Genomic DNA, 54,487 nt, shown 5'->3' on the forward strand with positions numbered 1-54,487 from the left:
ACAAAAATTACGACATTCAGATGAAAAACAAAGGCATAAGTAAGCAGCGGGAAAAAATGCTAGGACTTCGATTCGTGGGCCTACTAAAAGTCATATTTACATTTTATAAAAGTTGCGAAATTCATTTCTCATTGCCTTCTCGCATGAGATATTCCAGAAGGACTTTGCTTCCTCTTCTAAAAGGATTCATGCACATTTATCAAAGGTTTATGTATCAAATGTTGAACCTAAATTTGTTTTATAAAACATTTAGAAGCTCTAATGAATAAGTCAATATGACTATTAATGTAATTTCCTATGAGGACATTATATAGACTCTTCGACTGAAGATCTTCTAATGTGCCTTCAAAGCAAGACCTTCATACAAGACTTCAACGAAGGAACTTCAAATATGCCTTCAACGGAAGACCATCTACAGGCTTTTTAAGTAAGTCTTATATTAGAATGCTAATGACATGCCGTGTAAAATTGAAACGATTTTACAATGCGACTGGATATACTTGTGTCTACAGAATAATGCCTTTAGTAAGACATCTTTACTGCATCTCTTTCCCGCTAGATATGTTTATTTGTTTTTGTCTGTCGACACAAGACACATACTTGTGCTACAACTTCAGACAATTGTATGGAGCAGTAGTTAAAGAAATAATAAAAAAACTTGGTAGCAAATGTAGTTCTTCTAACACCACTTAAAAGAAATAAATTTTTAGTAATTCTTCATTTATAAAATGAAAAGATTAAACTTAACATACATGAGTGAATGAGAATATAAAAGAAGAAAGTACGTTATTTATTGGTACACCAAAACTGAAGCATAGAGAGTTTTTATAACGATGAATATGTACTTTTATTACAATAAATTTATGAGGATGTTCCTATGATATCCCTTTATACATTTGTTATCGGAATTTGAGTTTAATTTAACTTCTTTAGGGAAACAAGGCATCCAGGGCAGGTTAGTTAATCATAACAGAGCAGCTGTTATATTCAAGAGGGAATTGAAAACATCCAAAAACGAAACTATTTCTAATTTTACATCTGAAATAAATCCCCATCCACATACAAATAAAATTTGGTCGAACATAAAATAAAAACATTTTGTGGAAATAACGTGAAACAATCCATAAGCAGTATTGAATCCATGGAAATACCTACACAATTTTGACGGACAAACAGAACATAGCGGAAAAACTCGGGAAATATTTGTCATCTGATTCTAATGACAGTAACTTGTCTGATTAATTTTGATGAAATAAAAATCAAATTATGAAACACAGATTTAATTTGTTCCCCTTACAATAATAATTTAGACATTCTTAATCAAGTGCTCACTGAGAACAGACGTGTTTATTATATCAGTTCGCGCTTAATAATCTACTCTGCCTAAGCTTTTATCGTTAATACTCTTGTTAAAATTAACACAGTTACTCAATAAACTTTTCGGCCAGTTACATCTTTGTCATATTTGCATCGTTCGAGTGTAGTCTTTAAAGTGGAGTCCTCCTCGGAAGGAAATTATTATTCCCTTTTAGACCCTTCTCCAAAAAGGAAAAAAATCCAACACACAATATAACTTAAATAATAATATTGATTTTCCTACTATTAAAAACAAACAACTAAATAACAACAAAAACCAGTGCCCTAAGTTCATAATATTGAAAAGCAAAATCGCAGAAAAAACCATTCAAAACTTCAATATCTTTTTAGTTTCTAAAGCGTTGGAAGGTATCTCTTGTGAACCTACTTTAAAAACAACCTTTACAAGAGATGGTAATTTTCTCAATCTAACAAAAAATGAAGCCCAAGCCAATCGTTTCCTAAAAGCAACTACATTACCTGGTATTTGTGCGATTGAATGTTCATACCACCCGTCCCTTAACATAATAAAAGGAGTTATCTTTGCACCTACATTACGAGATCTTAAAGAAGAAGAAATCAAAGAAGGTCTAAAAGATCAAGGAATTGTTGATTGTAAAAAAATAACGAAATTTGTTGATAATAAAGTTATTAATATCATTCTTTCACTACCACTTGATGTGCAAAGACGTGATTTACTGTGTTTCTTTAAACCTAATTTTTTTCTACAAGTTTACGGTTACTTTTTGTGATCTCACAACAACTAAATTCAAATATAAAAAATAAATAAAAAAAATAACAAAATTAAACGAAGAAGAGTTGATGATGTTGATGCCTTTCCTAGGCACAACATGAGCAAAAAACAAATAACAAACAGCTCTCAGAGAACTGACAACTAAAACTATTATACTCCTCTACAAACAATCGATGATGGTGATAATGATGAAGTTATCGTAGAAACAGCTGTTAAGGTAAAAATACCACCAATAACAATATTAAAATGTAAAATTGAACAAATACATGAAATATGTAGAATAATGGAAATAAAGGAGTATTCCATACGAAAAATTTCTATTGGTCTCAAACTTTTTGCGATAAAAAGGAAGATTATGATAAAGTTCGTGAAGCTTTTAACAAAAAATTTTGACTCGAACATTTTACATATGCTTCCAAACATGAAAAACCTTACAAGGCAATTTTACTTGGATTAGATAAAACCGATCCAGCCGTTATTAAAACTCGCCTTACTAGCTTAGGTCTTAAGTGTACTGATGTTAAAATCGTTACTAAAAACAAAAATAACAATGAATTAGTAATTTTTATAGTATATTTCGAGAGAAAATCTATAACATTGAAAGAATTGAGACAAAAGTACTCCTCCATAAACTTCATTAAAGTTAGATGGGAATTCCAAAAACCAAATAAAGTTAAAATAACTCAATGTTATAACTGCCAAATGTTTGGACACGGTTCTAGCAGATGTATGGTTAAAACTTTTTGCGCCCATTGCGCTGGAAATCTTAAAACCGCAGATTGTAATGCATCTTTTGAGAAATGTGCAAACTGTAATGGAGCCCATAAAGCTATGTCCCCTGAGTGCCCTAGTAGGGAATCGTATAATAAAATTAGGCAACGGACTCAACCGAATCGAATTAGGAAAAATACACAAAATTATAATAACACAAACTATAGTGCGAACTTTCCAAATTTGTTAAACCAAAATGAAATTTCTAATTCCTCTTATACGAATTATAATCAACATTTTAGTCAAAATGCTAATAACGAAAACCTTTTTTCGTTTGAAGAATTAAAAACTCTAACTCTTGAGCTTATTTCAAACTTGAGAAAATGCAACTCCCGTGAACAACAGTTCGAAGTTGTAGCAAGCCTCGCTTATAAATTTTTATACCCATGAATACAAATATTCGTATAATACAATGGAACGCACGTAGCATTCGTAATAAAAAAGAAGAATTTTTCCACTTTCTGGTTAAAACTAATGTCGACATTTGCCTTGTATGTGAAACCTGGTTAAATGATAAATCCTCAATTAAACACCAAAATTACTACTGCTACAGAAATGATCGGCAAGAAGGTATCGGAGGAGGATTAGCAATATTTATTAGAAAGAATATTCGCCACGAATTAATATACTCTATAAATACCACTCTAATAGAAAATATAGGTATAAGAATGTATACTCGAAATGATTTTATTGACGTCTACTCATGCTACTTTCCCGGTGGAACTGCAGGAAGTGATTCCTCGCGTAAACAATCATTCTCATCAGACATTCGTAAACTAACATCATTAAACAGCAAATACATTTTAGGTGGAGATTTTAATTCCAGACACAATCACTGGGGATGTCAAAGAAGTAATTGTTGGGGCAATATTATTTTTAACCACTTACAACTTAACCAAACTCAAATAGTCTTCCCCCACGAAAACACATATATTCCTACTGATCCATCTAGGCAACCATCAACATTCGATTTTTTCTTAACAAATATAGCACATAACCTAGCAGCGGTTAAAGTGATAAATGAACTCAGTTCAGATCATCTACCAATCTCTACTATTGTAGATTTTAGAGCAAATGTTAATAATTTACAATATGTGTTTAAGAAAACTAATTGGCAACGGCTTCAAACATCAGTAAATAGAAATCTACCTAGTTCTATTGATATAGCTGAAATAACAAATACAAATCAAATTGACGAAATGATAGAAACTTTTAACGAAGCTGTTAAAAAGGGAATTGATGAAAGTACACCCAAGCAAAGAATAAATCCAGTTGTTAAAATGTTACCAAACTACATAAAAATAATGATTCAATTTAGAAATATATATCGACGAAATTGGAAGCGATATAGAGATATAGATGATCATCGTCAAATGTTACGGCTAAACAAAGAAATCTGTACAGAAACAAATAAGTTTAGAAATCTGAATTGGAATAATATGCTAACTACGCTGGAAAAGTCCTCAACACCCTTTTGGAAGGTTTCTAAAGTTTGAAAACGGAAAACAAGTAATTTCCCTATTTTAAAAGATAATAACCTGGTCAGCTATACGCAGCAAGAAAAAGCAGATATGTTAGCTAAATGTTTTATGTCAAATAACAACATTTCATCGCACTTAAGTGATGCAAATACAATATCTGAGGTCGATAATGTAGCAAACCAAATTCGAAATTGCACTGTAAATCCATCAGACAACTACTTTGTAAATAGTCCGCAAATTAAACAAATAATCAAAACTCTAAAAAATAAAAAGTCACCTGGAGTTGATAAAATAAACAACAAATGTTTAAAAAACCTTTCAAATAAGGGTATAAAATATCTCGCAAAACTGTTTAATAGTTGCCTTGAATTGATCTACTTTCCCAAATACTGGAAAATATCTAAAACAATTCCTATTCTAAAGCCTGGTAAGCCACCAGGTTCGCCACATTCGTACAGGCCAATTAGTTTATTGCCTTCCACTAGTAAAATTCTTGAAAAAGTTTTAAAAGAAAAATTAAACAATGTCATCGATTCGTATAATATTCTCCCCCCACAACAGTTTGGTTTCCGCAAAGAACACAACACGTCACAACCTTTATAAAAAATAAGAAAATTGGTAAAACAAAACTTTCAAAATGCTAAATCTACGGGAATGGTTCTTTTAGATATAAAATCAGCTTTCGATTCGGTATGGCACAACGGTCTTATTTTTAAGTTAAAGAGACTAAATTTTCCAGATGACCTAATCAAAATTATCCAAAATTTTTTATATGACAAATATTTCTCTGTACATATATCGATAACAACATCTGATAAAGTCAGTATAACAGCAGGATGTCCACAGGGATCATGTCTTTCTCCAGTTCTTTATAACATTTTTACAGCAGATATTTCTATTTTTCCTCACTGTGTAAATGACACAGCTATTCTTAGCTCCGATGTATATGCAGCGAACATCATAACCAATTTAGAATTGGCCTTAGAAGATTTAAAATCTTACTTCAGTAAGTGGAATATCATGATAAACCCGGAAAAAACAAAAGCAATATATTTTACCAGGAAAAGAAAGCCATGTTTCCTTCCACAAAACCCTCTTCGATTCATGGATCATGATATAAGTTGGGAAGACAATGTCAAATACTTGGGAATAATACTTGATCCAAAACTCAACTATAATAATCTTATACCATATTTATTAGATAAAATCAACAAATTAATATGTGTAATGTACCCACTTATTAACAGAAAAGGTTTTCTTAGTATTGAGAACAAAAAATTGATCCTCAAATCCATATTTCACCCTTTAATGTACTACTGTGCTCCAGTCTGGGCTACTTCTGCAAAATGTCATCTTAAAAAACTTCAAATATCCCAAAACAAGCTGCTTAAGATGTTATATAATCATATAATCTTCCTTGGCATTATTCTACACAACGACTCCACACGCTATCTGGCATTGAACTTGTTCAAGATAAGATAAATAGATTAACCATAAACTTCAACAGGAGATGCCAGTTCTCTCAATATTTACATATAAATGAACTCCATTAATAAACCTATACTCAATATACTCTAGTATAAATTTTTACCCTTTAAAAACCATTTCATAAAGGTTTTTGTAAATTTTTTTCCTTCCTTTCTGTATATTAAAATCTTACTAAAAGCTCACAAAATTCAAATGTAACTACTAAGTAGAAAAGAAACAAAGTTTCTAAACTCTTTAATATATAAGCCAATTGTAAAAAGTATTAACATATTAAACGAAATAAACTAAATTGAAATTGAAGTTATTAATACACCTCTCCATATTCTACATTTTAATCTTTTTGAACTACCCAAAGAAATAAAAATCGGATTCCTTAACTGCAAAATCGAACCCTACATTCCCAACCCCATCCAATGCAAAAAGTGTTTTAAACTAGGCCATACCCAAAAATACTGTAATGGTAATGAAAACTGCGATATCTATGCCTCTATAATCCACGGTCCCGTACCTTGTACGAAAATTCAATGTATAAACTGTAATCACCCCGACAAGAAATATTAAAAATTAAAACCGTTAATAATTGTTCATATAAAGAAGCCGCACTCAAAATTACAGACAAACAAACATATGACATTCCAGTTGAAGATCTACAAACAGCAATAGCTGAAAGAAAAAATAAATTAAATAAAACAATAAATAACTCTCCCGCAGTTGCTATCGCTGCCGCCGCCTCAGTCAAATTAAACACTCAAACAACTAACATAACTGAAAACACTAATGATAATCCGACAAACTCAAACACTAAAGAATCGATACAAAACCTCTTAACATCCATTAATAAACTCTTAAATAAACACCAGATTCAAACATCAAACAAAATCTCTTCAAATATGACTAAAAATCCTATTTACCCTACTTCTTCCAATTTTGAAAATAATAATTCCGCTAAAACCTCTTCGAAAATTACTGATTAACTACCTAAAAATAAAGATAAACCCAAACTATCTGAGCCAAATTTAAATCCAAAAAAATATCTAAGAGACGTAATGAAATCGACTCACCAGACCTCACATGGAGCAATAAAAGAATTTCTATACTATATTTTCATTACTGTAATACAATTTCATGTCCATAAAAATCTTACAGTGGAATCTTAACAGATTCTTCAACAATTTACACGAACTTCAAATCCTAATCCGAAATAGTACTCCAGATATTATTGCGCTCCGAGAAACTCATCATGTTGCTAACAATATAAAATTAAATGGTTATGTAACCCTAACATCAAACTCTGACGGCTCTCACCGCGGTGGTACTGCTATTTTAATTAAACATAACATTAAACATAAGTTAGTATGCTCTTCGAGGAACTATGTTATGGCTAATGTTTTCGTTGGTATTAAATTAAAAATTATATCTATTTATCTCAATTCATCACTCGCTCTTCCCACAATGGAGTTAGAATCCCTTTTCACTGACAACAACCATAACAGTTTAATACTAGGAGATTTTAATGCACATTCCAATTTGTGGGGCTCAGCTATCACTCTATCCAAAGGGGTTATCATCGAAAATATTATCACACGCTCTAACATGATTTTACTTAACGATGGGTCTCCTACTCACATCTCAACAAGATCCACTTTTATACACGTCGACCTTTCTTTTACATCAGCTGATATTGCACCTTTAACTTTTTGGAAAACTGATATTCAACTATGCGGTAGCGATCACTATCCTATTCATATAAAAATAAAGTTACCTCACTCTAATTACAATTACATTAATACAAAACAAAAACGATTTATTACAGATAAAGCAAACTGGCAACGATTTCAACAACACCTATGCAACATTAATCTACAAACTGATATATCTACAAACGTCAACAAAGAAATCGCTAAACTGCAAAAGTTATAATTAATGCTGCAAATAGCTCAATGCTACACCAGAAAAATATCAAAAATAGTAAATACACCTATTGGTGGAGTCCTGAACTAAATGACTTACGTAATAAAAAACAAAAACTATTCTATATATTCAAAAATCACCCATCGACAGAAAACAGAATAGCTTACAAAAAAGCTAATTGCGTTTTTAAACTAAAAAGTAAAATTGCGAAACGAAATTCCTTTTTTGCCTATACTGCTACCATCAACCCTAACACTCGACTTAACAAAGTTTGGAACAATATTCGCAAACTAAATGGTCTTAACAGCTACAAACAAATACACCACATTGAAATTAGTGATCAACCTATATATGATCCATTTGACATCGCCAACTCTTTTGTACATTCTTGGTCTCAACAATCCAATGATATCAATTTTAGTAATCTCTTCATACAACAAAAATAACCTGGAATTCCGGATAAACTACAACTTAAATAAAACTACAAAACTATTAGAAGAAGATATCACTCTCTTTGAAATAAAATCTACATTAAATTCTCTCAAAGGTAAAACCCCCGGCTTTGATAGAATTTCATATCCCATAATGAAAAATTTTCCTAGCAATGTCAATCTTCATCTTCTTAAAATATTTAACAAAATCTTCTCATCCGGTATCATTCCTCAACAATGGAAAACAACTTCTATTATTCCAATACTTAAACCTAATAAAGACCCCACCTCTATTGATTCATATAGACCAATATCACTAATCCCGTGTACATATAACCTATTGGAAAAAATAGCTGCCACCAGAATCACATGGTCACTCCTAAAAATGAAACTCCTAAGCGTCCACCAAATGGCTTTTAAACCCAATAAAGGAACTATAGATACATTAACATACCTTGACCACATTGCTGCCTCATCTCTATCACACAGAAATCACCTTTCCATTATTTCCATAGACTTCGAAAATGCCTTCGATCGAGTTGGCATTCACACAATTATCTCACAATTAAAAGAATGGAAATTTGGTTCCAAAATTATAAATTTTGTATACGCCCTCCTTTCTAACAGAAAATTTCGTATAATGGTATACCGCAAGGGTCACCACTATCCGTAGTTCTGTTTCAAATAGCGACCGACAAATTAAATAAAATCATCTGTGACAACAACTATTTTAAACATGTTCTATATGCTGATGACCTTTATTTAATATGTAAACATTCACGCAATATCGTTATTCAAGATGAAATAGATCAACTTTTCACCTCACTAAATAACTGGTGTAATATAACAGGTGCAAAAATTTCCCTTCCCAAAACCAAGTGCCTTCACCTATGTAAAAAAAACTTCTTGCAACAACATTTCCTTTACAATACAAGGAAATCAGATCGAAACAGTTGACAATCTAAAAATTCTTGGTGTATTTTTCAACAACCGATTCTCATGGAATACACATATTGAATACCTAAAAAAATCTCTACAACCTCGTTTAAATCTCATCAAATGTCTTGCAGCAAAAAAAAGTAACTCTCATCCAAATGTCATTTTAAATGCAGTTCGTAGTCTTATTTTGTCTAAAATCGATTATGGTCTCGCCATCTATGGCAAAGCACCAAAATCTCAACTAAGAAAAATTGAACCAATCTACAATTCCTCAATAAGACTTGCCTTAGGTGCATTTAAAACTACTCCAATAATAAATATTTTGGCTGAAGCTGGCCTATCAACAATTGTAAATCGATTTCGCGAACTCACCCTAAAACTATTCCCAAAAATAATGTTCCCTGCAGAACAACATCTGATTAAACGTACATCCAATATTTCACCACAAACATATCTCAGATTTCCTTCCACCTTACTCCTGGCCATTAAACTTGCTTCCGAAATAAATATAAACCCAAATCCACAAAAAGTATATTTTCCTACTGAACCACCATGGAAACTTAACTATTCATCATTTTTATTACAATGTACTATTCTTCCCAAAAATACTACTCCAAATAGCACTTATGTATCACATTTCAACGAAACATCTTCTTACTATATAAACAAAAACTGGAAAATATTGTACACTGATGGGTCAAAAACTGACCCCTGTACATCTTTAGCAATAATAAATCAAAATCTAAAAACAGACTATCTTGCATTTCTTGATCCAAACTGCACCATTTTTACGGCAGAAGCAACAGCAATTTTAATCGCTTTAACCAAATACAAAATATATTCGTGGTAAATTCATCATATGCTCTTATTCAATGTCTACAGTTATGGCTATACAAAATATAAAAAACAAAAATATTATCATTACGAAAATTAGAGACATATTAATAAAGTATCATACAAAATTTAAAATCATGTGGATACCCGGTCACAGCTTTATACCAGGAAACTCCCTGGCTAATGAAGCTGCAAAATTTGCTACAAATGCTACTTTAATAAAATACACATCGTCCAGTAAACGTGATATAAATAATACCATCAGCACATTTTTAAGACGTACTATATCTATAGATTGGGACAACTATAACCACCTCTACTATTAGAATATCAATCCCCAAAAAAATATACCAAAATACCCTTCCACACTTTCAAGAATCAATATTCAAAAATACATACGTCTAAGACTAGGTCATACTTATATTACACATCGTCATATCCTGAAAGGTTCCGCCTCAGAGATCTGTCCTTTATGCAACACGACATCTATAAATATCCACCACTTAATTCCCAACTGTAACACCATAAATAATACACAGAGTTCACTATATGGAGAAATAAACCTATTCTCTCTACTTCAAAATTTTAATTTAGATAATATTAATAAAGTCAATACTATCCTTAAACATTGTAACATATACCATCTCATATAGTATAAATAATTATAATGTAATACATTATTTAGGTCTAAAACCTTAGCCGTTAGTACCTAATATTAAAAATTTTATCTCATAATTAATTATGTTTTTAAATCCTTTGTAAATAAATAATTTAGAGAAAGACATAAGATTAACCGAACTAGAATTCGCCCTTAGCAAAATGAAAGGCAACAGGCCTAGATCAAAAATCCATGTGGTAATTCTAAGAACAGACTTATAAATTTATACAATGAAATATTTTCAACTTTTATTTCATTACTTTACAAGATTAGCACAATGATCCCGATACCAAAAACTAAAGATGACAAGAACAAATTAAATTCATATAGATATTTACTTTCTTTATCCAAACTACTCGATTAAATAATAGTAAACCGCATTTGGTGGTTTGCTAATACGAATAATCGAATATGCACTCACAAACTTGGATTCATTAAGGGAAAATCAATTTCAGATGTCTTACTATTCATTGATCATTTACTCAAACATTCACTATCATACAAAATCATTCTTCAATCATATCACTAGTCACTAGATTTAATAAAAGCTTTTGATAAAATAGGTATACACACCAGGAATGGCAAATGGAATTTTTAAACTGCACAAAACAGCATTTAAAATTGCACTTTTTTGATTCCGATTGTACAAATATATTTTAATATAAAACAAAACCATTTCAAGCCGACTTCTTCAATCAGTAAACTAATCAATAAGCAAGTCCATTATTCAATGCACTAGTCCATTGACGAGGCAATATGCAATATTCTATAGAATAGACGATAAACTAGTGCAAAGAATAATTTATAGAATAGTCCATAGACCACAGAAAAGTCATTAGACGTAAAAATACGTTAAACGTTTAGTTAAAAGTACTTTCAAACCTATAGATTAGTCATTATACAGTCAATAAACAAGTCCATTGAGCCAATAGACTGGTACTTGCACTATTCGATATACTAGACAGTCCATTGCCCCACTATGGAATAGAGTAGTCTAAAAACTAGTCAATATACTATTTTATAGATTAGACATTAGATTAGTGTATCGTCTAAAATATACTGAGAATAGTCCGTAGACTATTTAATATACAAGTCCTTAGAAAAGTAATTAGAAAGACCGGTTAAATTATATAAAAATTTAGCGATCGTATACAAAAATTATTCTAAAGAGTACTCTATTTGGTAAATGATATTACTGATTGGTATAGTTATAACCTCTTCCAGGATTCGTTACAATATGGGAGAATATAAACAAGAATTGTATTTGATCTCTTCTGAAGTTTAGTAAATATTTGACCGAAGTCGGTAGTCCTTTGAACTTTATGTTAAAAGAACAATTTTAAATTATTATTTCAAAAAGGATTTATATTTCAAATTGTCATTGGTGTAATTTTGAAGATCGGAGGCACCTTTCAGAGATATGATATCACTTCCCAGTTATTTTATTCGCATAGTGTTATAAAATTGATAAAATAGTATAGCTTATTTTATTATAAGAGAATGACTGAGAGTGGTGATTCCTGTGGGATACCATTATGATGTTTTTTATAGAATAGACATAGTGTTCTAATAGATTAGTAAATAGTATGGTGCTATATAAAGTACTGTGTAAAATCATTTACAAAAACATGTATGCTGATGAAATGCACACATATGTATGTACATTTACATGTAGGTCTTCATTATTCTTAAATATCATATATCATTATAAAGGCCGCAGATTCTACTTTTTAAATCCGTTGAGTGCTTAAAGGTATGAAAACCCACGTTTTTACCCGTATTTATTTTATTTTATCTTTAATAACAAATGCAATTGGAAAGGAAATTTACAATTTATTACTGATGATCTTAATAAAAGCCTAAATATAATTAAATGTTAATTAAACAGAAAATTTAACTGCAACATTTACACATTAACTTCAATTATCAAGTCAATAATTTGATCTGTACATAGTTGCGATCTTTTCTCTATACGGCTCCTCTCCTAAAACATCTTTCACTATTTAAGATTCTGCACTTAGAATCACATTCAAAGTTTATAAAACCAAACGTATTCCCAATGTGATATTTGAAGATGGAAAGAACTGTTTGGTGACAAACGGGGACATCATATTTTTTAATCTATTAAATAATTTCCTTTGTTTTTCAGATTCTCCTATATTCAAAATATATTCCAAACATTCTTTTGAATAGAATTCAAACAACACATCGCCGCATTTTAATTTTCCTAAACACATCAGTCTAAATCAAACAAGCATTAAAATACACGAACTCTAATCTTACCAAATATATTACCTATCGGAAAAGATAGCGTCAACGTAGCTTATAGTGTTAAAAAATGTTCAGTCTAATCTTATATTCGACAATTTTCTCTGTGGAGATAATAACAATAATTTGAGGCTATTAAATATATTGGAAATATAAAAACAAAAATTATAATTTGCTGTTTTCGTAACACTAAACCATAATAACCATGACATATTACCTATCGGGAAGTACTAAATTTATCAAACTAAGACTTAGATACAGGCACATAATACAAACCGACATTTCACACATTTGTCCATATTGCGAAATCGAGCCTGTATCAATTATCAAAAGCCTTTTAAACTGAAATGTGTGGAAAAACTTTAAATTTATGTTTATGAAATCAATAATACATAGTGATTGCATTTACATACAATTTTTCGTATAGGTTTAACTTCAATAATTAAAAAAATGATTTAAAACGATGTTTTGGTAATTGAATTTCAGTTTGCAAAGTTATTGAATTATCCTGAGCAATATTGAGATCTGTACATATATTTCATTTGTGTCATAGACCAGTGGAATCTATAGCTTCTGAAATGAATAATCATTTGTTTGGTTCAACTAAAAACTTACGTTTCTAAGCTGGTTACATGTGTAACCGTCACTACCCTATTAGAAGGTGCAACCCCGTCAGAACTTTCCGGTACCATGCCATCAAAAGCTAGGGGTTATTAGTCACCAAGGGTAGTAACATCTTCTGAGTCCGATCTTACAGTAAGTTGAAACCAATTATCTGTACATATATTTCATTTGTGTCATAGACCAGTGGAATCTATAGCTTCTGAAATGAATAATCATTTGTTTGGTTCAACTAAAAACTTACGTTTCTAAGCTGGTTACATGTGTAACCGTCACTACCCTATTAGAAGGTGCAACCCCGTCAGAACTTTCCGGTACCATGCCATCAAAAGCTAGGGGTTATTAGTCACCAAGGGTAGTAACATTTTCTGAGTCCGATCTTACAGTAAGTTGAAACCAATTATAAATGATTGTACAATACATATTTGAAATCAAACATGTGTTTGTTCATTCCTAAAGCAGATTCTTACTGGCTATGATACAAATAATTGATAGTACAGAAACATGCGTTTTGACCATGATATAATCCATAACTACGCTAAACACAATTCATTTAGTTAACAAGGTTTATAACAAGACCGATAAAAAGTGAACTACTGAACGTAAGTCAAAATTAGTGACTCAAGAACATTTTTGTAGTTCAGAAATGTATATATAATTTTACTAGAACTGTCACGTCAGTTGTACATGTGGATGTTTACATTTTCAAAAAGCAATTTTACAATAGATTTACTTATACTAAGTTTACACAGCACATGTATTTTAGTAGGTCATGAAAATAGTAAGTTTTGTTAGTTAGAGAAAAAAAAATAACTTATACCATAGCATCCACTACCCTGTTTTTGCATGGTCCGTTGGGTGACATGGTATAAGCCGGATATCGCCAATTGATATCCGAATAAGCAAATCACAAAAGTTTTTCTTATAAATATACCACTGGAGGGACTCGTAAGTATCGCAGTAGTTTAACAATAAAGTTATGCAAATGTAAATTATAAGTTATGTATAGGGTTACAATTATTTTTTGTTCAATAGAATAATATATAATGTGTTCATCAAAAATTTTATAGATATTTTACCAGACCTGGGCGATTTCCATTAATTTTGCATTAACATTAAATTAAAAAAAAATTAATTTAATGTAAAAAATATTGCATTAACATTAAGTTTGTAAAATTTAATGCATTAAATTTCCATTAACATTAAATATTTTTGAATTTAATGCATTAATTTTACATTAACATTAAATATTTTTGAAATTAATGCATTAATTTTGCATTAACATTAAATATATCTGAATTTAGTGCATTAATTTTACATTAACATTAAATAAGCAATAAAATTAATGCATTAATATTCCATTAACATTAATATATATAAAAATTGATAAACATAAATAAAAATACAACACAAAAGACCTCGATCTAACTAAATACAACTAAAATTAAATAGGTTAAAGTCCTTTCTAATAACTCCTATATTCCATTCAAACTTGTGTGTTTTAAATATGATATTTATATAAGATTCCACAGACAAAATAAACTAAAAAAGGAATATCTGGGAAGTGATACTATTCTTCTAATAAGTATTATCGTGTATAGGACTTATTCGAAAGGACTTTAACAAAATAAACTAAAAAAGGAATATCTGGGAAGTGATACTATTCTTCTAATATGTATTATCGAGTATAGGAATTATTAGAAAGGACTTTAACACATTCAATTTTACTTGAATTTAGTTAGACCGAGGTCTTTAGCGCTGTATTCTTATTTTTATAAATTATTTTATACATTAATGTTAATGGAAAATTAATGCATTAATTTTATTTTTTATTATTTAATGTTAATGAAAAATTAATGCATTAAATTCAAAAATATTTAATGTTAATGCAAAATTAATGCATTAATTTCACAAATATTTAATGTTAATGTAAAATTAATGCATTAAATTTAAAAATATTTAATGTTAATGCAAATTTAATGCATTAAATGTACCCATGTTAATGTTAATGCAATAAACTTGCATTAACATTAATTTTTTTTAATGTAGAAAAAATTGTTAATGCATTAACACATTTAATGCATTTATCCCAGGTCTGTATTTTACAATGTTTTCTTTTTTTGGTAAAAATATACAAAAACAAATATTTAATTTTAATAGATTTTTTTATAATACAGAGATATTTCTCTTCTTTGTTTTTGGTACAATAATAAATTATTTGTTTATTTTTTCTCTTATACTTAGAAAATACTTTTTCACTTATTTTGTTCTTAAATCTTTATTCAAACTTCTTATTTGATTAAATTTATTGTTTTTTATTTTGCTACAATTATTTGTTTTAAGTTTTTTTATTTTTAGTTTTTATTTTAAATGTATGTATACAAAAATCATATTTAATTTCTTACTTTACGGCTTATTTAAATATTAATAACTTAATATAAAGAGTTACATTTTTATCTTGCAGAAAAAATTTGTTATACTGAAAATTTTTAAATTTAATGTTTGAATATGTGTTTAAGTCAATGTATTTTGCATCAAATGGACTTGTGGTTTATGAATAATCTTAACTAAAACTAAACTGGATCTAAAATAACTTTCACCTATAGTTCAGTTTTTTATTACCACTTCGAATATTTATAGAATTTTACATTTTATAATAATAATCTTTAAAAATCTGTGATCTCTCATATTTCCCACCAAAAATTTAAGAATATAGTGAAGTTAATTTAAAAATGTCCATTTAAATTGAATTTCTGTTTGATAAAGCTATTTCGTGTCTAGATTAGATACATTTTTATTTTGCTAAACGTCAAATTGTGATCATGATAAAAAAATTTGCAGGTACAGACAACATTTATTAGCGTTATAGCATCGCTATGACAATGTTGTCTAAATAGATAGATAACTTTGTCTTGATATAAATGTCATTATATTGTAAAATTTTTATAGATTTTTTTGTGCAATTAAAATTGATTTTTACATAATTTTTAACAAAATTAGTGTTTTTTTTTACAAAATTTGAATTTAATTTTAATTGTTTTTATAAAATATAGCATTATTTCAGTAAAATTATCTGTGTGTTGTCTTGAAAAAATCAGCATTTTTTTACCACTATGCATTAACATAAACAAAAAAATTGGCAATTGTTCTGTCGACGTTTTGTTAAGAGCTCTGATAAATATTTGTCGAATATAGACAAGAGCTTATGGATATGTCTTGAGCAATATTGAGATCTGTACGTATCTTTCATTTATGTCATAGACCAGTGGAATCTATAGCTTCATGAATGAATAATCATTTGTTTGGTTCAACTAAAAACTAACGTTTCTAAGCTGGTTACATGTGTAACCGTCACTACCCTATTAGAAGGTGCAACCCTCAGAACTTTCCGGAACCATGCCATCAAAAGCTAGGGGTTATTAGTCACCAAGGGTAGTAACATTTTCTGAGTCCGATCTTACAGTAAGTTGAAACCAATTATAAATGATTGTACAATACATATTTGAAATCAAACATGTGTTTGTTCATTCCTAAAGCAGATTCTTACTGGCTATGATACAAATGATTGACATGAGTTTGTTCATTCATAAAGCTGATTCTCATTGGCTATGTTACAAATGATTGATGGTACAGAAACGTAAGTTTGGACTATGAACTAATAAACCAATTAATTTTAATTCAGGAGTAATAAGTAGCTTATGACCTTTTATTATATTTATCAAAACATAACCTGTTATTACCAACGAATTCTGCATGAAAAAAACATACATAGGAAGCTATACTTGGGTTAGTCTTTTGAAGACTATGGTAATCTAAATATTTTCATTTGAGATAAATATATGTTTAGCATAGTAATTGATTTGTCCTGAGCAATATTGGGATCTGTACATATATTTCATTTGTGTCATAGACCAGTGGAATCTATAGCTTCTGGAATGAATAATCATTTGTTTGGTTCAACTAAAAACTTACGTTTCTAAGCTGGTTACATGTGTAACCGTTACTACCCTATTAGAAGGTGCAACCCCGTCAGAACTTTCCGGTACCATGCCATCAAAAGCTAGGGGTTATTAGTCACCAAGGGTAGTAACATTTTCTGAGTCCGATCTTACAGTAAGTTGAAACCAATTGTAAATGATTGTACAATACATATTTGAAATCAAATATGTGTTTGTTCATTCTTAAAGCGGATTCTCACTGGGTATTATACAAATGATAGATACAGAAACATTAGTTTTGACAATGACATAATCCATAACTACTCTAAACAGAATTTATTTTAATTTAGGGGTAATAACACGCGGTTAAGAAATTTATATTTAATTCACCATGAATTATGGAAATATGTTTCTATCGAGTCCTAGCTTAATTATATAAACTATCTGTCCAGTCACGACCTACTGTTCTTATTTTCTGTTTTAAGTTTGAATTAAATTTGCACTCACCCGGATATTTCAGCTACAGTATTATTGTTGTAGCAGCGATACGTGTAAAGTCGGTTTGGCTGAGTTGACAATCCTTGGTCGTTGTTCGTTGAGCTCCAAGTCGTACCGATTGTCGTGGTAACCATAGCTGTTGTAATCTGAAACAAAAAAAAAACGACTTTAGTATATGTTCTAATTTTAGTAAATTCTAAATATAAATTCTATTTTTTATATTTTTTGCACTGAATTTATTTTGATTTGGCATCATAGTGGTTTATTCCAAATGGTACGTCTTTCCCAGTGACAACTGAATTCTAAGGAACCTGTAGGGGAAATAATACATTAGTATTTTTATCTTGTTTAAGTTGATAGTAACATTTTCTAAAGGAATTTCTTTATTTATCTATTTGTGAATATTTTAAAGAAAGTTTTGTTGTAAGATTTTTTCTTAAGAAAGTTTTACTTTTTCTCCACAATTTTATTCCTAAGCTAATATCTAAAGAATTTAATTTTTTGTTTTGTGTCAAGGGTAAATTTAGTAAGTCACATTTATGTTAAAACATCGAAACTCACTGTTACAAACATAAATTATACAATTTAACTTCAATAAAATACCATCGTTTTCTTTTCATCATAATTTTTCTATATCTATTACAATTTTTAAAAAAAAATTGACGATTTACTTTTTCATTAAACGTGAGTAAAATATTTATTGGAATACAATTTTTATAACTGATATAATGATTATATTCCCAATTCATCTACTGCCAGGAGTTATATAATGACGGTTACCTCGAAATAATAAGACCAGATTATAATTCCGGCGTTATTGAAATACAAATAAGACTCTAAACTATTAGTATTAACTATTTTATTACGCACAAAAACACTAACACAGTAAAATGCTAAAACAATCTTATTTCCTTATCAAGTTTTCTTAAAAGTTTTGACCTATAGTATTTTGTATAAGGAATATAATATCAATAATTTTCAAAACAAGGTTGAGGCATAATTGATTAAGATCTAAAACAAAGACAAAGGTTCTAGGGACACTCTTCAGTGTAGAAATATATTTGAAATTTGAATCCTTCTGTACATTGTTTCAATTCTAAAAAAACTTTTAGCGGCATATTAATTCTTTAAGAATTAAAATAACAATATGTCTTTTCCCACATTCGTCAGTTTTAATGCGAAATGTTCAGAAGTAATCAGAAAAACAACAAAATACTTTCAAATTTGTTTAAAGGAACGACTTATTGTAAAAATCTGCAATACAGACAAGTACGGGAACAGATATAATATGTACTTCCAATAATTTTTCTACTGCGGACGCTTGTGAATTTAGTTAAAGTTAAATTTATTGAGACTTTTTTGAAACGAACCCAAATTATAAAAACCATGCTTGTGAACTTAATACGTCCCGTATTTAAAGTGTAAGATGTCTTCGCTACTAAAGTAAGAATTGTCACCCAGACGTTTTTGAATGTGAACATAAGGTAAACAAATTGACCAACTGTATAAACTTCGTTATGATCTCTACGACTGTTTACCCCAACGAGATGTTCTAGCTGGACATGTAATTAGAGGTAAGAAAACATTAGCATAGAATGTAATTTGCATTATTTATAAATTCAATTTTAATTTTTTGTTTTCATAAAGCTAAAGCCACCGAAAGCTTCACAACATTTCCAATGGAATTAGTAGAATTGCAAGCGGCAGTTGTTAGCTTATACAAATCTGCTTGGTATCCTGGCAAATGTTAGAAAGTTGAGATACTTTCGTTAAGTAATCAAAAGACGCTACGGTAAATATTTAACTTTTATACAGTAACAAAGGAATTACGACAAATTAATAAGTAAATTATTTATATGCCCAGCAAAAAAATTTTGAAGTTGTTCAAGAAGAAGGGATATTTTCATGATTTCTTTAGTACGTATTCAATTTAATGCGTTCTAAATACATGCCTAAATTCTAATAAATTTTTCATAAGTGAAGGCATGAAAAATTGCACCCAATTCACTCATGTAACTCTACTATAGGAACTGTAATATATCACTATAATTTGGTATACTCTTAGAATTTAAAGGAAACGTGCATTTCATACAACAAATTTAAAAATAACATTAATTTTATTAGATTTTTGTATTTAATATTTTTTAAATTAGTAATATTAAGCCCATTTTAACATCTTACTTAATAAGAGAAGGAAAAAAACCAAGTTGACTGACTGATTTTAAATTATAATGGGTATTTTTACTTCAAATGAATTTTAATGCAATTCAAAATTTGTTTTATTTTGTTATCACATTTAATTTTTATCAATATCATGCTAAAATATTAATTTAAATATTAATAATTAATTCGTAATACCTTTAATAATGCATTTTAAAATAAATATAGTGCACCAATGAAAATTCGCTTGAGAATCATCGGATGTTCATTGGTTGTAAGCACTCATTTTAATGCCGAACTATTTTTCCAAATACGAACCCATGCACGCCAATGACACGCTAATGTTAAAATCATGCATGTTTCACCTAAATATGAACCAGTTCATTATCAGTTGAACCCATGCATTTACTACTTTTTTTGCACGCCTTTTTTTGCTGGGTATTAAAGTCGCTGTATGCTTTTTGGATTATTTGGACTTATTACAAACTGGAGACCAAAATGGTAATTGGTTTAAGAAAATAAGTAAGAAAGTTTAAAGAAGCAATTAATACACTTTTGGTATTCGCCATCCTGCCTATTATCAGTTTTTAACTTGTTCAAAAATATAAAGGATTTCAGATTCTTCGACTTTTACATCGTAAATTCTGCAATTGATATGAAATTAAAAAATCGAATGAGGATCCTAATGACTTTATATCTAAATACATATGTATTAAAGTCCTGCACAAGACAACAATTTGTTATAAATGTGGTGTGCGCTATCATAAAAGATCATCAAATTTTGGTACAAGATATTTTTTAACAAATTGCTATCTTAGGCAGGAATTTATTATGTATTGATAACTTTTCATTACTGCTTGTCCAAATTTCAAAACTTTAAAATCGTTTCTCTAAATATTTTGATATTGTGGCCAACCGAGTTACTGCAATAAGTCCTTCAATTATTGATCATATTGAATGATAACAATTATTACGAATTCTACACAAATTCAAAAAATCGAAGTACATTTAAAAATATATCTTCGATAACTCTTCTGTTGTTTGATAGATACTTGAAACTTCTTTAGGCAAGAGGTAAACCCCTATGACAACATTAATTTGTGAAATAATATGTAAAGACCACATATCACTTTTTTTTAAAGACTCGACGCTTTTGCCGTTTTTTATTTCAAATGCAAAAAGAAGATTCTGGACAAATTGTTCCTTTTTCCCGTAGAAGTCTAGACCTACAGTTTAAAATATTTTTAATTATTGCTGCAACAATTTATAACAAATGCCACATCTCATTAGATGGGAATGATTTAAAAAATGTTTCGGTCATTAATGAAATGTTTGTTGAGCATTTAATCTAAAGTGAACAGAATTGTAAAATTGTGTATACTTTGTCTACACACATTAGCAGAATTGTTAACCATATATGGCTCTGTGAACTCGTTTATTAATAAAGTTCTCAAGAATAAAATAAATAAATAAATAAAAATGCATTGAAGATCGGACTAGAAAAGCAATTGCAGATGAAAATTTATTTTGCCAAAGTAACCACGGCTACAATAATTTCTAAAGTAATTAGCAAATAAGCAAATAACACATCTCTTAAATATTTTTAACACTCGTCTCGTTTTTTTCTTTAAAATGTGTAAGTATTGTTTTACTAAGAATAGGTAATAAAGAGTATATTGTATTGATTGACATTGAATAAATGTTACAGATATTGATTCTTATATTCAAGATAAACATTTCCAGATCTAAATAAAAGTAGACACGTTAAACATAAGCCGTCAGAACAAAAATGATAATATAACATATACACTTTTCTTTCTTTGAGAGTTCTTAGTATGTATAGGATCTTAGAAAGTTACAATTATAAATAATTTATGTTATAATTGTCGCATCAATAATTAAAAATTAAACCTTTATTTTGCGAATTCTCAGTATATATTAACTCCACTTTATGTCCTATATTGTGCAGTTATTATACCGTTTTTCAGTTTAAACTTAGGTTAAATTGATTTTCTGTTATAACAGTAATCAAATCGTCGATTAGTTTCAAGTAAAAGTTTTATCGATGAACATTTTATTTAAATACATATCCACCTAGACAAAAATTTGCATTTTTACAAAATATACTGTTTCATTAATTTTATTTATAGTAATTTAGTGGAATTTTGCTAGAAATGTTGACTTCTCTTCTTAATTCTAATTTTAAGTCATATTAATGATTTTTCACTTACAATTTTATATTCAAAATTGGAAACACTCTTTGAAAATATTTTTGTGACCAATTTTTAAAATAGTAACACAATTTATAAAAAAATTACGGAGGACGCGGAAAAGTAAATGACGGTAATATCAAACTTTAACTATATGTCTGACTAGTAAATAGAATCCACCACTAAATTTGATACCCAGTCCTGAAGCTTTGAATATATTCTTTAATAGCAATCTTGGCATATTTATCGCATTATCTACAGGATTTGTTGGCAATTAACTCTTTTCTATTATCTTTGGGACCATTTGAAATGGACCATGATCACGATGAGTTTAGTGATTCTTAGTAAATCTAATTTTACAATGATATAGAACTCCAGCAAGTTGTGTTTCCTTTTATCAACAATGTTTTAAATTCGACTATCTAGCTTTAATTGACTACAGAGTAGAGTACTCTATAATTGTGAAAGTAGCTTAACAATAGGATTTGAAATAAACAATTTTGCAAATCAAAAAGTGGGTATCTTCAAAACCTTGAAATATACTCTTTGTCAACCAAGTTTTTGCAAAAGCTTTAAATAATATTAGATGAATGTGAAAATATAGTAACAGCAAACATTAGCAGTATGTATTTCAAAATCTCTTGCAATGTAACCTGAGATTTTACTCTAAAATAAAAACGTCTTTAGTAAAAGATGAAAATCTCTACTACAATTGTTGTTTTGGAGAAAGGGTCTTAAGTTTTTTCATATGAATATATACATTTTGTATAAATAAAATCAATAGAGCGAAATATTTATATGTAAATAAATATTTGAATATAAATTATTATTCTAATTTTATATTCTTTGGAAAATGCTGTACTGCATATTACATTAATTTTGAAAAAATAAATTATTATTTGACTATTACTGCCGATTTCTCTAAATGCGAAAGAACATTTTCTTTCTTACAAATATATTGAAAACAACAAATAAATTTAAAATTTTGTTTTCAATATATTTATAAGAAAGAAAATGTTGTTTCGATATTGTGAAACAGGCAGTTAATCTCTTAAGTACACCTTTATCACATAAGTTTTAATCTATCTTCTATTTATATAAATAAAAGAGTAATATTTTTGTTCGTAATCGATAAACTTAGGAATAACTGCACGGAATGCTAAAAAACATTAAATTGCGTCGCAGTATTACATTTTAAGCAACCGCCGAAATTATTATTGTAACATTTGAGCGTTATATAGATCTTTACGTGGAGAGTCCATATGACCAATCAAGTGTCTGAAATGAGGACCGGACACTACTCATATTTTATAAAACTTGAAGAGTTTGTATTGTCATTGAAGGATTGAGCAGATGTGTTAAGGCTGCACGTCAATTCAGGGAGAAAATCATGTTTATTTTGTACACATCCGTATACCAGATAACAAAATCTTATAATATCGAATGTCTAAAAGGCATTCAAACATAATTTTGCCTTATTTAGTACATCAGAGTAAAATAAAAACTGTATTATTTTGTGTTATAAATGTCAGAAAAATTATTTTGAAATTTTACTCTGAAGATGAAGAATAAAGAACAACTTTTTATAACCAATTAACATAAATTTGTTCACTCGCTATTGACTGCACGATTTTTTCTATTTCAAAAACATTTAAGATAAAACCAAAGTCGTTTTTGAAAAACTTTCAGCTACAAGCTCCAAACGTCAGCTTCACCAATGAAAAAATTACAATATACATATACACTTGGTGAAGAGATAAAAACAGTTAAAAAGCCAATCTTCCAAAAAAAAAACTTTAACCTATGCACCAAATGAATTTCATATGTGTTAGGTATTTATCTCCAAATTTTATGGAGTGTAATTTCCCTTCGTTCTTGAGAGATTAATTAAAGAAGTATAAATCCTTTTGTGTGATCTATGAATTATTATATCACCTCAGCGAATTCGTTTGGTTTATTGGGAAACTACAATTTACAAGATCTATTTAAGTAGGCTTGCACTCACTGTTCTCCACTGATGTTTAAAATATGGTACTTAAAATTGCAACAAAATTTGTTTTCATTTAATAAAAAAGTTAATCTTGATTTCCCTAAAAAACAGCGTATTATAAATCAATTTCAATAAATAGTTTTTTAAATACCTTTATTATTTAAACTCAACTGACCTTTTATTCAATTCGACTCGAAATAATCACAACATTCTAAGTCTTAAAGCTTCTAAGGATAGATTCAAGAAATTATTTATGTTCTACCAAGATGTATTGAATCATCTTTAAAATTAATATAAAAGTTTGTTCCCACGACTTTAAAATTAAATGAATTATGATATTCTGAAACAAATTAATGTAAAATATGTACATAATGTTTGCCCACTAAAAAATTTACATTTTTGTTTATATTGCTCATGAGCTATAAGTGCGATAGAAGCGAAACGTATCTTATTTATAGCAAATTTTATGTCAAAGCACGTCCAAATTTTAATTCCAAAAACGATTTTGCACAAAATGCTTCAAAATCGCACAGCAAGGTATACTGATTTTGGTTCCGTAACTAAAATTTTCAATAATTATGGTTAAGTCGGTGTAGTGGGTATTACAAAGGAAAATTACCAGTCCGAATATTAATAGGTTCGGGAAGAAAAAGTGGCCTCAGCAACAAAATATTTAAACCATACAATTTAATTTCGAGATGTGTTTATTAAATTCGAAATTGAAAATCGAGAAATGGCTTGAAAGTTCCTTAAAATATTTTCTTAAAAAATACCGTGCTAGTTTGGTCAAATATAGAATTCATTCACTATACAAATGTAACAACATAGTGGTGTGATACAAACAAAATACATTCATATCGTTCATTTACTACAAGACCTGCATAAATTAAAAAACTTCGTTTTAAGTAAAACAGCGTTAACCGCTTTATAAAATTTCTTTAAATATCTTTCAAATATATTTTTGAAAATAGGAAAAACTATATGCAAGACTATATTTTCTAATACTCAGTTCAAAAGGCCAGAATTTTGGATTATGCAATTCTTGTAGTGAATGAGAGATGCTGGATATTGATGAAAACAAATTTAAATTAGAGTAAAAAGATGACACGAAGTGCTCTAAATTTTCGAAATAACTTGCGAAGAGCATACTTCGTGTGTACAACTGTATGAAATTGCCTTGAACGTTAGCAACAAAACACATCTATTATTAAAAAAGATAATAAACTATATAAAATAACTATAGGACAATTAAATTGTACTGTATTGATTATAAATAAATTCCTACATACAACAGAAATGTTTATTCCACTAAAAGTTTATTAAAATAAACAGTCAAAACCAATCAATATGTCATACGGTAACTATATGGAAAATAAAACTCCAGACAGCAAGGTAGCCAGCAGCTTAGGTGTAAATGTTCACAACATAGACGTGTTAGTCCAGGAACTAAACGACAATAAACTACACAACACATTAAACAATAGACTAGTATATTAACTTGTGCATGGACAAGCCAATAGACTAGTCTGTATACTATTTAATATTCTAGTTCAAGTCTAGTCCATATTCTAATCCATAGGTATGTTGGTACATTTTAAAATTTCAATTTTCAATGGATAATTTATGTAATTTAATAAAGAGCAAATATTGCTAATGAATTTAAAAGGTATTGTCTTAATGGAATGCAATTTCCTTCTTTTTAAAGAGTATGTTGGTACATTTTAAACAACAAATATTGATAATGAATTTAAATGGTATTGTCTTAATGGAATGCAATTTCCTTCTTTTTAAAGGGAAAAGAATGGGTAAAATTTTAGCTGTTAGTCCAGAGACTACACGACAGAAACAATAGACTAGTATATAAAGTCATACATAGACCAGTCCGTGGTCCAGTCAATAGACTAGTCAGTATACTAATTAATCACCCTATTCTGCATTTCGATTTGAAGCTCCGTCGCTAAAATAACAACTTACTAAAACATAGTTACGATCGTAATGCAGAATACACACAATCGTATAGCGATGAAATAAATTGGAATTGCTTCTTCTTTTTCCTACGATTCCGTTTTTTGTTGGAATACCAATTTTCGATCGTAGGGTAACTGAATGCGGAAACTTAATCGATATGCAGAGTAGGGTTGAATATCCTAGTTAATAATCTATTCCATCGGTATGTTGGTACTATTTTAAAATTTTAATTTTCAATGCTTGATACACTCTCTTTCCATGTATGAATGCGTAGTAAAAACTTGGCTACAACCTGGATTTAAGGTATGCAAATGATTGCGAAACTAAAGTAAATCGATATGCAGAGTAGGGTTGAATATCCTAGTTAATAATCTATTCCATCGGTATGTTGGTACTATTTTAAAATTTTAATTTTCAATGCTCTCTCTTTCCATGTATGAATGCGTAGTAAAAACTTGGCTACAACCTGGATTTAAGGTATGCAAATGATTGCGAAACTAAAGTAAATCTTGCAAAACTCCTTAGTAAATCAAATAAACTTTTTAAAAATACAAAACCACTTACATTATTTGTCCCAGATTGTTAAGAATCACCAGCTACCACGTTACTGCCGTTGGCCGTATTAGAAAGAATTATCCCACGACTTATTTTTCTTAGTTTTTTAGTTTAACATTCTTTTTGGCATTACTGCTCTTTAGCCACGAAGTTATATTTTTTCTAACAATTAGCAGCTAAACAATTGGAGAAAAAAATCCGTTTACAAATTATATTTATATTTTGGACACAAATATTTGAAAGCTAATTGCGTTTCGATGATTTACACACACTTTGATAATACCGTTTTAATTAGTGTTGTAAAACGTTTTCATATTAGTGTTGCTTAATGCAGAAAATATAAAAACTGTGCAACATATAATGTTGAAATAAAAAGTCGACTTTTTGCATTTATGAAAAGTCGACTCTTTGACTTCCGATTTTTTAAATTGTTAACGAACTGATAATGTAAAATGTATAATGTTTTCAGGATTATAAATAAAAAATAATGGCATTCGCGTTTATACCCTGATGGAAACCATTTGAAATCAACAGTTTATACACTGGTTGGGACCGTTTAATACTAGAAGCGTTTTTACCTGGTGGAGTTCATTGGAGTGCCACCGAAAACTCAAGATTTACTTACTGTTTGAAGGTTCCTTGCTTCCTATATGAAGGTATATGTAGGTCGACTTGGAGGATTTCCTTAAAGCAACGTGGAATACCCTGGCGTTAGTAAAAAAAGAAAAAAGGTCTGGGTAACCTTTCGAAATTAGTGAATGTAATACCGTGTCTATCTGAAATAAATTGGCTTTGATGTTATTGATTGGTATAACAAGGTATCGTAGAATATGGATATCACTTTGTCTTAATCGTGGGAGAGATATGAAGTCATCAAGTCGAAGTCTTTTGCCTCTGATCGTTATGTGCTCATTTGATCCTAATTACCTGACCCGATTATGGTAGCGAATGCCTTTATCATGTCATCAATTGTGTTCAACATATCGCCATAATATGTTAATATTTTCATAATTTGTTTTATATATTTACCAATTACACTGAATTTTTCTTGATTTGGCATCAGTGGCTTATTCCTATTGGTTCTTCCCTCTCAAAAACAACAGGATTTCAAGGAACCTGTAGGGAAAGAATACATTAGTATTTTTTTTTTTTATTTAGTTTAATCGTTATCCTGTATTTATGGGTTAAAATTGATCAAATCGTTTTGAGTGCTACAAAATTTTACTCCTATTGAATATTTTTTTAAACAGACATTTATTGCTATTTATGATTAGATCAACCAAAATATTACATCAATTTGATTTCTGTAAAGAATGTTACCATTGAAGTATTGTATGAACTAATTTTATAGGTATATGGTATACTTTAAGTGCATTGTGAAGATTTGGAGTCATTATGGAATTACCTAATCCAAGGTGAAACGATTTAATTATCGATTAATTTACAACATTTCGGATATATCGGCCCACAATTGATATGTATGATTAATCGGGATCGGCATCGGAATGAAATATGACATTAAGTATCATTTAGCACGAATGTATGGCAATAAGTTATATTGGAGCATTTATTTATTCATTCATTAATTTACAATACAAAGCCTATAAACATTTGTAGAAAGTAACAAAATTATTTCGTAATGTACAAGATTTTATTAGTTTACGAAATATAATAATTTTACTATTTTTGTTACTTTCGTAAATATGTAACTAAAACATTTTAATGATATCATTAAGCTTAAACATCTTTTAATGAATTGCAAATTTAAAACTATGCATTTTCAAAACTCTAAATTTTTTTCTTTTCAAAAATTATTTTGAGGAAAATGTTGAACCACTTGCATTCAAAAAAATTAATAAGGTTTTAACAAAGTTACTACTTCTGATTTTATAGTTATTCCGATTCTCATATATGTATGTATGTATAAAGTGTTGTTCAAATGCTTTGTATTTCTTCAGTGGTTTTTTTTTTTTTTTTTTTTTTTCAATTTCAATTTCAAATTCTTTATTTCAATAACCTAGCCTATATAGGCCATAATCGGTTATAAATTTCTACTTATGAATAGTTTACATAAAAATGATTTTTTTCATACTTAAAATTATGATTTAAATAAAATAAAATAAATGTATGTATAAAGTGTTGTTCAAATGCTTTGTATTTCTTCAGTGGTTTTGTACCTGAAGTAATATTAGTTTTTTAGTATTTTCTTTATTATTTATAATTCCTCATGACTTTGTCTTCCCAAAACATTTTCATTCAGAATATTAAAAGTTCATAAAATGTATGAATTTGTACATGAAAATTTTTTGTTTTTTTTACTCATTTTCGTTGATTTTCATAAAAAATTGAAATAAATGTCCGTTACCTATTAATATCTTCCTTTTTTAAAAAACAATCACATATTAGCAAATTTTTATGATAAATAAATAAAAATATTGGAAAACAAAATATGAAATAAAAAACATCAGCAAATGTAGCTAAACATCCATTCATCAGAAAATTTTGCAAGTTACGCGCATATTTCATTGTTTTCAATCTAAAAATCATAAAGAAATAAAAAATTTTCCAAAGAAAATTTCAAACATTTTTTTAACAAATATGTTGAAAAATATAAAGAAAATCTTTAATATTTTAAGTGAAGGCTTTAGATTATGTTTAAAAATATAAAAATGAAAAAATTCATACAATTTAGGTACTTATTCTCAAATATTTTTAACTTTAGTCAATGGAAGCAGTTTATAATATTTATGCTGAAACCTTTTTCTGTGAATAGGCTAGTGGCTTTATTCATAATAAAAAAAACTAACTAAGAAGCTGCTATCATTCCCTCATCAGAATTTACACACAAAAAATAGCAGCAACGTAGTCAGCAACTCGTTTTTCATTATGTATAAGGCCATAAATGTTTCCGTTATATCTGCTATTGGAACTACATACATATACGTGCACTACCGGACAAAATAAAGTGCAAAATACTCATTCTATATCCTTTTAGCGAAAAATCTGTTAAATGATTATAGAATATTGAAAATTTTTTTAAAAATCTTTTCAAATTAGAATCTCTAAAATTTGGAACGCGTTGCCTAGAGACTTAAGAAAATTTTCATTTACACTAAATCAATTCAAATTGAAATTATTGGAACAGGCAGAATAGGCACCTTAAAATGTTGTTTCAATTTTTTACATACATATAATATAATTTCATTAAACTGTATTTCAAGCTGTTAATTTTTTGGACCTGAATACATGTATGCCAGCATTCATTTTTGTGTACATATGTATGTATTTATATGTTACTTATTTTTGATGTTACTTAAACATTTATAGATCTCATTGATTATTTTTTTTTCTAATTTAATTGTACCATTTAAAATTTACAAATGTATATATTTATATATTTTTTTGCTGTTTTGTAGTTTTTATAAAGCTAGTAGCTTTAATTAGCCATATAAGGCCCTAAGGGCTCGGTTATGTAAATGAAGAATTAATAAAAAAAATCATTTAGTTTATATACAATGCTACAAAAATAACAATAAAACTGAATTATTGTTCTTAAAATTGTTCTGTATAACATCTAAAATTAAACTAAATTCACTTTTTTATCGGACAAAATAAAGTGTAAACTAAATGAATTTAAAAAAATTTTCGATATTCAATAATCATTTACCAGATTTTTCGCTGAAAGAAAATAGCATGAGCACTTTTGCACTTTATTTTGTACGATAGTGTATATACAATCATTTGGAGATATTTGTTAATTTACGTAATTTGAAGTACAAATCGTCATATGAAATCCAAAAAGCCCTAAGTTACATTGAACAAATTTTTCAGGAGAAGCAAAAAACCTTCTAAAATGATAAATAAACCAAAAATGTTCAACATTTTTTCTTTGAAAAAAATCTAAAACTCTTATAATAATCTCTAAAACGCAAGGATTCGCTAAAGGTGTCATTTTTATTTTTTTATTTAATGCCAACTTACAACATTTTACAATTTCGAAGTTAAAAATTCAAAAGAATTTTAAAATTTTTATGAATTTTAAGGTAACTTTAGAACAAAATCTTTTAGAATTTCTTTGATAGGGACGTTGAGTTTAATTGTAGGTGTGTAAAATTTAGCAGGAATATGTATTTTGATACGGTGTATCATAATCAATCAAAAAGTCGATTTTGATCTTTTTGTAACTTAGGGCCTTTTGGATTTCATATGACGAAATATTGTTAATGGATTTAAAATGTGTTGTCATTTTATAATTTCTATTCTTTTTAAAGGGAAAATAATGGGTCAAACATTAGCTGTTACAACAACATAGACAAGTTAGTCAAGAAACTAAACGACAATATTGAAAATTTTTTTTAAAAATCATTAAGTTTATATACAATGCTACAAAAATAACAATAAAACTGAATTATTGTACTTAAAATTGTTCTGTATAACATCTAAAATTAAACTAAATTCACTTTTTTATCGGACAAAATAAAGTGTAAATTTTATATATAAACTAAATGAATTTAAAAAAATTTCGATATTCAATTATCATTTACCAGATTTTTCGCTGAAAGAAAATAGCATGAGCACTTTTGCCCTTTATTTTGTCCGATATAGTATATACAATCATACAAGAATATCTTGTAAAACACCTTAGTAAATCAAACAAGCCTATTAAAAAATACAAACCAACTTACATTATTTGTCCCAGACTGTTAAGAACCACCACCTACAACGTTACTGCCACTTGAGTTGGCCGAATTCAAATAAATAACCGCACTCTATATTTTCCTCAAAGTTGATTTACTTTAAAGGGTTTCTTGGCGTTACTACGCAGTTTTAATTTTTTCTGGATATTAGCAGCTAAACAGTTGAGTTAAAAAAAACCGTTTACAAATTTTATTTATAAAATAATGGAAAGCTCATTGCGCGTCGCTGATTTACATACACTTTGATACATTACTTAGTATATTATTATTTTTACGGGAAATTGTTTTTAACAAAGTAATAACCAGGATGCACTAAGTAAGGTGAAATCGATAAGGTAGCAGATTTTTATTTGTTTATTTAAAAAGTGCTTGGGTTATGTCAAAATAAATTAATTTATTTTTATTCTAAAAAAAATTATATTTGTTTTTCAAAATTTAAAATTATGAATTCAAATGTTCATAAAAAGTGTTCAAATAAGAAAATTCAGATGAAGAAGCATTAAAATATTGTCCTGCTGCAGATACAAGCTAAATATAACGACGGTTTTATAGGTAATATTATGAAATACACAAAAACAATTTCTTTCCAATGTTTATTATTTTTCAATTTTAGAAATTTTATTATGACAAAACCCAACTCTAGACAACAAAAAAATATTGTGTTTGTTGCCGAAACGCTCTCACCTTACTTATTACATCATGGTAATAACATTTGAAAATTATATAAAATAATTTTGTATATGGCCGTCCATTGTACTAAAGATGAGAACTATTGAACATGATTGACCACAGAATATCTGTTGTTTTTTCTTCAATGTTTCTAACTATTGTTTGGTACCTTTTTTGCTATATTTCCGTATATTATGGACTATTAATTAAAAGAATAGAACCGAATTACCGCATTCATGATCGAGTAAAATTTATCGTAATTTTCTTTTTTGATATGATGGTACTCAATACTGATAGTGTCGATACCGAATTGTTTTCGATGCGAAAGCTTAATCGATCAACAACTTGTTTTAGTAGATTCCTGGACTTTGAAGATGGATAAATTCACAAAAAGCAATTACACTTAATCCATTATTCGCAATAGTTTCACTATAGTTTCAATAACCTAGCCTATAGGCCTATTATAATTTTTTTTAAAAGAGCAATTTCAATTAATCCTTGTAGGAATTATTCACAATATTTTCACTATAAAATACACAATGAAAACCACTACATTCTTATTGAGTTATTGTTTAAATAGAGTATAGTATAACAAAATCGCTTAGAATTTGATTTATATTTTACGGAGGGAGATTTGGATTTACGATGTTTGTGCCTAGATTCGGTACCTTTATCCCTTATTTCTTTCTTTTCCGTTTTACGATGCTCATAATGTGGACTATAAGAAATGGATTTTTCTTCGCAACTTAAATTTGTACTACCAGTTGTAGATCTTTTCGAATTTTTGTTATGAGGATTTGGACTTTTAGATGTTGATTTCCTGTGTGATGAATAAGAAATTGGACGTTTAATCTATATTTTTCCTTGATGAGAGAGAACTATCTGAACGCCTTTTTGTTGCATCTGTTCAGTTTTGGATTTAGGTTTAACTTTTGGACTTTCAGACCAACGCCATTGCGTGAATATGTTGTTTTAATTTTACGAGAATCTACGGTACTCCAACTACAGTTATATAGAAAAATACAGTACACATTAAGAATTAACTTTTTTTAATTCGGTATGCGTATGTACAAACTCTTCTTTCTTTCGAAATCAGAGCCCAGGGCTTCTCAAAAATAAATTTTCCCCTAATTGGGAAATAATAAAGAGGGAAATAAAATTTTATACCTACTTATGTTCCTAATGCACTTCAGGGCAAAATTAATTCAAATTTTTAAACAAAAATATATGTTGTAGAAAAATTTTCCATAACAAAATGTAACCATTTTCCTAAATCCCTTATTTTATACAACAGCCATTATGTGGAAATATTTGAACAGTTTTTAAGCATAAAATTTTCTTTTTTTTAAGTTGCAGTTTTGATTGATTTTCAATAAATATTTATACACAATATTTTTTTTTCTTTTTTTTTTTTTTTTTTTGATATATTTTTTCTTTTTGATTTTTTTCTATTCACCTTGTTTTTTTTTGTTCGTTTTATAACACAGAAAAAAATTCATTTTAAAAAAATTCATTTTAAAAAAATTCCAATTAAACGATTAATCGATTTTAAAATTAAAATTCATTTTGTATACAAATATATCACACAGAAAAAACTGAAAAACGATTTCAATTACCAAAACCTCGTTTTCAATTATTTTATTTTTTGAAGTTCAACCTATAACAAAAATTGTATATTCAATTACTACTTATAATTGATTTCGTACATAAAATTTTTATTTTTTCTATTTTTGTTGTTGTTAAATACGTATTTGATTATACATTTTTATGAATCAAATACAAAATGAATTGAACCCTTTTAAAATTTTTGATTAATCGTTTAATTGAAAATTTTTTTAAATTAATTTTTTCTGTGTCACAGAAAAAATTAATTTTAAAAATTTTTCAATTAAACGATTAATCAAAAATTTTAAAAGGGTTCAATTCATTTTGTATTTGATTCATAAAAATGTATAATCAAATACGTATTTAACAACGTATTGTACGAAATCAATTATAAGTAGTAATTGACTATACAATTTTTGTTATAGGTTGAACTTCAAAAAATAAAATAATTGAAAACGAGATTTTGGTAATTGAAATCGTTTTTCAGTTTTTTCTGTGTAGGTTGAACTTCACAAAATAAAATAATTGAAAACGAGGTTTTGGTAATTGAAATCGTTTTTCAGTTTTTTCCATGGTATAAAAAATATTAGAAGGTAGTTTCAATTTCTATTTATGTCAGCCTGATTAACCATCTGACAATTAAGGCGATTTGAAGTTTACGTTTAAAGTAATGCTACCATATTAATAATATTTAATTCAATTTTTCATATATTTCAAAAAATATATCAAATAAAAATATTTTCTTTAAAACAGCCACAATTTAATCAACAAAATAATTTTCAATCAAAAATAATAAATGAGGAGCGAACCATGTGGAATACTTAATGTAGGTTTACTGCGGCAATTTAATAAATTGTTAAGAGAGCAAGAAGCATTTCATGCCATGCGAAAACAAAATGCAGATGCAGACAGGAGTCTCTTCTTTTAACAATGATATTTTTCGGTGTTCTTTTTCTCAAAGAATGTTTATTATTGCTTTTGTTGCATTGTGGAACAAGCCATTTACGCATGTTAAGTTTATTAAACCCATCATCAAAAAATATACATAAAGTCTCTATCAATCCCTTGTTAATAATTGTAAAACCAAAATAGTATATATATGTATGTATATGAGCCCTAAGATGATATAGACATGTCTGTCCGTCAATTAAATCATGATAGGGAGAGTCCATTATATGACCGAAATTCCAAAGTGTAATACATGTTTTGATTTTGGTTATATAAGATTCGCTATAGCCGAATTTAATACACATTCTGTTAACTTATATGACCGATCTTGGAAGTGATGTTATTCCGGAAATAACATTCCTGACTAATACTGATTGGAAGATTCTTAGGAATTACGTTCAGGAAATTGAATAATTCTTTGTTTTTTTTCATGATAAGGAGCGCACAACAGGACCGATAGCGGCCTAGGTGTATTTCTTCGGATTTGATGTAGTATACATCCTCCTATCGACCTACCTACCTACCTATATGACCGAAATTCCAAAGTGTAATACATGTTTTGATTATGGTTATATAAGATTCGCTATAGCCGAATTTAGTACACATTCTGTTAACTCGAAATAATGAAAAAGGATAATAGGAAAATAAACACTAAATAGTTTACCGTTCCTCTTGTTAGTACAAAAAAATTGTTATTATTAATAAACTACACATTTTTGTTTAAAAACTCCTCAAAATCATTTTCTAGATGTGGCAAAGCTCCCTTTGAATATTTACAAATAAAATAAACTTCAAAAATCTCTATTCTTGTCAAACAAATAAAATTGAAACAACCTTCTATTTTTTAAATCATGGTTTTTTCTGTGATTTGAATTATAAAAATGTATTATCAAATACACAGAAAAAATTAATTTAAAAAAATTTTCAATTAAACGAATAATCAAAAATTTTAAAAGGGTTCAATTCATTTTGTATTTGATTCATAAAAATGTATAATCAAATACGTATTTAACAACAACAAAAATAGAAAAAAATAAAAATTTTGTATACGAAATCAATTATAAGTAGTAATTGAATATACAATTTTTGTTATAGGTTGAACTTCAAAAAATAAAATAATTGAAAACGAGGTTTTGGTAATTGAAATCGTTTTTCAGTTTTTTCTGTGTACGTACACAGAAAAAATTAATTTTAAAAAATTTTCAATTAAACGATTAATCAAAAATTTTAAAAGGGTTCAATTCATTTTGTATTTGAATCATAAAAATGTATAATCAAATACGTATTTAACAACAACAAAAATATAAAAAAATAAAAATTTTGTATACGAAATCAATTATAAGTAGTAATTGAATATACATTTTTTGTTATAGGCTGAACTTTAATAAATAAAATAATTGAAAACGAGGTTTTGGTAATTGAAATCGTTTTTCAGTGTTTTCTGTGAACTCAATATTTTCTTTAGCTTCGCAACACAATTGAAGATTATTTATTGAGATTTCTAGAAAATTGCAATGTTTTTCTCTAGTATTCTTATGGTTTTTAATATTTTTGATTAGATTTTAAGCTTGTAAAAATCCGAAGAAAGTCCGTGACATTTTCTACAGTGCGATAAATTTATAAAAATGGCGGCTTAACAATTGTTTCTTGTAAATATTCGGCCACCATAGTGTTTGGAGACAACAAGAGCTTCACTGAAAGTCATACCAGACAGACATCGCACTCTATGGGTGTTGGTAGTGATTCTGCTGAGATCAATGGTATAATAATAAGTATGTATCCTTGTGGTTATTCCAGATATGGCAATCAGCGTCCGTCCGTTGCCTCTAGTTGATAATATACCTTGTCACTACTAGCCGACCGACCACCATCCCCTTGGTTGCTAGTTATTTCAACATTGGCATGTCCTCCTAGGGAGGTATACAATTGCCACTCTCTTCCCAATAAGCATTTTTGCTGGAATTCACGTGTAAAACAAATTGAATTCCAGTTAAACATTCAAATACCAAGTATTGAAACACACTTGTTTTACATTTTAATTCAATACCATTCTTCAGTTAAAAGTAAACTTGACTTCATGTCGAACATTACCATGTTATTACAGTTTAATTCAAGTCTTGAAAATTAATGCAATTCAATATATTTTACTATAGATTCAAGATCTTATTACTTTACACTTACACATTACCTTTGCATTGATAGATTAAAAACTTATTAGCGGGAATTTAGAAAACGCATATTACATTATCAAATAAATAATCACAGTCAATTATTAGAAAGCATACATTTTACATCATAACTGCATCTTTAAACTCCAAATAACACACCATGGTCTTGAAATAATTCATCAATATTGACATAACCCATCAGCACAATAACGGCTACATACAAACATACATATGTATGTATGTACCTACCAACCTGTTTATTTAAACCATTAAACAATTAATGTTATTTCCAAATTATATATATTTATAAATTTTTCTAAAAGAATTCAAAAAATTTCCAAACTCAACACGTTCTACGTTTGTTTGCACAACGACAAATATTAACGGCGGCTAACACTAAAAATGTCGGCGGTGGCTTAAAATCGACTGTAAGACGGCTAAGTTTTCAACTACGATTAGTTTTTAAATTTTCAACGGTTTTAAATAAAAAGGGAATCCGAGAGATTAAAAAGTGGGATTTTGGAAGCAAATATTTTAAAAATCGGAATTGTCGACCAGAGTAGGAAATTTTTGTATTCGTGAATACTATTTTATGTATTTCTCTCTCATTTTCACGAGATTTATTTTTAAACTCACGAGAACTATTTTTATTTCAAATCTTCATTTTTATACCGTTCACCTTCGTGCGAAGGGAATATATATTTAAGTTTGTCATTCAGTTTGTAATTTCTATAATATAATTTTTCGACCCTATAAAGTGTATATATATATATATATATATATATGAACATATATATTTATATATATATATTCTGGATCCTTATAAATAGCGGAGTCTATTGAGCCATGTCCGTGTTTATAAAGCTACGTTCACACCTATCAAATGTTTGACGAAAATGACGTGACCTCTAAAAAATCTACATTTTGATTTCCTTAAAATATATATTTATTTGCACAAACATAATATATCTTTGACGACATCAGTTCAGAACGTCTTTATTATTTGTTTCGACAATATTTGCAATTACAAAAATCATGCAGAATCAAAAAAAAAAAAATTACAAAAATTAGTGGTTACGTCTTTTTCATCAAATATTTGATAGGTCTGAACGTAGCTTAACAAAACAGAGAAAGCACAAAAATTGTGTGGAAAATTATGTAGGGATGGAAAAAAATAAAAAAATGTAAAAAATTAAAAACAAATTATTTATAAAAATTTGATTAATTCTTAAAAATTAAAAACATATAATTTCACAAAGATCTATGTTGATCGGCCTATATTTGACCCTTTCCCCCAAATAAAACATCTTACAGAAAATCAGTTTCTGAACTATTTTGTATTAAGAAAAAGATCAATAACGTAAAAACAAAGTTGCATTTTAACCATGAATAGATATACAGGCAAATCCCGGTATAACGAATCTCATTTAAAGAAAATCCGATACGAACAGCCAAATTTTTAACGTAAACTACCTTATATAAAGAAAGTTTAAGAAATTTTATTCTCGATATAACGAATAAAAAATACCTAGAAATCCAGCTTTTGACTTTATATTGATATTGTTAATGTCAAAAACTTGATTGAGCAATTAGAATATATATTCCTAATTTTAGTTATACTGCATATCTGACCTATCGATCAATCCCCCTATTCTGCATTTCGATTACGTTTCCGCATTCACTTACGCTACGATCGACAATTGTTATTCCAACAAAAACGGAATCGGAAGAAAAAAAGAAACAGTTCCATTTTATTCCAATGCTTTACGATTATGTGTATTCTGCATTACATACATTGATATTCCAAAAGTTTCAATTTGAAAACATTATTAGCAGAGAAATAATTAACAAGAAAGAGTGTTATATTCGGCTATGCCGAATTTTATAAACCCACCACAAATCATATGTGTTAAAAAGCAAATTTCGGAAGTGGTCATATCGTATATGGACTTCGATCATTAGATTAATATGAACGTCACCTTGATTTTCGGAATAGGGATTTCAATGTGGGATTGGATCAATTATGGACCAAGATCTCCATAATTTATAGTAATTATTTTTTTTTTTTAAATTCTAACATAGTTAAACTTTTGGAATGAAGTATTACTAACAAATTTATTTTCTGTAAGAGGGTTATATTGCCGACCGATTCTCATAATTTTAGGTTTCATAAATATAGGTTTCGGTTCCTAAAAAAGTTTTTTTTTTCGAACTCGACATTTGAAAACAAGGAAAATTAAAATAATTCGTAAGGATAAATCTTAATTTATGCCGAGCGGAATGATACATACTATATATTTAACATTAAGTTAATTTCCATCGTTTAAACTCTCTTAGCTACACTATTAAATTAAGTACAAATATCATGTATGTATGTGTATAACTATTCCAATTATGTATAACAAATCAATCTTTCAGTGAACTCGATTACGTTTGTTTCAGAAGCCCTGAGCTAACTTTTGTTTAGCTATCTAAAATTCCACAATTTGCTAATTTGTTCGACTAATTTTTCTGGACTGTATGTGATATCATGGAACAATTACAAACTATTTGAACTTTGATCACAAGATTTACATGAATGGGAAAGTGATTATGAGCCGATTGGTAAAATTGTTTGCTTTTAACCACCTATAGGGCCATACCTACATACATACAGCACAAATGCATAATAACTTCCCCTAAATAGTAATGTAGGGTATTAATAAAACCTATTACAAAAAATCGCTTTATACTAAAATAGTAGCTATTCGCAGTGTGCTTTTCTATGCTTATCGCAATGAAATAAAAACTATATAAAGAATTGCAGAGTTTAAATTTGGACGCACTTTATTTTGAATTGCAGCGCCGGCGTAAAGTGGCAAAAGTCTTCGACAGCATTTTATTATCCACATTATTACTTAAATATTATTAAATTGTTAAATTTGGACGTAATTTATTTTGAATAGCAGCGCCCCCGGCGTAAAGACACAAAAGTCTTCGACAGCATTTTATAATACACATTATTAAAAAATTTTACAAAATTTCAACCATTTGATTGTAAAGCTACGTTCACAATGATAGAGAACTCCAGCAAATTGTGTATCTGTTTCTTTTTATCAACGATATTTTAAATTTGACTATCTCGTTTTAATTCACTCCAGAGTACTCTATCATTGTGAACGTAGCTTCCCAGCAAAAAAAGGTGTGGAAAAAGATGTAGTATTTTCATCACAACTAGCAATCCGAAGTGCTTCAAATTCAGGTGAAAAAACTTTGAATTTTACATTAGCGTGTCATTGGAGGGATGTTGATAATTTTTGATAACTTTGAACTACATCTAATCTCATTTTTGGAAGCTGTTAAAATCCGATATTTGTATGTTAAAAATAAAACATATTCTTTCAATAACACGATAATGCAAATTTCATTGGTTTTTCATGAAAACATGATGTACTTCGCATGTGTTATTATATTTCTACATATCTTTCCTCACTTTTAACTGGCTTTTCATTTGTAAGGAAATATTTGGTTTATAAAAGCGAAAAATATGTACATATGTAAATGCATTTTTAGATGCGATTAAGATGTCATTTGTAAAGTATGACATCAATTATTTCTTGCTGTGTTAATTGGAAATTTGGTATTTTTCATATTTTCGAGCGATTAATCGACAAAAATTTATTGATTAACCGATCGATTGATTAACCAAAGACAACTGCTTTAATTTTGTCACTTCAAATTAAATTGCATTTAGAAGCAAAAACAAGTGTCCTTTCATAATAATTAATTGCAATTTTACAAAATTAATTAACATTTATCAATATTGTTTCAAATTATTTCACAGAATGCGCTATAATTATGAAACAGCTTTTTATGGTTAGTTTTGTATAAAAAGACTAATAAAGTTATTTTGTCATCTTACACCGAATTTTGATACTTATTACATAAACTAGCCTTCGTTCTTGAATTTGCCATCAATCATGTTTTTCTGACTTAATTTTTATTAATAATATGAAAAGAATAAAAACTTAATACAAGGTGAGCTATATTTTTGAGCAGTACTTTAAATACATATGTATATAATATTGACAGTTTGTATTTACGTTGGTTCATTCTTATAAGTACAATTTATACACTTGTATAAGACATACTATTTTAATCTTTAATACTATTTTAATGAAATTTTTACTTTGTGTTATTGTTTAATTCAGCAAGATATGTCGACTTAAATATAATTGAAAACAATACAGCAAAAATACATACATGTATGTATATGTACATACATACATACATATTTATAATGAACCCTTAAGAATAAGCTAATATTTATATTTGGTTCTATTGCACTCTCCTTTTACCACTTAAAAACAAGGAAGGATATTCATTTCAACTAATTCATCTAAATTAATTTTTATATTGTTGCATTGATAAACTTAAAATCTAATAATTAATAATAATAAGTTGTGTATTAACAGTTTAATCGTGTACGGTATTGATTTAAAATAATTATACATAATCGTATAATTGTTATAAAACTACTACCTATGTATGTATAAAATTACATTAGTTTAGCACTTAATTCCTAATTTAGCTAATGGTAATTAATCCTTAATCCAAATTCTATTAGTGGCTTGCAAAAAACTTTATAGTCTTAATGTTAGAACTGAAAAGATTAATGTTTAAAGTATTCATAGATAAAGGAAAATGGTTTAGTTGTACAATGATTTTATTCCTTTTTGGCGGCTTTTAAAGCGGCTGCATGTTTCTTATCCTTATTATAATTTTTAACGTAGAACGAACTGAACATGTAAGTAAAGAGGCCTGCATTAAATGTCAATAAAGCAGCAATTGGTTTTGGGAATGCACAGTTAGGTTGGAACTGAATCTGCAACGTGTGCACGAAGATAATTAAGAATTGAACCTAAATGATAAAATATGTTAATTCAGTTTATTATAAGATTGTTTTTCTATACTTACGATTTGTAAGATAGTAATGTACTTCTTCCACCATAAGTATTTTTGTACTTTCGGACCCATCGCAGAGAGCAAATAATAGGCATACATAATTATATGAATAAAGGAATTAATAAATCCAAGTAATGTACCATGACCACCTGAAAAAGACAAGTTTTCAAAATAAAATAAAACCTTGGAAAACAAACAAATAATGATCAAAGTATTTTTTCTCGAATGGACTTTTTTTGATTAAACCAGTCTTGCAGTAAATGATCGATATGTACAACGAAACGATGATTTCCAAACATATCGTTCATTTCCAGCTAACGATTTCTGACTCAAAATACGAAGTTCTTGATTGACTATAATATTTTGCTATAAATGTCAAAATTATGGAATTATTTTAACAATATTAAGATGTCATTAAATTTTAAAAGCAACATTTAATCAGAAATAATATAAATGTTTATCTTACCAGCAAAATATTTAACTCCGATAAAAGCGCAAACTGGCATTAATGTATGATGGTATAAATGCAAAAAGGAAATCTGACGATCCTTTTTACGTAATACAAAAAATACGGTATCCAAGAGTTCAGTAATTTTTGCAATATAGTAAAGCCAAACTGCACGAGCCATCTAGATGCATTAATATATTAAATAAATTAGAATGTATGTGAAATTCAAGTTAACCTAATACCAACTTACTCTCATAGAAATAGGATCTGTAGCATATGTAACAGGTTGGCATCTAAAATTGTAGTGACCACCCCAGCCGCCTTTATATCCCTGTAATGATAATAGAATGGCAAATTTTCTCCATAAAATTAGTATGATTTGATTTTATAATATTACCTCATAAAACAGCACCCAACTTAAGACAACTTGTACCGCATTGTACACCAATAATGTATTCTTCAGTTCGAATGGTTTGCGATCGCGCATATATCTAGGACCAGCATATAGACAAAAATATAAATATGCACCCAATATCATAAAGAGAGGACCTGGTGCGTTAGATAAAAACCAACTCTTTGTGCGTAAGTCTTCATGTTCCACAAAAAAGTTAACCAATCGATCAACTACCGTCGTCGATTCATTCAATCTAAACGTTGGCGATGACATCTTGACTTAATATGATATTCTAAAAATAATACATATATTTTTTAAAATTAGTTTGTATGTATTACCAATTTCATAAATTAAGAGTAACACTGATCTACACTGAAATCCTCCTTTAAAAACTATGTTATAGAACTTAAGATATTGCCACACTGAATCTACGCCTGCTTTCGATTTCTTTCACGTCACAATTTCGAGTAGTACTTTACTATTTTGATTAACCCTTACAGACAGAAGGGGGTTGGATACACTTCTGGTGAAAATATATTTCATATTTTGTCCATGAATGATCGACCAAAAAATAGTTATATGATGACAAAATTTTACAGCTAATTTTACAAAATTAAACTTTTTTTATTTTTTTTTTTTTTTTGCAAAAAAATTTGCGGGTTTATAAATATCGAAAATTCAAAAATGTGTCGCATTTGTTAGATGTTTTTCATTTTTATTGGAAAACAAAGAGCTGAAAACTATAAAGAAAAAATTAAAGGACTGATCTCTGTAATCGTCATTTTAAATGTAACATGTCACTAAAACTTAATTTTTCGGACTCACACTTTTTCCTGAAAATCTTGGTGCAGTATCAGATGAAAATTTCGAAAGGTTTCATCAAGAGATATTATAAAAAGGAAGAAGATACCACGGAAAATGGTCAGACATGCTTGCGGATTTTTGTAGGCCTATTTTCCGTGAAACATTAATGAATAGAAAAACAAATACAAAGTACATAATATATACCCAGACATCCTTATAGTAAATTTTACTTGTTTTAGTTGTTGTTGTTTTTATCAATGTTGCACACATTTTAAAATTTTACTTTAAATTTCTAGCAAAAAAATTGAGTTTTTAACACACTTTGCACCTGGATTCAGGAGCAATAAGTTTATAATAATCAGCCATTAAAATTTAAAGGAGCGCAAAAAAAACTTTTTTTGCAGACCAGTGTAATTAATCTTTATTATTGATCGATTATTGATTTGTATATGAACGACAGCCAGTATAACTAAATGTGGAAGTTTATCCACATTTGAGGACAGATTTTCTTATTGACACTACACTTAAATGTGATCTTGTATGTACATACATTAGACCGACTCACTCTGTATGGAAAGCAAAAACGTGTTTTTGTTACCCCTCTCAAAAATTTACCTTGCTTTGTTTTATGATTATTTCCAAAATATTTTGAGTCTAGCGATGGCTAGACTCAAAAGGGCCTTTTTTGTAACCGGTTCAGCTCACGAACATCCATCGATAGACTCAAGATATTTTGAAAACCATCATAAAACAAAACAAAGATTTTTTGAAACTGGGTAAAATTTTGAATTGAATATGAAAAGTCGTGTCCCCCTGAGGATATTTTTTTGAAAACTGTCCAGCTCACGAATGGACAACACTAAATCCAAAATATTTTGGGTAACACCATATGACATAACAACGAATATTTTAAGAAGGGTAACTCAAGTTGGTCTAATATACATATATTAAATATTTTTTAATCATAATATAAATTGTTATTTACAAACCTATTGTAATCACACACACAAAACCCATATACATACATTGGGTTTATGGATTTGATTACAATAGGTTTGTAAATAAATTTTTTTTGCGAATTAATAAACTAAAATATTTATAAAAATTAATATTTTACATCTGACATAAATTTGGATGTTTGTTTCATAAATTTTTATTAATTTCTTTTTTTTTAAATTTTCATGTGATATGTTTTCGACGACTTTTAAATATTAATATTACACTCTATAGTCCTGAATTATAATAAAATAATAATGAGTTTTGTAAAGCACCAGTTTTATTAGGCAATAGCTAATCCAGTGTGCTTTATTACCCTTAAAGAAATATAAATAAAAAACCCACTTAAACATGGGAGATGCCACGCCGATTTTTCCGAACGCTAATAAGGATTTTAATGTAAGCTATGTAAATATGAATAATATTGTATTGTATTGTATTTAATTCATATGTCTTCCAATCCCTTCATGTTAAATTTGAAGATTCTAGCTTCTAGAGTATCTCAGATATACACATTTTTCTATATAATTCGTATGGTGGTTCCAGGCCACTCCCTTGATGAAAGTCCGCTTTTTTTCCAAAATATTCAGATGAATAAAAAATTTTAGAAATCTAGTTCTATTAGTTTCTTAGATAAAAGTTTTTTTTGTATTTAATTCATATGGGAGGGGCTGCTCGACACTGTCGTGATTTCATATAACGAGTGGCAAAAAATAGAAGGAGTTATCGTAGAACGAAATTTGACACACATGTTTTAATTGACGAAATATAAGAAAATTAAAAATTTGGTCAATAAATCTTCAAGGATTCGTGTCCTTCCCATATATCCTGAAAATAGATATTGCCATAACTGGGAGAAAAAAACTCATATCCTAATGAAATTTTGTACAGACTTTAGTTTTGATATGCTTAATACACTTAATACAACCTCCAAATTTCGTTCAATTCAGACCAAGGATACGACTACCTCAAAAATGTCCTTTTTCAAACACATAATCGAAAAAAGCAAAAAAAAAACAAAATTTTTTTTATCGAATCACTTATAAAGAGATAGATGAGTAATAATAACATTAAATTGTTTGTTCCCCACCTCCATTATATCCTTAGTGAGGATTCCTTTTCAACCTTCAAGGATATCCTTTTCGTTTGATCTAATCTGATACTCATAACAAATAAAAAGTATTTATTTGTACTTGTAATGGCTTCCTAATAGAACTTTTTATATTTTGTTTAAAAAATTATCATCTAAAAAAAATTTCAACATAATTGTCAACTATTACGAAGTTCCATGTATTCACCCAGTATCTCTATTAAGTTTCAAACCTACTTTTTCCTGTATATAGCTCAATTGTTGCTCATTTCTAAAAGTGTAAATTTTAGTTTTTCCTACTATGTATCCACTAGTATTACTCATATCAAATTTCCTACAAATTGTTAAATATTATGTAAGACATTATATGTATTACTTTTCTTAAACTGCAGCCGCTTATGAAAAATATCCCAAAAATATAATGATGTTGATAGAAAAAAATGTATATAAAACCCGTAAAAGCACTCAGAAGCAGTTGAAGTTTATTTATGTTAAAATACATAGTTATAGCAATAAAATATCAAAAAATTTCGAAAGTGATATCGGGTGTTTTTTTTTAATTCACTACAGAAGTTGACATTTGTATCGAAATCGTCGTTATACTTAGGAGGTATCCTTTATCTAACGGTATTTCGAGAAGGATCAATATTTTTAAACCAAAACAGAGTTACAATTATCGTTATATATATAAAATAAATATTTAAATAACGACAAGCAAATGTCAAATTTTAGGTTTTTCTTTTAAATATATTATCTTGCATGCAAACCTTAACTTTGAGCTACAATAACTAAAAAACTACACAAAATTTTTAAACAATATTTTCCATTTTAACTAATAGGAATGTTTTCTATATAAAATAATAAAATTTCCTACATCGACTTTAACCATTTTTGGCCACGCTCGTGACAAAATTTGAAGCTTTTAACTCTAATAGTTTCCAATATAAAAGAATTTTTGTATTTTATTAATATGGGAGGTGCCACGCCCCCTGTTGCTAGTCCGTCCCCTTTTTATCCTACATAATCATATTGAGACTTATGTGGCTCCGACAAAATTTGAGGACTCTAACTGTTATATTTTCTGAGATATACTGATTTAATATTTTCTTAATATGGAAGGTGCCACGCCCACTATATCCATTCCGCCCATTTTGTCCAAAAATATTCTTTTGGATGTCAAAGTTGTCCGTGCAAAATTTGAGGACTCTAATTGCACCAGTTTCCAGGCATTCAGAAACACACTACTAAAAATTTCAACAAAATCGGTTTAGCAGTTTAGGCGGCTATAGACTTCAAACAAACATATATACGTATATACATACATTTTGTCCAAAAATATTCTTATGGATGTCAAAGTTGTCCGTGCAAAATTTGAGGACTCTAATTGCACCAGTTTCCAGGCATACAGAAACACACTAAAGGAATATGTATAAATAAATACCAGATTTATTATATGTTACATATGAAAGATGTCAAGCAAATTATTGCAAGTTCGCCAGTTTCTATCTATCGCCAATTTTTATCTATCTATAAAAAATTTGAATAATATAAGAGTTTCCAAGATGCACGAAATTTTGTATTTAATTCATATATGTTGTGCCAAGCCACCCATTGAAAGTCCGCCCGTTATGCTCTAAATGTTCACATGAATTTCAAAGGTCTCCATGTAAAATTTGAAGATTCAAGCTCTAATAGTTTCTCAGATATACGAATATTTCTATTTGATACATGTGGGGGCTTCAAGACCCCCCAGATGAAAGTTCGCTTTTTTTCCTCCAAAATATTCAGATGAATATTTAAGTTCTTCGTGCAAAATTTGAAGAATTTAGTTCCATTAGTTTTCCAGATAAACGAATTTTTGTCTTTAATTAATATGGGAGGTGCCGCTCCCCTCATGGGTAGTCCGCCAATTTATTACCCAAAATGTTTAGATGGATGTTAAAGTTTTTCGTGCAAAATTTGAAGATTCTAACTGTAAAAGTTTCCAAGATAAACGTATTTTTGTATTTAATTTATATGGGAGGTGCCACGCCCCCTAATGATAGTCCGCCTACTTTTTGTCCTAAATAATTATATTGACACTAAAGTTGCTCCGATAAAATTTGAGGACTAACTGTTATATTATCTAAAATATACGGATTTAATATTTTCTTAATATAGGCGTGGCTCCTCGCCTAAAAGTAGCCTATTACCTATTCCAGACATACAGGAATACGCTGTGAAAATTTTAATAAAATCGGTTCAGCCGTTTAGTAGTCTATAACGTTCAAACATACAAACATATAAACATAAAAACAAACACACATTCATTTATATATATATAGATATATAATTTTTTACATATAATTTTTAAATTAATATTATACATATATAGATTAATATTTGGTTATTGTGTTGAAGTTCTTAATAAAAACGCGTAGAATAATATTTGATAAAAAAATATTTGCAAGTAACTCAATTGTAAAAATATATTTACATGTATGTATGTACATATATTTATATAGTATGAATGTATGTAAATATGTATAGATATGTATGTACAAGTACATATGTATGCATAAATGATATGCATATTTTTTGGTAACATTTAAGGGCCCTTTAGACTATAAGACTTAAGGTACGACTTTACGTATGAAAATCAAATGAAATTCCATCCGTATCTTAGTAAAGAGAATAAAAGTCGTATGATTTATATTTTTTGCTTTTACACTATTGGTATAAGACAATAACAAAGTAGAACGGAAACAGCTGTTTCTTTTTTTGTATGTGCTTTTAATTAAATGAAAAAGTTGAAAAGTCGAAAAATCGACTTTTCATAGAATGCAAAAAGTCGAAAAGTCTACTTTTCGTTTCAACTATAGAACCCTAGCAAGCTTGTTTTTGAATCATTCCAAAAATGAAGAGAGCCAAGCAACTGTCAAATTTTCCATCCGTATTTTCTCCCAATGGGGTGTGGTTTTAATACATACTGCGTTTAGACTATCTCATCCGTTCTATTCTATACAATTTTGACAGATCATATTACTTGTGTTATAATATAAAAGTAGCCAAATTTACAAATTTAATATAATTATCAGAGTTTCTGAACATCGGACGATAATACATTTAGTGAATACTATATAAGGTTTTTGTTTTCACCATCAATCATTTTCCGCACAACAGGCCCGATAGTGGCCTAGGTGTATTTCTTCGGATTTTATGTAGATACATCCTCCTATCAACCTAACCTAACCATCTGATAAATTACGAACTATGGTATAAATACGAATTTTGCATGTAAAGTCAGGCTAACAGTCATGGTTTAATCAAATCAGAAATAATTCTGAATCGATTCGTATATTTTAAGGAGGATGTAGGTCAACAAATTTTGGGTGTTATAAACAACACAAATCCATGCTTGTGATTATTATATCATTCAAGATTTAACTAATTTGAGCGATAGTGCCCAAAAAGAGTATTTTTCGAAAATCATATCGCACATTTACTACAAATTTCGGGTTTTTGAACTGAGGACTACAAAACATGCGTCATACGTGTAAAGTCGGTGTGGCTGAGTTGACAATCCTTGGTCGTTGTTCGATGAACTTCGAGTTGTTCCGGTGCAAAGAAGCTGTCAAAACGCAGCCCTTAGGCTATTTTCAAATGACGTCAGAAGATCACCTACACGGGATGATGTACCCGTTTAATGTACGTGTAATTTAAAGTATCGGTTCTACAAAAACAAACATGCGTCATATTTAAATCGTTCATAAAGATTTATGTTTATATATTCACCATATGCAGATGAATTAACATTATGCTAATTTGGTTTACCGTATTGGTAATCTATTCGTTGCTTATTTTGTGTTATACAAAATCTTGTTTTAATAAACGACAACAATTTTACTTGTATATTTGGAACTAAGGAATGATCTTAACATTTGATATTAAATTGATTTTTTTTTTTAATTTGGAAATTATTTTATATTATTACTCACAAAAAATAAAAAGTTCACTTATTTTAAATCTTAAATCAACATAATGTCGAGCACATACAAATCAAACAAACAAATCCAACGTGTATAGCTAGTTTTATTTTAAATCTTCGCATTGTAATCACTGGCCTTGTGATTTTCGACAAATATTAACTACTTTGGCTATCAAACACGCATTTAAATCAAAAATAATTTACTAATCGTTATTTATCTAAACTCAATCGTTTAATTTTTAAAACGACTATGCCATTCGATCCACAATAAAAACTCAGCAAGACTTGTGTTTGAAAACCATGCCACATACATAAGCCTGCAACGATGTTTTTGTTCGGTATATTCTGATGTATTAAAGAAAAATAAAAAATTCTTTCACATTTTCGTAAATGTTAGTTTTCACAAATACAAATCATAAAAAAAAAGTTTTTCAGTTCCAATGAATAACAGATTTTTAAAAGGAAATCAATTTTTTTAATTTTTTGGATTTTACAAAAGTCTACAAGCGATGATTTTAAATGTTTAAATAAAAAATTAATTACTTTCCGAAAGGGTCTTTTTTGGGTATATATTCTTTGTAAAAACAAATTAAAAAGTTTAAAGCACAATATAAAAATTATGTTATATAATTCTGAAAACTTATTATATTCAATAATAAATGGGAATACTAAATTTTGCAACACATATGGTCTAACAATGGATGTGTGAAATTGTGACATGGAAACTGGTATTAAAAAAAACATATTATTTTTAGGGGAACAATATATTGGAACATGAATTTCCATGTTTTGAAAAACAATATAGTTGAAATGCTCCGAAACAGCATCCAAATGCCAAACTGATCTCTGTGCAGCATATTTTTCTGATGCTAAGGTAATTATAAATATAAATTGGTAAATCCAAATATCCAAAGATCAATACTTTCAAAATTTACAAGAATATTTGAAGCTACAAGCAATAAAATAAAAAATAAAATAATAAAAATACTATGTTGACGGGTATATAAGATTCGGCACTGCCGAATATAGCACTATTACTTGTTTACTTTAACGAATTTTCGCATTATAAACAAATTTTAAATTAAGAATTGTATCAGTAATCAATCTTTATCTACACAGAAAAAAATAATACATAACATGAATGAATTTTGTAATATATTGTATGAATCGAGCATGAGTTTTTTTTCCCAAACCATTTTCATTCAGAATATTAAAAGTTCATAAAATGTATGAACTTGTACATGACGAAAAGTTTTTGAATTTTTACTTTTTTCTACGATATTTATGAACAATTGCAAAAAAAGTTCATTATCTACCAATTTGTTTCCATATTTTGTAGATAGTAATCCTATATTAGTGAATTTTGTATAATAAAAAAATATAAATTGAAACGCAGAAAAACTAAATGTTAACCAAGAAAACATCATCCAACATAGTTAAGCATCTATTCTTCATAAAATGCCGCCAAATACGTGAACATTTCATCGATTTTAATCTAAAAATCATAAAGAAATACAAAATTTTCCTAAGAAAACTTCAAACATTTTTTTAACAAATAGAAAAATAAAAATAAATTTGAAATATTTTAGGTCAAGGCTTCAAGATAATGTTTGAAAAAATAGAAATTATAAAATTCATACCAATTTAATTCTTAAATATTATTAACTTTAAATAATGAAAGCAGTTCATAATATTTATGCTGAAACTTTTTTCTGTGTAGAAAGAATTGGTTCAAAAACATCTCAATTTCACGTGTTTAATTATAAAACACATACACAATGTTTTTCAGAACAGGAATTTTTTTCCGTTTAATGAACACAGCTAGAACAAAAAGAAACGTCAAAAATAAAAATTGAAATTACAAAAGATTTTATTTTATTGTTTAAAAGAATTTAAAATGTTTGAAATTAATAAATACTTGTGTTTAAATGTTCAATTCAGTGTAATTTAAGTGATTTTTTAATTTAAAAAATAAATTTTTTTATTTGGAAAAACATTTCAAAAAACATTTTCTTGAATTTTAATATCAAATAATTGGAATATGTATAGTCGGTTTAAAATTGTTAAAGTTATTTCAAATTCCTCCGATCATTTAGTGTCAGAAAACTTAAACTGAAACAAATTTTAGGATATATTCTAATAAAACCATGTCATTACATTAAATATATGGGGAATTTCATGTCAAGTGACCCAACTCAAAAAATCGATTTTGACGAAATTTGCACTAAGATTAGTACTATTGGATATTAGGTCAGTTTCAGCTCTGTCGGTCAAGAAATGCCGGACTTAGAGAGGGTCAAATTTGGTTATACAGGGTTTTATTCAAATGAGTGTAACTTTTCACCTAGCAAAAATTGTCCAAAGCTATTTCTTCATTCTTTCGATTTTTAAAGTTGGGTCACTTGACACGAAATTCCCCATATTTACATTAACTTAAATGTCAGTTTCATCCTCATTAGATACCGTGAAACGGATATAATCAAAAACGGAAAACCCTTCAGACGGCAGTTTCAAAATTCCTGTTTTAAATTGGTATAACCAATAACAAAGTAAGATGGAAACAGCAGTTTAATTTTTTTGTATGCATTTACATAAATATACATTCCTGATATTTTGATATATTCTAATATAAAAAGTGAAAAGTATTTCACCAATACTAGAATATAATTTTCACACATATTTACTTCATACGTCGGTTAAAAGTAATACATTTTCATTTCGATATGTATATAATCCCATTTTCCATAAAAATCCCCTGTGTATAAGTCTTATTTTTAAATGCCATTTTGTGCGACTTTTTAAAATTTTTCAACGGTAACACTTATGTAAGTAATTTTGGCGGTTTAGATTAACCTTACATATTTAAAAAATTACCCTTGCGTGTCTTTTTTTTATACACATGTATGTTAAATTTGTCACTTCCGAATTCATTATTTTTAAGAAAACAAATTAAAACAACGTACCTATGCATGTAATTTAAATTTTTAGTGATATAATAAAACAAAAGGTAGTTTCAATAAGCAAATGTCACAATGGTAGTCATGAAACATTTCGCAATTAACGATTGGACCAAGTACTATCTACTTATTAAGAGAAACACAGTATCGATGGTTATAGTCTAACGATATCAATCATGGAGCTATCATTTGTCTATTTCCATTGATATACAATTTAAATCTGTTGCCATTTTGTATTAAAAATATATGAATTTTGTGCTAAATTTGATTTTCTTTTTTAATAAATGAAGCTCTTTATCTGTTATTATACAAATATGTATGTATTTGGCAAAAATTTTAAACCAGTTCCTTTTAAACACTAATGAACAAAATAAGATCACTCCACACAAAATCGATTTTAATTTTAAGAATGAAAAAATATTGGCGATTTAAAAAATGTCCCACATGGGCAAATATTTCTTTTATTTTGTATAATTTTAAATATTTCGTTCACAGTCCTTAAAAAACATTGACAGAAGAACTGTCAATTTTTGTTTATATCAATACATAAGGGAATCATATTGCGCTTTTTGTCAAGACAAATCAAAAGTTGTATTACTCAATTTGATCAATTTACTTCTAAATGTCATTATTATTAAGACAAATTTGTCTAAACAATTGTTTTGACAAGTATACGCTCTAATTCGTTTATCTTGACAACAATTTGACGTTTAGCATGATGAAAATTTATCAAATCTAGAACAAATAATTTTGGCGACGTAAATAAAGGAGTACTGTACATACATACATTTTAGTTTTTTAATTATAAATAAATACATGTAAAGATTTAAAAACCCCTCCTCACATTGCAATTTTTAAAATTCGAAATTTCGAAATTCAACAAAATGTTCGTTTAAAAATTTCACAATATATTTATACAGTACTATTTAGTGCTTTTTGGTGTATTTAACACTTTTGCCAATAATTTAGATAATATTTTTTGTTATTTATCAACAAACACAGTTTAGATATTGATGATCACAATTTCTTGAGAAATAAATAGCATTTTCTATATTTTATGAATTTTTACCAAAGACAAAATAAGTACACGTTAATAAGTACAGGTATGTTGGTTTATGTATTCGTTATTTTCACTAATAAATACCAAAATTTCCAGGTCTATTTTTTGATATTTGATCTCACTTAACAATACATCAACAAAACATAATACAATTGTATTCAGTGGTGTTGCAATATTTATTTAAGCATGATAATTAGATTACAATTATTGTACATATTATCAAACTTCAATCTCACACATCGAATGCAAAAATAATATTTATACATACATATGTATGTATTTGTGTGTATAATAAAGTAGAAGACACAACAAAAAGTACTTGCCTTCTACAAGAAATTTACAAAGTCCTTTAGATTTATTTATTCAATATTTTCTAAATTTATATGGTTTTAACAAATGGTGTGTTACTTATTTTTAGAACTCATACACACTTTAAATTATTAATAATAATGTTTCTTTTTCGTAGAAAGTTCTTTTCGCGTGATTTTTACGAGCATCCGAATGCTTCGCGTCTTAATAACAAACTAACTTTATCTGGGCTTATGGTACCCGTCTTCTATTTGATTCACTTCGATCTTGTCACCTGTCTAGTTCAGTTCAGTTTCTGCTACTACTACAAAACAAAACAGTCAGAGAGCCTCTGCTGCCCAACAAACACATAGCTATGATTTCAAATTGAGGAATTCGATTACTCTCTGGTTAAACGCTATTTGAAAATAATACATTCCCAAATCACTGGGTACATTTTTTCCGAAATATTTTAAAAAGTTTTGAAACTACATTGTACATCAAATGAAGTGGTCATCATTTATCGCAAAACATAAATATGTGTTCGTTGGGTAATTGTATATTTTTATGTATGTATGTGTAATTATTGTTAATGCGTGTGTGTATTTCTTTCTGATTATA

At 28.3% G+C, this 54,487-nt stretch overlaps 1 protein-coding gene across 2 annotated transcripts; it reads right to left on the bottom strand.

Annotated features, from left to right (window-relative positions):
• Window positions 1-40,878: 40,878 nt before the first annotated feature.
• LOC119600901 (elongation of very long chain fatty acids protein AAEL008004) lies at window positions 40,879-54,179 on the bottom strand. Of its 2 annotated transcripts, none has more exons than XM_037951483.1 (6): window positions 53,902-54,179; window positions 42,708-42,996; window positions 42,561-42,641; window positions 42,329-42,491; window positions 41,875-42,011; window positions 40,879-41,818 (listed from the first exon to the last, which is right to left on the bottom strand). In XM_037951483.1, exons 2-6 carry the CDS (start codon window positions 42,975-42,977, stop codon window positions 41,624-41,626), a joined length of 846 nt encoding a protein of 281 aa, XP_037807411.1. In that variant the 5' UTR covers window positions 42,978-42,996; window positions 53,902-54,179; the 3' UTR covers window positions 40,879-41,623. The 2 variants fall into 2 exon arrangements, with proteins under 2 accessions (XP_037807411.1, XP_037807412.1); XM_037951484.1 differs by having other exon boundaries at window positions 40,926-41,818; window positions 54,010-54,140.
• Between the last annotated feature and the right edge of the window lie 308 nt (window positions 54,180-54,487).

This window comes from Lucilia sericata, unplaced genomic scaffold (genome assembly GCF_015586225.1).
Source record: "Lucilia sericata isolate MDLA Ls3-8-SP2 unplaced genomic scaffold, ASM1558622v1 Contig000126F_arrow, whole genome shotgun sequence".
NCBI lineage: Eukaryota > Metazoa > Arthropoda > Insecta > Diptera > Calliphoridae > Lucilia > Lucilia sericata.

What these genes read in the sequence shown, in the direction of transcription:
- LOC119600901 (XM_037951483.1), bottom strand. Translation starts at nt 42,977, where the DNA reads ATGTCATCGCCAACGTTTAGATTGAATGAATCGACGACGGTAGTTGAT. An exon ending in GTTGGGTGCTGTTTTATGAG is followed by an intron (nt 42,642 to 42,707) that starts GTAATATTATAA and finishes TTATCATTACAG; the next exon opens with GGATATAAAGGCGGCTGGGG. An exon ending in ACATTACTATCTTACAAATC is followed by an intron (nt 41,819 to 41,874) that starts GTAAGTATAGAA and finishes TTTATCATTTAG; the next exon opens with GTTCAATTCTTAATTATCTT.